The following is a 72,089-nucleotide window of genomic DNA, read 5'->3' on the forward strand; positions in this document are numbered from 1 at the left end:
ACACCATCGTCTATCAATTACAGAATCCCAAATGATCTATATTCGGCATTGGATGTTTTTTTGTCGTTGAATACAGTCAGTAATACAGGAGTCAAATCACATAGGGAGTCTCATCAGATCAGATGACATCAGCAAGCCAGAGCCATCTGTGGAAAGAGCACAGGTAAAACAAAGATATAAGTGCAAACAAAATGAATGTATCCTTCAACATAAGATTCCAACTAAAACAATGACATGAGCTCTGTCACAATTGATCTCTGCTCAACTCCTCACTTCCTCTCCACTCGCATCCATCTCGAAACCCATTGGAGGAGGTCTGAGGCGAGGAACCTTGGGTCGTCTCCTCCAATGGGGTTTTAGGAGGCGCGATGGTCAGTTGTTGCATCCATAGCTCTGTCTATGAATTTGAGAGTGGTTGTATTTCTCCAGCCCCATCCCTCAGTTTTTTATCAAACAGGGGTGGGGAGTACACTTTGTTATTGTTTCAACTGCTCGTGGAGAGCTATCCTCCTATAGGTTCACTTCATCCCTTACCTACACTACTCATATTATTTAGCAATGACTATCACATACATTCAATATAGAAACATTTTTCTAACCGATAGACAGCAGCTTTGGTTAAATCACATGGCTAAACAATAGATCGTCAACTTAGCTATCTAACGTTATCTAGTTAGCTTCCTAGCTACCTGACGTTCATCTAGTTAATAACAGAAGACCAAATAACTCCCTACTTCAATTTCAATTTCGAAATCATAATTGATTAGCTAGCTAGTTGGTTAACTAGTTTCGATAATGAAAAATGATCGAACTTAGCTATTCAATTTTGTCAGCAATCATTCTTCTTCTATGATATCATGGTGGTACACAAACAAACGTTTATTAAAGTGCATGCCCCCACCTACTGTGGTGGAACGTACACTCAATCATGGTCTGCCCAATTCTGTTCTACCATGAAAATAAAATTCTAACCCAAATAAATCCCACATTTCTACCAATCTGTTTTACGGCCTTTGCATATGATACATCATGACTGATCCTCTATCTCTGAGCCTCTCTAGCCTTTCTCTGTACATGGCATCCACCAAATGCTGCACTGTGTTCTCCCCCACAATTACAGCACTTAACCTTAACATTGCTTCCACATTCACCATAATCATGTTTCCCTCCGCACATCTTTTCTGTCCTTTACACTGATCAGCTACATGTCCCATCCTTTGGCATTTAAAACACTGCAGTGCATACAGCTACAACTCTCTTCACTGTTCGTAAGCCAACATAACAGGAGGCCTTTCTTTCTAACTAGATCGGCGGGCAAAGACGGTACCAAAGATCATAGATATACTGACAAGACACATGTCTCTCCGCCCTAACAATGGGAGTCGTTGTCCACAAAGCGGCAAGGCGGGCTGTCTAGCTGCCACCTATCCTTTCTCTCAGCCATCATTCACCTTTCACAGTCCCCTTTCATCTCTATTGTCAAAAATCCGGTTAGAGCAGTCAAGCTGTGATTGATCCAAAAACCTGACCAATTGCGTTTTTCAGTAGACTGTTACAGGCTATGTTCATTGGCTAGAATTTCCCCGTTAGTTGTGAGAGCAAAATGGATTTTGGAGAGCAAACTGGAAAATTGGTGTGACAGGGAGAAAAGACCTCCATGTTGGGACACAGCATTTCTGTGAGTGCAGTAATTTCTGAGTCTTGACATGTAGTAAGTATTTCTTTAGGCAAACAAAAATCTCTGCTTTCTAATTTATTTACTGCGTGCGGAAATTCAGTTCTGCTTGCTCAAAGTCACACTCGCAAGCTCTCAAGTTTAATTTGTGCGCACCACGCTGGTCTGCACTTGTCCTCTGCTCACTCGACCACAGTTGTTCTCTCTCCACTCAAGGATTAAATAGTATGAATTTACGTGCAGAACACATTACAGGCATCACAAGCATATGTCAATTAAGTGAAAGTGTCACATTTGTGATTGGACAGTGAGCATTCTAGGTGTTGTTTTAGCACTGAGTTTCTGGGGCTAACTCCGAAAAGTTGGTGCTAACCCTGCTCCAGAGCAGGGCCAGCTAGTCCTGGGCTAAGGTTGGTGCTAGCCCACTTCAGAATGTGCAAGTGTGAACACTCGCTTAGCCCCGCGCTAAAATCTCCCTTAGCACAGGGCTAAGGAGGCTCTTAGCCCTGGGCTAATTTGCAATGTGAACGAGCCTCGAGTGGCTTAGCTACCTTATTGTTGTTATTATTTTGTCTGGCGACCATCTGTTCCCTCAAAGTCTTCAGACAGTACCGAACCAAAAGAGAAAGACACAATACATAAGAAAGAATTTACATCAAAAATACACATGCACATGCACGCACACTAGAAATACATTGATTGGAATGGAATCGGCTGCCGATTTACGGGCTCCTAACCAATTGTGCTATTTTGTGTTTTTTTTGCATTGTTTGTAACTTATTTTGTACATAATGTTGATGCTACCGCCTCTTATAACCGAAAAGAGCTTCTGGATATCAGAACAGCGATTACTCACCTCGAACTGGACAAATAATTTTTCTTTAATGTTTCTGAAGCGAAGGATATAATGCTGTCATTCGCATGAAGAAAAGAAGGAAATACAGGGGGCGGAGAATGTGAGAATGTGTCGGTAAGTGGGTAACCCGCCTCAACCATCCATTCTTTTGGCCAACGTGCAATCACTGGAGAATAAACTGGATGAGCTCCATTCAAGACTATTCTAACAACAGGACATTAAAAACTGTAATATCTTATGTTTCACAAATCATGGCAGAACGATGACACGGATAATATACAGTTGGCTGGGTTTTCCGTGCATCGGCAGGACAGAACAGCTACGTCCGGTAAGACGAGGGGTCGGGGTGTGTGTGTGTATTTGTCAATAACAGCTGGTGCGAGATATCTAATATTAAGGTAGTCTCGAGGTATTGCTCGCCTGAGCTAGTGTATCTCATGATAAGCTGTAGACCACACTATCTACCAAGAGCATTTTCATCTATATTTTTTGTAGCTGTCAATTTACCACCACAAATCGATGCTGGCACTAAGTCTGCACTCAATGAGCTGTATAAGGCTATAAGCAAACAAGAAAATGTTCAATCAGAAGCGGAGCTCCTAGTGGCCGGGGACTTTAATGCAGGCTAACTTAAATCCGTTCGACCTAATTTCTACCAGCATGTCACATGTGCAACCAGAGGGGAAAAAAATTCTAGACCACCTTTACTCCACAAATAGAGAAGCATACAAAGCTCTCCCTCACCCTCCATTTGTTAAATCTGACCATAATTCTATCCTCCTGATTCCTGCTTACAAGCAAAATCTAAAGCAGGAAGTACCAATGACTCGCTCAATACAGAACTGGTCAGATGACGCGGATGCTACTCTACAGGACTTTTTTGCTAGCATAGACTGGAAAATGTTCCGGGATTCATCCAATGGCATTGAGGAGTATACCACCTCAGTCAACGGCTTTATCAATAAGTGCATCGACAACGTCGTCCCCACAGTGACCGTACGTACATACTAGAGGTCGACCAATTAATTAGGGACGATTTCAAGTTTTCATAACAATCGATAATCGGCATTTTTGGACACCGATTATGGCTGATTACATTGCACTCCATGAGGAGACTGCGTGGCAGGCTGACTACCTGTTACGCGAGTGCAGCAAGGAGCCAAGGTAAGTTGCTAGCTTGCATTAAACTTATCTTATAAAAAACAAACAATTTTAACATCACCAGTTAACTACACATGGTTGATGATATTACTAGTTTATCTAGCTTGTCCTGCGTTGCATATAATTGATGTGGTGCCTGTTAATTTATCATCGAATCACAGCCTACTTTGCCAAACGGGTGATGATTTAACAAGCGCATTTGTGAAAAAAGCACTGTCGTTGCACCAATGTGTACCTAACCATAAACATCAATGCCTTTCTTAAAATCAATACACAAGTATATGTTTAAACCTGCATATTTAGTTAATATTGCGTGCTAACGTGAATTTCTTTTAACTAGGGAAATTGTGTCACTTCTCTTGCGTTCTGTGCAAGCAGAGTCAGGGTATATGCAGTAGTTTGGGCTGCCTGGCTCTTGCGAACTGTGTGAAGACCATTTCTTCCTTACAAAGACTGTAATTAATTTTCCAGAATTGTACATAATTATGACATAACATTGAAGGTTGTGCAATGTAACAGCAATATTTAGACTGAAAGAATAAACGTTTTGTTTTCGAAATGATAGTTTCCGGATTTGACCATATTAATGACCTAAGGCACGTATTTCTGTGTGTTATTATATTATAATTGTCTATGATTTGATATTTGATAAAGCAGTCTGACTAAGCAGTGGTAGGCAGCAGCAGGCTCGTAAGCATTCATTCAAACAGCACTTTCCTGCATTAGCCAGCAGCTTGCCGCTGTGCTTCAAGGATTGCGCTGTTTATGACTTCAAGCCTATCAACTCCTGAGATTAGGCTGGCAATACTATAGTGCCTATAAGAACATCCAATAGTCAAAGGTATATGAAATACAAATGGTATAGAGAGAAATAGTCCTATAATTCCTATAATAACTACAACCTAAAACTTCTTAACTGGGAATATTGAAGACTCATGTTAAAAGGAACCACCAGCTTTCATATGTTCTGAGCAAGGAACTTAAACGTTAGCTTTTCTACATGGCAAATACTGCACTTTTAGTTTTTTCTCCAACACTTTGTTTTTGCATTATTTACACCAAATTGAACATGTTCCATTATTTATTTGACACTAAATTGATTTTATTTATGTATTTTATTAAGTTAAAATAAGTGTTAATTCAGTATTGCTGTAATTGTCATTATTACAAATATATATATATATAAAAATCGGCCAATTAACCGGTATCAGCTTTTTTTGGTCCTCAAATAGTAAGGGGTGCGTAGTAACTGGTGGCAGGGAAGTCAAACGCAGGAGAGCAGAACTTGGTGAATAGCCGGAGCAGTTTAATATATAAAACTAAAGGCATACAAAACAACAAACACATGGGTACAAAACCCGTAGCGCACCAGTAACACATAGCACGAGTACTTACAAAATAAACAATTCCCGACAAGGACATGGGGGAAACAGAGGGAAAATATACAACATGTAATTAGGGAATTGAAAGCAGGTGTGTGTGAAAACAAAACAAATGGAACATGAAAAATGGATCGGCGATGGCTAGAAGACCGGTGACGTCGACCGCCGAACACCGCCCGAACAAGGAGAGGAAACGACTTCGGCAGAAGTCGTGACACCAATAATCATTATCAGTATTGGCATTGAAAAATCATAACCGGTCGACCACTAGTACATACCCCAACCAGAAGCCATGGATTACAGGCAACATCTGCAATGACCTAAGGCTACAGCTGCCGCTTTCAAGGAGCGGGACACTAACGTTTATAAGAAATCCCCCTATGCCCTCAGACGAACCATCAAACAGGCAAAGCATCAATAGAGGATTAAGATTGAATCCTACTACACCGGCTCTGATGCTCGTCGGATGGGGCAGGGCTTGCAAACTATTACAAACTACAAAGGGAAACCCCGCTGCGAGCTGCCCAGTAACACAGGCCTACCAGACGGGCTAAATGCCGTCTATGCTCGCTTCGAGGCAAGCAAAACTGAAGCATGCATGAGAGCACCAGCTATTCCGGACGACAGTGTGATCACGCTCTCCTTAGCTGATGCGAGCAAAAACTTTAAACAGGTCAACATTCACAAGGCCGTGGGGCCAGACGGATTACCAGGACGTGTACTCAGAGCATGTGAGGACCAACTGGCAAGTGTCTTCACTGACATTTTCAACCTTTCCCTGGCCGAGTCTAATACCTACAGTAGCTATGAAGTTCTTTGAAAGGCTGATCATCAACACCATCATCCCGGAAACCCTAGACCCACTCCATTTTGCATACCGCCCCAACAGATCCACAGATGACGCAATCTCAATGACACTCCACACTGCCCTTTCCCACCTGGACAAAAATAACAACTATGTGAGTGCTGTTCATTAAGTACAGCTCAGCGTTCAACACCATAGTGCCCACAAAGCTCATCATTAAGCTAAGGACCCTGGGACAAAACACCTCCCTCTGCAACTGGATCATGGACTTCCTGACGGACCGCCCCAGGTGGTAAGGGTAGGCAACAACACATCTGGCACACTGATCCTCAACATGGTGGCCAAGCACGACTCCAACACCATCAGAAAATTTGCTGACAACACAACCTGGTAGGCCTGATTACCGTCAAAGATGAGACAGCCTATAGGGAGGTCAGAGAACTGGCAGTGTGGTGCCATGACAAAAACCTCTCCCTCAATGTGAGCAAGACAAAGGAGATGTTCGTGGACTACAGGAAAAGGAGGGCCGAAAACGCCCCCATTCACATTGACGGGCTGTAGTGGAGCGGGTCGAGAGTTTGAAGTTCCTTGACGTCCACATCACCAACAAACTATCATGGTCCAAATACACCAAGAAAGTTGTGAAGAGGGCATGACAACACCTATTCTCCCTCAGGAGATGGAAAAAATTTGGCATGCGTCGCCAGATCATCAAAAAGTTCTACAGCTGCACCATCGAGAGCATCCTGACCAGTTGCATCATCACCTGGTATGGCAACTGCTCGGCATCCGACCGCAAGGGGCTACAGAGGGTAGTGCGTACAGCCCAGTACATCACCGGAGCCAAGCTTCTTGCCAACCAGGACCTATACACTAGGTGGTGTCAGAGGAAGGCCCAAAAAATTGTCAAAGACTCCAGTCTACCAAGTCATAGACTGTTCTCTCTACTACCACACGGCAAGCGGTACCGGAGCGCCAAGTCTAGGTCCAAAAGGCTCCTTAACACCTTCTACCCCCAAGCCATAAGACTGCTGAACAATTCATCAAATGGCCGCCCGGACTATTTGCATTGACCCCCCCCCCTACTACTCCTGCCCAGTAACTAGAATATGTATATAATTATTGGCTTTGGATAGAAAACACCCTAAAGTTTCTAAAAGTGTTTGAATGGTGTCTGTGAGTATAACAGAACTCATATGGCAGGCAAAAACCTGAGAAGATTCTGGACAGGAAGTGGCCTGTCTGACAAGTTGTTGTTCATCTTGGCTCTTTTTATTGAAGACTGAGGATCTTTGCTGTAACGTGACACTTCCTACGGCTCCCATAGGCTCTCAGAGCCCGGGAAAAAGCTGAATGATATCGAGGCAGCCCCAGGCTGAAACACATTATCACGTTTGGATAGTGGCTGGTCAGAGTACTCTGAGACTCAGGCGCGTGCACGAGGGCACGAGATGTTTTTATTTTCTCTCTCTTTGTACGTATACACGCTTTCCCGGTCGGAATATTATCGCTTTTTTACGAGAAAAATGGCATAAAAATTGATTTTAAACAGCGGTTGACATGCTTCGAAGTACGGTAATGGAATATTTAGAATTTTTTGGTCACGAAATGCGCCATGCTCGTCACCCTTATTTACCCTTTCGGATAGTGTCTTGAACGCATGAACAAAACGCCGCTATTTGGATATAACAATGGATTATTTGGGACCAAACCAACATTTGTTATTGAAGTAGAAGTCCTGGGAGTGCATTCTGACGAAGAACAGCAAAGGTAATAACATTTTCTTATAGTAAATCTGACTTTGGTGTGTGCTAAACTTGCTGGGTGTCTAAATAGCTAGCCCTGTGATGCCGGGCTATCTACTTAGAATATTGCAAAATGTGCTTTCACCGAAAAGCTATTTTAAAATCGGACATATCGAGTGCATAGAGGAGTTCTGTATCTATAATTCTTAAAATAATTGTTATGTTTTTTGTGAACGTTTATCGTGAGTAATTTAGTAAATTCACTGGCAGTGTTCGGTCAGAATGCTAGTCACATGCTAGTCAAATGCTAATGTAAAAAGCTGGTTTTTGATATAAATATGAACTTGATTGAACAAAACATGCATGTATTGTATAACATAATGTCCTAGGGTTGTCATCTGATGAAGATCATCAAAGGTTAGTGCTGCATTTAGCTGTGGTTTGGGTTTATGTGACATTATATGCTAGCTTGAAAAATGGGTGTCTGATTATTTCTGGCTGGGTACTCTGCTGACATAATCTAATGTTTTGCTTTCGTTGTAAAGCCTTTTTGAAATCGGACAGTGTGGTTAGATTAACGAGAGTCTTGTCTTTAAAATGGTGTAAAATAGTCATATGTTTGAAAAATTGAAGTTTTTGCATTTTTGAGGTATTTGAATATCGCGCCACGGGATTACACTGGCTGTTGAGTAGGTGGGACGCACCTAGCCCATAGAGGTTAACTATGCAGTCACTTTACCCCTACCTACACTACCGTTCAAAATTTTGGGGTCACTTAAATGTTAGTGTCTAGTTTGAGAAACAGACGCCTCACAAGTCCTCAAATGGCAGCTTCATTAAATAGTACCCGCAAAACACCAGTCAACGTCAACAGTGAAGAGCCGACTCCGGGATGCTAGCCTTCTAGGCAGAGTTGCAAAGAAAAAGCCATGTCTCAGACTGGCCAATAAAAACTAAAGATTAAGATGGGTAAAAGAAGGGGCCTCCCGGGTGGCGCAGTGGTCTAAGACTGTGCCACCAGAGATTCTGGGTTCAAGCCCAGGCTCTGTCGCAGCCGGCCGCGACCGGGAGGCCCATGGGGCGGTGCACAATTGGCCCAGCGTCGCCCGGGTTAGGGAGAGTTTGGCCGGCAGGGATATCCTTGTCTCATCGCGCACTACTGACTCCTGTGTCGGGCCGGGCGCAGTGCACAAAGACCAGGTCGCCAGGTGTACGGTGTTTCCTCCGACACATTGGTGCGGCTGGCTTCCGAGTTTGAAGTGCATTGTGTCAAGAAGCAGTGCGGCTTGTTTGGGTTGTGTTTCGGAGGACGCATGGCTCACGACCTTCGCCTCTCCCGAGTCCGTACGGGAGTTGCAGCAACGAGACAAGACTGTAACTACCAATTGGATACCACGAAATTGGGGAGAAAAAAGGGGTACAAAAAAAATTAGAAGATGGGTAAAAAAAAAACACAGACACTGGACAGAGGAACTCTGCCTAGAAGGCCAGCATCCCGGAGTCGCCTCTTCACTGTTGACGTTGAGCTGCCAGTTGAGGTTCCCAATCTGCCAGGGCACCAGGGCCATCTGCTAGGTCACTAAAGCCATTAAACAAAATTCAATTGATTTGGAAACCGAAAAACACTGGCTATTCTGTTAAGAAAAACATAAGTGTATATAAATGTACATAATTGTACATAATTAATTAGCCTACATGCCAAATTGTTGGTGATAGACTATGCTTATTGGCAGTCTATCATGTCCAGACTGATGCTGACTGGAGGGATGCTCCTGAAAATGTAGCCAGACTTTAATGAGACTTTTAATTACATAGCCTTTTTCCACATCAAATGAAATAAAAATTGTCATATGCGCCGAATACAACCGGTGTAGATTCTGCCGTGAAATGCAAAACAGCGCCTTCGGAAAATATTCATACCCCTTGACTTTTTCCACATTTTGTTACGTTACAGTCTTATTTTAAAATTGATTAAATAAATAAATATCCCCAGCAATGTGCAGACAATACCCCATAATGACATAGCGAAATCAGGTTTTTAGAAACATTTATTGAATGTATTAAAAATGAAATGCCTTATTTACATAAGTATTCAGACCCTTTGCTATGAGACTCAAAATTGAGCTCAGGTGCATCTTGTTTCCATTGATCATCCTTGAGAAATTTCTACAACTTGATTGGAAACCACATGTGGTAGCGTCAATTAATTGATCATGAATTGGAAACACACACACCTGTCTATATAAGGTCCCACAGTTGTCAGAGCAAAAACCAAGCCATGAGGTTGAAGGAATTGTCCGTAGAGCTCCGAGACAGGATTGTGTCGAGGCACAGATCTTGGGAAGGGTACCAAAACATTTCTGAAGCATTGAAGGTCCCCAAGAACACAGTGGCCTCTATCGTTCTTAAATGCAAGAAGTTTGGAAGCCTATTCCTAGAGTGGACGCCCAGCCAAACTGTGCAATCGGGGGCGAAGGGTCTTGTCAGGGAGGTGACCAAGAAGCCGATGGTCACTCTGAGAGAGCTCTAGAGTTCCTCTGTGGAGATGGGAGAACGTTCCAGAAGGACAACAATCTCTGCAGCACTCCACCAATCAGGCCTTTATGGTAAAGTGGCCAGACGGAAGCCAGTTCTCAGTAAAAGTCACATGACAGCCCACTTGGAGTTTGCCAAAAGGCACCTAAAGACTCTCAGACCATGAGAAACAACATTCTCTGGTCTGATGAAACCAAGATGCAACTCTTTGGCCTGAATGCCTAACGTCATGTCTGGAGGAAACATGGCACCATCCATACGGTGAAGCATGGTGGTGGCAGCATCATGCTTCGGGGGTGTTTTTCAGCGGCAGAGACTGGGAGACTAGTCAGGAGAGAGAGATCCTTGAGGAAAACCTGCTCCAGAGTGCTCAGGACCTCTGCCTAGGGCAAAGGTTCACCTTCCAACAGGACACCCTAAGCACACAGCCCAAGACAACGCAGGAGTGGCTTTGGGACAAGTTTTTGAATGTCTGATCAAACATCTCTGGTAGAAACAAGTCTCTGAATGGGCTCTCTATGGTCAGGGTGTGACAGTATCGATGGCCATGGCCACAGGGAAATTCAAGCCCTGACCCACCCAACCCATTAAAGGAACTGATCTTAACTTGTTTTGGACATCTTTTCAGTAATTTCCTATTACTGAAAAGAGTTTCTGGACATCAGAACAGCGATCATTCAACTACATTTGGAGGAAGAATTCTACTTCAAGGACTCAGCCCAAGGCAGGACATACTGCTCACCTGGGACCAGGCCCTAATCCCTGACACTTGGGAGGAAAAGACGGCAATATAGAGGCCGACGTGGGGGAACCCTGATGAAACTACGGTAAAGAGTAAATAAACCGCCTCTACCCTCTATTCTAATGGCGAATGTACAATCATTGGAGAACAAACTAGACAAGCTCCTTTCGAGACTATCCTATCAACGGGACTTGAAGAACTGTATCCGATACTTTACAGAGTTGTGGCTGAACGAGGACATGGTTAATATAAATCTAGCTGGTTTTTCATTGTATCAGCAGGTCAGAACGGCAGCATATCGTAAACTCAAGGTCAGGGGTGTGTGTCTCCTAACAACAGCTGGTGCGCGATCTCTAATATTTTAGGAAGTCTCGAGGTGCTGCTCCCCTGAATTAGAAAGCCTCATGATAAGCTATAGACCATACTATTTACCAAGAGAGTTTTCCTCTATTTTTTGGAGCAGTCAATTTATGATTGGGAGTGTCACGACTTCCGCTGAAGTTGGCTCCTTTCCTTGTTCGGGCGGCATTCGGCGATCGACGTCACCGGCTTTCTAGCCATCGCCGCTCCATTTTTCATATGTCCATTTGTTTTGTCTTGTTCCATACACACCTGGTTTTCATTCCCCAATCATCTACATGTATTTAGTCCTCTGTTCCCCATCATGTCTTTGTGTGTAATTGTTAATGGTTAATGGTGTATGTTCACGCGTGATACTTTTATAGTTTATGTTCCGTGTTTTTGGGCACTTATGTCATTTTTTGTGCCTATTGTTAAACGGAATAAAAGTGTGCCTGTTTACTCTGTTCTCCTGCACCTGACTTCGCCTCCCTTACACAGCGTTAACAGGGAGTCACATTTGGCCGCGCACAATTGGCCCAGCGTCGTCCGGGTTTGGCCGGTGTAGCCCGTCATTGTAAATAAGAATTTGTTCTTAACTGACCTAGTTAAAAAAGGTTAAATCATATTTTTTTTAAACAATTTACCACCGCAAACCAATACTGGCACTAAGACCGCACTCAACGAACATAAGCCAATAAGAAAATGCTCATCTAGAGGCATCGCTCCTAGTGGCCGGTGATTTTAATGCAGGAAAACTGAAATCCATTTTACCAAATTTCTACCAGCATGTCACCTGTGCAACTAGAGGGGGAAAAAAACTCTAGATCACCTTTACTCCACACACAGAGACACATAACTCTATCCTCCTGATTCCTGCTTTCAAACAAAAACTCAAACAGGTAGTACCAGTGACACACTCAATTCGGAAGGGGTCCGATGAAGCGGATGCTAAGCTACAGGACTGTTTTGCTATCACAGACTGGAACATGTTCCGGGATTCATCCAATTGAGGAGTTTACCATCTCAGTCACAGGCTTCAATAAAAAGTGCATCAACAACATTGTAAATACAGTGCATTCGGAAAGTATTCAGACCCCTTGACTTTTTCCACATTTTGTTATGTTACAGCTTTATTCTAAAATGGATTAAATTGTTTTTTCACCGTCATCAATCTACACACAATACCCAAAGCAAAAACAGGTTTTTATATATTTTTTTGGCTAATTTATAATAAAACAAAAAAACGGAAATATCACATTTACATAAGTATTCAGACCCTTTACTCAGTACTTTGTTGAAGCAAATTTGGCAGCGATTACATACTTGAGTCTTCTTGGGTATGACGCTTGAGTCTTGGGTATGAGCTTGGTACACCTGTATTTGGGGAGTTTCCGCCATTTTTCTCTGCAAATCCTCTCAAGCTCTGTCAGGTTGGATGGGGAGCATCGCTACACAATTTTCAGGTCTCTCAAGAGATTTTCGATCGGGTTCAAGTCCGGGCCCTGGCACGAACACAGTACAGCGCACACAGGCTTAAAGGGGAATGGAAACCCTATGATTTTGAACGTCAGCTAACTGTAACTGTAAATCGCCATATTGGCATTGTTGCGTCACTAGCAGGAGAGAACATTTTGGAACTCCCAAAAATAGCTTAATTTACCGAGTAGCTTCAAGTCTGAGAATGAAAAATGTTAATTAGGGAGCCAATAAATCTACTGAAGCTGGTCATGTTTGAGCCGATCGTTGCACCAGATCAAGAGTTCGTTCTCGTAGCAGTAACAACACAGATATGCCGCCTGAAACACCTCAGCCAGAGAGTCGGCGTAGCCAAACACAAAGTGGTGTTTGTGGGGATGATGCCAGGTAATTGCTAGAGTAGAAGTGTGTGTGTGTTATAGAGAGGTGGTGGCGATACAGCACAAAATCCCAGCGGATGGTGGCTGTATTACATACTGTCAGAGGTTCCTGTCAGCCTGTCTGGATGGCAATGTATTTATTGGACGTGTCGGTGGTCAATATATATAATCAGTATCCTATAACGACGTTTATCATCAGCGCTGTTTGGTGCATTGGTAACACATTTACCTTTAGATTAGACGACCAGAGTTCCAATCGCAGACAGCGTCATGATTCATGAAATCTCGTTCTAACCAGCAATGGGGCGTGCTCATTATAAATACTGTGGCAGACCAGAGGGTTTGGTCAAGACGTTTACACAGATCAGACACAGATCAGTAGGATTATCTCAGTTTCAAGGGTGTTTATTTAAATAATACATCTAAAGAAAATGATAGGTCTCCCCCATGAGACCCTCTCCGGGATACCGTCTTCTGGGCTCCGGGTCTTGCTGTATCCTGTCGGGCACAAAAACTGAACTCCCTCCTTTTAGCTCGGGCAACGTCTCCAACTATACGGAAGTCACCCTTCTTCCCCAGTACCTCTCCTTGTGTGCTGCCCTTCTGGCAACTTTATGGGACTCGTACAGCTAGCTGGTGAGCAAATCAGCCCTTGATTACCCACCAACCACAATCAGCCCCAATTAGTCCTGGCCAGAGAGCCCGTCAAGACCTGGCACGTCCTGCAGAGGGCGCCATCGCCTCGTGATGTAATCACCGTCTGCCACCAGGCCTCGACGAGTCTCCCCCTGGTGGCTCACCTGCTGTACACCACAATACATTGTGATATTGTTTCGGTATCAGACTAACTTTTCTTATGATTTTGTTTGCAGAGCATACAGGCTGGCAGTTTATCGCCAGTTCACCCTATGGGCACAAGAGAGAATTGGACAAGGTGTAAGGCGTCTCATTCCTGCGTGTGTCATTTCTTCCATAATGCACACATAGCCAGAAGCAAAGGCATTGAATAAAATGTTAAATAAAACCAGTTCATTGAGTAAATCTAGCCTAGCCTAAGACCCAGATCTAATGTCTGCGCCTTATGTAAAATAGTATTGGTTAACTTGTCCACTATAACAACAGGTTCAAGCGTAACCAAATAAACTTCATTTGAAGATAAAACTACTTTCAGTGCCTTCTAATCCCGTGTCTCTGTCACTAGAGTAATGACTTCAACTAGCTTTGGCTGCCATCTATTGGAAAGGAATGGTAACTACACTGGGCAGCTAGTTGCAGAGTCAAAGTAGACTTTAATAATATTTGCCATTTAGCAGACACTTTCATCCAAAGCGAACTGGGTACATGGTAGTGGAAAAAGATAATAGAAACAGGATTACAATGCTGATATCATGGATGGCCATTCCTTGCATCTATAGCGCTGTCTATGAATTTGAGTGGTTATATTTTTCCAGCCCCATCCCTCAGCTTTTTACCAAAAGAGGAGCATTGGTGACACTTTGTTATTGTTTCTACTGCTGATTGACACTTTAAGAAGTTAATGGTAGACTTTCAGGTACTCAACAAGGTCTGATTTCATTACTACTAAAACAGGACCCAGATTGTAAGTATAAAGATCCAGTCCGTTTAAAAAACTGGAAGCCTCTAACACTTCAATTTTATGATGTGAAATGCATAGCATATAGAATAAAGTTTTTTTACATGGACGATATATTGGAGATAATATGACAATTACTTGAAACAATTGAACATTATGAAACATTGAAGATACCAGGTTTGGTCTTCATAGCAGATTTTGAAAAGACGTTTGATAAAGTACAATTAGAATTTGTATATAAATGCCTGGAATACTTTAATTTTGGTGAATCTCTTATACAATGGGTTAAAGTTATGTATAGCAACCCCAGATGTAAAATAGTAACCAATGGTTACTTCTCAGAAAGTAATGAGCTTTTAAGAGGAGTAAAGCAAGGCTGTCTGTTGTCTCCATATTTATTTATTATTGCCATTGAAATGCTAGCTATTAACATTAGATCCAACAAGAACATCAAGGGGTTAGAAATCCAGGGGATATAAACAAAAGTGTCAATGTATGCTGATGACTATTTTTTTCTTAAGTCCGCAATCTGGATCCCTGCACAATCTCATTGAAGATCTTGATCACTTTTCTAGCCAATCTGGATTAAACCCTAATTATGACAAGTGTACCATATTACGTATTGGATCGTAAAAAAATACACTGTATACAGTACCTTGTAGTTTACCAATAAAATGGGCGGATGGTTGTCAGGTGTGTGTGTACTGGTAACGAGGTCAGGTGCAGGAGAGCAGAGATTTGTGAACAGGCGCACACTGAGGCAAAAGGGCAAAATGCGCAAAACAGTCACAAGAATTATGTTTAACAATAAACATCTTCGTGAAAAATACCACAGAAAAAAACAAACCAGTCTAGCACGTCAACAATAAACATGTAACACAAACAATCTTTCACAAAGACATGATGGGGAACAGAGGAATAAATACATGTAGATTGATTGGGGAATGAAAACCAGGTGTGCAGGGAACAAGAAAAAACAAATGGATACATGAAAAATGGAGCGGCGATAGCTAGAAAGTCGGTGACGTCGACCGCCGCCCAAACAAGGAGTCGACGACTTCGGCGGAAGTCGTGACAGTACTCCCCCCCCGACGCGCGGCTCCAGCGGTGCGTCGACACCGGCCTCGGGGACGACCCGGAGGGCGAGGTGCAGGGCGATCCGGCCGGCGACGGTGGAACTCACGCAGCAGTTCAGGGTCCAATACATCAGCCACTGGAACCCAGCACCTCTCCTCCGGACTGTACCCCTCCCACTCCATGAGGTACTGAAGGCCCGACGCCTCGAATCCAGGATGGAACGGACGGAGTACGCCGGGGCCCCCTCGATGTCCAGAGTGGGCGGAGGAACCTCCCGTACCTTAGACTCCTGGAGCGGACCAGCCACCACCGGCCTGAGAAGAGACATGGAACGAGGGGTTAATATGGTAATCGGGGGGAAGCTGTAACCTGTAACATACCTTGTTCACTCTCCTCAGGACTTTGAATGGCCCGACAAACCGTGGGCCCAGCTTCCGGCAGGTCGAGACCCCCAAACGTTCCATGAACGCCCTCCAGACTCGAAGTGAACTGGGGACCTCGATCAGACACTATATCCTTAGGCACCCCGTAGTGCCGGAGGACGTGTGTAAACAGGACCTCCGCAGTTTGTAGGGCCGTAGGGAGACCGGGCAGAGGGAGGAGACAACAGGACTTAGAGAAACAATTCACAATGGCCAGGATCGTGGTGTTTCCCTGTGAGGGAGGAAGATCCGTTAGAAAATCCACCGACAGGTGTGACCAAGGCCGTTGTGGAACGGGTAAGGGATGTAGCTTCCCTCTGGGCAGGTGTCTAGGAGCCTTACACTGGGCGCACACCGAGCAGGAGGAAACATAAACCCTCACGTCCCGAGCCAAGGTGGGCCACCAGTACTTCCCAGTCAGACAGCGCACCGTCCGACCGATCCCCGGATGACCAGAGGAGGGTGATGTGTGGGCCCAATAGATCAACTGGTCACGGACAGCAGACGGAATGTATTGACGCCCAACGGGACACTGGGGTGGAGCGGTCTCTGTACGCAACGCCTGCTCAATGTCCGCGTCCAGCTCCCACACGACCGGCGCTACCAGGCAGGAGGCCGGGAGAATGGGAGTCTGATCCATGGGCCACTCCTCTGTGTCATACAGCCGGGACAGTGCGTCTGCCTTCACATTCTGGGAACCTGGTATGTAGGACAGGGTAAACACAAAACGGGTAAAGAACATGGCCCACCTTGCCTGACGAGGATTCAGTCTCCTAGCTGCACGGATGTACTCCAGGTTGCGGTGGTCAGTCCAGATGAGGAAAGGGTGTTTAGCCCCCTCAAGCCAATGTCTCCACGCCTTCAAAGCCTTAACCACAGCCAACAGCCCCCGGTCCCCCACATCATAGTTCCGCTCCGCCGGGCTGAGCTTCTTCGAGAAGAAAGCACAGAGGCGGAGCTTTGGTGGCGTGCCCGAGCGCTGAGAGAGCACAGCTCCAATCCCAGCCTCGGACGCGTCCACCTCCACTATGAATGCCAAAGAGGGATCCGGATGGGCCAGCACGGGAGCCGAGGTAAACTCTTAGTTGCCCAAAAGTCCTGTCTGCCTCAACCGACCACTGCAGACTACAGGACCCCCCTTCAGCAGTGAGGTAATGGGAGCAGCTAAGAGACTGAATCAGTAGATCACTTATTCTGGTATTGCCCCTACGTAGCTTGTTTCTGGTCACAGGTTCAGGAATGGTAAAAAAAAAAATCACAACATGCACTTAAAATTAACCTTACAAATAGCAGTGTTGGGTGATCTGGAAAGCCATAGCCAGTCAATAAATCATCTAAAATTATTTGAAGGAAAGAAGTTAAGATGCATTAAATACACACCAAAATATGTTACAGATACTACAAAAATGTTCCATCACTCAGACAGTTAGTGAATACACAGCATCCAGCACAGCAAACAATCAATCAATCAAATATATATTGACAAAAGCCCTTTTTACATCAAAATAATAACCACAGTGGTTATAGAGGGTGCAACAGTTCAACACCTCAGGAGCAAATGTCAGTTGGCTTTTCATAGCTGAGCAATAATAGGTTGAGAGAGTGTCGAAACAGCAGAACCAGGACAAGGAAGCACGTCCATTGAAACGGGTAAAAAAACATATTTGAAAAAATAATTCCACTCCAATTCCCTTTATGGATGGGTGTATCTTTGAATTGGCTGTTGAATGGCCTGCTCCTTCTCCATTTTCGGAACACCATCCCGCTCCCCCAAAGTGATCGATAGTATATTTTGGCTCGCACTGTGATGAGTGTGATTCTGAGCTCTCAGCGAGTTATGGTCTTCACTGATCTCACTCTCCATCAGCTCCATCTGTGGCAAATAGGGGCAGGACTCGATTGTATACTGATGGTCGTGAGCGCAATCTAGCTGGGCCCTGAGCTCTTTGGTGATGGTCCCGGTGGACCTCTTCTCCACCGCAGCACAGGAACACTCTGCCACCCAGGGGTCAGTTTGGCATGCTGTACTAACCGTTCTTTCCTGTTGGTAGAAAACAATTAATGCATCTATTAGGCTATAGTTATATTCAAATCACTGCATATACTTGAAATAAACAATAGCTTTAGAAATAACATGGATTTGCATGTACCCCCTGCCTCCTGCAGGATGAAAACATTTTCAGGGATGAAGATGTCATCCTGAAAACAAGCAAACGTTTTGTTAAGACAACTGAACCCACATATATCAGTTGGCATTAACAAGCTACCTGTTGTATGCTTTATCAACACACACACACACACACACACACAGCAAATACAGGGACATGTCTTTATCAGCAAACATTAGTTATGTCAACTTCAGTCTAGCTAAATGAGGTGGAGTTAACAAAACATTACAAAAACAAATCTGTCAACAAAATGTATTACAGTACTTGACTATCTGAGGTGGGAGCTAGCTACAGTAACTAACGTTACCTAATAACAGGGGTACACGGATAAACTGTGTTGCAATTTTAGTTACAATTGAGTTGCTTGCTAACCTTATTTGCTGGGGGGGGGGTTACACAAAACACTTCAGATGCAATTAGCTAGTTACCTTCAACTAGAGTTGCAACAAAGTTGTCCAGTGTCTAACGCTAGCCTAGTCAACAGTCATGACCGGTTAACGTTACCTCTGGAGCTCCATTGCATTGACTCGCGTGGCCTCCTTCGTTCAGTCGCTTTTGATGATGGTCGGTCGGAAACCCGTACACCATAACCCTCGAAATGTCCTTCATCGCGATGTCTGCCTCTGCGAAATGCTGTCTGCAGATCTGCAACCTACTTCTCTATCTATAAACCGACACTATGAGATATCCTGTGTTTACTATTATATTATACAAAATGTTCAGGGTAAGCTGAAAGGCTACATGTTAATATCCATACAATTACTGCGCTATAATACAATTTATATCACCACGCTGTAGGTTATTACTGTGGCCAGGAAAAGCGGAGTATTGTAAAACTGCTGCCAACTTACCACAAAGCCACAGGTGTCCCCTCTCTGCTTATCCCAAATAAACGCTGGCTCAGCGAAATGCAGAAGCTATTTAATACGAACGATTCAACAATTCCCTTTGGCCTTCATTTACTGACACCGACCAACGGCAAGAACAAATAGACGGTAGCATAAGCAAATAATAAGTATGCTAGTGCGCCAGTATTTGTGCGTTAGAGATGTCGACGATGAGTATGACGTGTATCGTCGACATCTCTAAAGCACAGATACTGGGGCAAATAAGTAGCTGTTCAACATATACAGGCGCGTTAATACTACAGTAGTAGTCTACCTGCTATAAAAGAGGAAGTTCCAGGCGAGATATCAGAAGTGCCGTATCAAGTCTCCTTCGATTTTCGAGAGGTGTGTCTGCTCTCTCGCAGTGTAGAAGCCTAGAATAAAACACTGATGGAGAAGACCGGCTATGTGCACACTTCCCACAAAATGAGGTGGAAACTGAGCTGCACTTTCTAACCTCCTGCCAAATGTATGACCATATTAGAGACACATATTTCCATCAGATTACACAGACCCTCAAAGAATTCGAAAACAAACCCGATTTTGATAAACTCCCCTATCTATTGGGTGAAATCCCAGTGTACCATCACCGCAGCAAGATGTGTGACCTGTTGCCACAAGAAAAGGTCAACCAGGAAGAACAAACACCATCGTAAATACAACCCATATTTATGCTTATTTATTTCCCTTTTGTACATCGTTACAACACTGTATATATACATAAGACATTTGTAATGTCTTTATTCTTTTGAAACTTCTGTATGTTAAATGTGTAGTGTTAATTTTTATTGTTTATTTCACTTTTGTATATTATCTACCTCACTTGCTTTGGCAATGTTAACATATGTTTCCCATGCCAATAAAGGCCCTTGAATTGAATTGTTTCACAATACACTGTAGACATAAACAAATCCCCACTACTGCTCCTAGAGCACCCTGTTGCCAGCAGGCACGTCAGATAACTATCGTCCCGCTCTCAAAACAAGCCAATTGGCGCAGGATACCGGGGAAGGCTGCACCTATTGAATGTACGGTCTTTTCGATATTGGCGGGATAGTGCTGCCAATCAATGGTCTAGCGATTACGCTTATATAAACGACTATTTGCGCTTCATAGCTTTGTTTGCTATAGCCTACGTGAGTACATGAACCCAGTTTATTTTCAATCGAATTTAGGGCTATTCTCAAAATAATAAAATGATAAATTATCATGGATTGATCACAATGAATATTGTAATTAAATATCACAGTTGACTACCACAGGAGAAATCTGGCAGCCTAACATATATGTTTACACTACACAATTATATAAGGTTACAGTTCCACTGTGTGACTATATAAGATTGATCATGTTGTTTGATTAATGGTTTGAGGGGATTTGTGAATGAATGCAACCAAGGATCCATTCGGTTTTTGGTCAAGTATGGTAATATAGTGGTTGGAGTGCAGTTTCTCCTGGCCCATAGGCAGACTACTTGCATGCCATGGTAATAACTCATTTTAATTTGTATCTTTAACAAGATACATTATCTTCATAGCTCACTGCTCGTCTACGACCAAAAACAAGTTATGTTGGATTGTTACAGCGTATCAGTGGAAATCTTGATGAGGACCCCAACAGTACATTTCTACAGAGCAGAACAAAATTCTGTTTCTCAAACATCAACAATGCATTTAGATGGATATAATCCCCATGACAGACACTGAAAGATAGAAATAGCATAATGGTTGTCAGTACCGTTCGGGGTTTGGGTCAAAATCATTTCAATTCACTCAAATCGGTCTTGGAAATCCCAGACCTAGGGCAACAGCACTATACACAGTGTACAAAACATTAGGAATACCTTCCTAATATGGAGTTGCACCCCTCCTTTTTGCCCTCAGAACCTGAATTTGTAAGGGCATGGACTCTACAAGGTGTCAAAAGCATTCCACATGGATGCTGGGCCATGTTGACTCCATTGCTTCCCACAGTTGTGTCAAGTTCGCTGGATGTCCTTAGAGTGGTGGACCATTCTTGATACACACAAGTAACTGTTGTGTGAAAAGCCCAGCAGCGTTGCAGTTCTTGACACAAACCGAAGCAACTGGCACCTACTACCATACCCCGTTTAAAGGCATTTAAATATTTTGTCTTGCCCATTTGCCCTCTATATGGCACACATACACAATCCATTTGTCTCAAGGCTGAAAAATCCTTCATTAACCGGTCTCCTCCCCTTCATCTACACTGATTGAAGTGGATTTAACAAGTGACATCAATAAGGGATCATAGACTGACCAGGTGAAAGCTATGTCATGGAAAAAGCGGGTGTTCATAATGTTTTGTACACTCAGTGTGTGAATGTTAATGTGGGAGGCAACCTGTCTGCATAGGGCAGGGTTCCCCAACTGGCGGCAAGCGGGACGAATTTGGCCCATGGGGGATATTATTTGGCCACCCAAGTACTCTGAGCAAAATACATTTTAGTTGTTGGACATAACTGTTAAAACACCAGCAAATCAGCTCCAAATACATTTCCAAAGTATTCCCACACATGGAGATATGTGATTGTATACAAATGTAAGCAAGGTTTGAAATGGTTGTTTTAGTAAAATATATCCATTTCGGCTTCTTGCGGTCAATTTGAAGTCTACAAATTATTTGTAATTATGTTCCAGGGCCCTGACCATCCGCTCAAAAAAATGTATAAATCGGACCGCGGCTGAATCAAGTTGATGACCCCTGGCCTAGGGAGACTACTCAATTCAGGAAATAAACAAATTCCCAGTGGTGGAAAAAGAAACCAATTGTCATGCTTGAGTAAAAGTAAAAATACCTTAATAGAAAATTACTCAAGTAAAAGTGAAAGTCACCCAGTAAAATCGTACTTATTTGTATTTGGTTTTCAATATACTTAAGTATCAAAAGTAAATGTAATTGAAAATATACTTAAGTATAAAAAGTATTCATCATTTCAAATTACTTTTCCTTTTTTAAATTATTTTTACGGATAGCCAGGGTCACACTCCAACACTTAGACAACATTTACAAATAAAGCATGTGTTTAGTGAGTCCACCAGATCAGAGGCAGCAGGGATGACCAGGCATGTTGTCTTGATAAGCGTGTGAATTAGACCAATTTCCTGTCCTGCTAAGCATTCAAAATGTAACGAGCACTTTTGGGTGTCAGGGAAAATATAAGGAGTAAAAAGTACAGAATTTTGTTTAGGAATGTAGTGAAGTAAATGTAGTCAAAAATATAAATAGTAAAGTACAGATACTCCAAAAAAACAACTTAAGTACTACTTTCAAGTATTTTTACTTAAGTACTTTACACCACTGGAAACTTTGCCTCATATAGAAACATTTTGGAAAATGTGAATTTCAGTTTAATTCCTGAATTGACTGAATGGAAAAGGAAATAAAATAACATTTTATTGGTCACATACACATGGTTAGCAGATGTTATTGTGAGTGTAGCGAAATGCTTGTGCTTTTAGTTCCAACAGTGCAGCAATATCTAACAATTCCACAACTACCTAATACACACAAATCTAAGTAAAGGAATGGAGTAAGAATATACAGTTGAAGTCAGAAGTTTACATACCGTAGCCAAATACATTTAATCTCAGTTTCACAATTCCTGACATTTAATCCTAGTAAAAATCCCCTGTTTTAGGTCAGTTAGAATCACCACTTTACTTTAAGAATGTGAAATGTCAAAATAATAGTTGCGAGAATAATTTATTTCAGCTTTTATTTCTTTCATCACATTCCCAGTGGGTCAGAAGTTTACATACACTCAATAAGTATTTGGTAGCATTGCCTTTAAATTGTTTCACTTGGGTCAAACATTTCAGGTAGCCTTCCACAAGTTTCCCACAATAAGTTGGGTGAATTTTGGCCCACTCCTCCTGACAGAGCTGGTGTAACTGAGTCAGGTTTGTATGACTCCTTGTTCGCACATGCTTTTTCAGTTCTGCCCACAAATTTTCTATAGGATGGGGGTCAGGGCTTTGTGATGACTACTCCAATACCTTGACTTTGTTGTCCTTAAGCCATTTTGCCACAACTTTGGAAGTATGGTTGGGGTCATTGTCCATTTGGAAGACCAATTTGCGACCAAGCTTTAACTTCTTGACTGATGTCTTGAGATGTTGCTTCAATATATCCACATCATTTTCCTTCCTAATAATGCCATCTATTTTGTGAAGTGCACCAGTCCCTCCTGCAGCAAAGCACCCCCACAACATGATGCTGCCACCGCTGTGCTTCACGGTTGGGATGGTGTTCTTCAGCTTGCAAGCATCCCCCTTTGTCCTCCAAACATAATGATGGTCATTATGGCCAAACAGTTCTATTTTTGTTTCATCAGACCAGAGGACATTTCTCCAAAAAGTACGATCTTTGTCCCCATGTGCAGTTGCAAACCGTAGTTTGGCTTTTTTATGTCGGTTTTGGAGCAGTGGCTTCTTCCTTGCCGAGTGGCCTTTCAGGTTATGTCGATATAGGACTCATGTAACTGTGGATATAGATACGTTCGTACCACTTTCCTCCAGCATCTTCACAAGGTTCTTTGCTGTTGTTCTGGGATTGATTTGCACTTTTTGCACCAAAGTATGTTCATCTCTAGAAGACAGAATGAGTCTTCCTGAGCGGTATGATGGCTGCGTGGTCCCATGGTGTTTATACTTGCGTACTATTGTTTGTACAGATGAATGTGGTACCCTCAGGCGTTTGGAAATTGCTCCCAAGGATGAACCAGACTTGTGGAGGTCTACAATTTTTTTTTCTGAGGTCTTGGCCGATTTCTTTTGATTTTCCCATGATGTCAAGCAAAGAGGCACTGAGTTTGAAGGTAGGCTTTGAAATACATCCACAGGTACACCTCTAATTGACTCAAATGATGCCAATTAGCCTATCAGAAGCTTCTAAAGCCATGAAGTCATTTTCTGGAATTTTGAAGTTGAAATGGGTCTAGGGTGACAGGTAAGGTGGAGGTGATATGATCCTTGACTAGTCTCTCGAAGCACTTCATGATGACGGAAGTGAGTGCTACGGGGCAATAGTCATTTAGTTCAGTTACCTTTGCCTTCTTGGGTACAGGAACAATGGTGGCCAGCTTTGAAGCATGTGGGGACAGCAGACTGGGATAGGGAGAGCTTGAATATGTCCGTAAACACACCAGCCAGCTGGTCTGTGCATGCTCTGAGGATGCGGCTAGGGATGCCGTCTGGGCCAGCAGCCTGGCGAGGGTTAACACGTTTAAATGTCTTACGTCAGCCATGGAGAGACCACAGTCCTTGGTCGTGGGCCGCGTTGGTGGCACTATTATCCTCAAAGCGGGCAGAGGTGTTTAGTTTGTCTGGAAGCAAGACTCCGGTGTCCGTGATGTGGCTGGTTTTCCTTTTGTAGTCCGTGATGGTCTGTAGACCCTGCCACATACCTCTCGTGTCTGAGCCGTTGAATTGCGACTCCACTGTCTCTATACTGACATTTCACTTGTTTGATTGCCATGCAGAGGGAATAACTACAGTTTGTATTAGGCCATATTCCCAGTCACCTCTCCATGGTTAAATGCGGTGGTTCACGCTTTCAGTTCTGCGTGAATGCCGCCATCTATCCACAGTTTCTTGTTAGGGCAGGTTAATAGTCAGAGTAGGTACATCTCCTATACACTTCCTTATAAACTCACCCACCGAATCAGCGTAGACGTCTATATTATTCTGAAGCTACCCGGAACATGTCCCAGTCCGCGTGATACAAACAATCTTGAAGCGTGGATTCTGATTAGACAGACCAGCGTTGAATAGTCCTTGTCACGGGTACATCCTGTTTGAGTTTCTGCCTATAGGAAGGGAGGAGCAAAATGGAGTCGTGGTCAGATTTGCCGAAAGGAGGGCGGGGGAGGGCCTTGCATGCATTGCGGAATTTAGAGTAGCGGTCATCGTGTTTTTCTAGAGCGAGTGCTAGTCATTATGCTGATAAAATTTGCATTGTTAATATCCCCAGCTACAATAAATGCAGCCTCTGGATATATGGTTTCCAGTTTGCATAAAGTCCAGTGAAGTTAATTGAGGGGCATCGTGGTAGGGGGATATACACGACTGTGACAATAACCGAGGAGAATTCCCTTGGGAGATTATATGGTCGGCTTTTGATTGTGAGGAACTCTAGGTCAGGTGAACAAAAGGACTCAAGTTCCTGTATGTTGTTACAATTACATTATGAGTCATTAATCATGAAACATACACCCCCGCCCTTCTTCTCGGAGAGATGTTTATACCTGTCGGCGCGAAGTACAAAGAATCCAGGTGGCTGTACCGACTCCGACAGCATATCCCGAGTGAGCCATGTTTCCGTGAAACAGAGTTTGTTACAATCCCTGATGTCTCTGGAAGGCAACCCTTGCCCTAATTTCGTCTACCTTGTTATCTAGACTGGACATTAGCAAGTAATATACTCGGAAGCGGTGGGTGGTGTGCGCTCCTCTGAAGTCTGACCAGAAGACCGCTCCATCTTCCTCTTCTCCGGTGGCAGGTAGCCTAGTGGTTAGAGCATTGGACTAGTAACCGAAGGGTTGCTAAATCGAATCCCCGAGCTGACAAGGTAAAACTCTGTCGTTCTGCCACAACAAGGCAGTTAACCCACTGTTTAGGCCATAATTGTAAATAAGAATTTCTTCTTAACTGACTTGCCTAGTTAAATAAAAAATGAACACATTTGGGTCAGCCTCTGGAATCAGTTCAAATGCCCTGGGTGGTTCGGACAAAGGATCTGCTTCGGGAAAGTCATAGTGCTGGTAAGTTGACGTCGCTCTGATATCCAATAGTTCTTCCTGGCTGTATGTAATAACGTTTAAGATTTTCTGGGCTAACAATGTAAGAAACAACTCTGGTACTGTCGTTAGACAATTTTAACAAACTAGACTAGGATAGCACCATATCCGTTTTAGTGGCTTTAGCATATCCCCATGTTTAATGCAATAAAAGCCACACATTTTTTTTTTGAAGAGGACGAGTACAAAAACAATTACTACTTCAGAGTTTAGTGCCTTCCCCCACCCTGTGTGGGCTGCTGGTCAGTCCCTCAGGTTCCTGCCAGAGGGCGCAAGAGTAGAGCACATTATTACACAGCACATATCAGTACAAAGGGAACAGTTGAGAAAAAGGCAAATTGAACTGATTTTTTATTTTTAATAAAAATTAGAAACACCTGCCATGACAGTAATATGAAAACTTATATTTTTCGCGACATTATTTGGTCTACTTTGAGGCCTCTAGCAGAGACCAAATTACAAATAAAAAGATAATCGGACAAAGTTACTGCATTGGTTCACATGCAACCCCAAAGACTAGTACACACATCGGATATGACCATGTCGTCACTACTTGTAGCTATGCCAACACCATCCAAACAGCACTGATATCACAACTTCCTTGTCCAGTGAAAAAAAATAATATATATATAAAAAAATGGTTGGTTCAATGTATAAAAACAAAAAGTCCATTGACAGAACCTAGACATAATCTAGTTAATTTTTTTCTTTCATTGGTTGATTCTCCTGAATTCCAAGATCGACAGAGGCGTGTTTTGGGCAAATGTTCAGGCTGTATATCTACACTTTTCTGTGGCGCCATTCATTCGCTCTCTGGAGGTGTCATAGGGAGGACAGTCTAGTACATCGAGGGGCGGTTTGGATCACCTTTGGATTAATCTGCTCTGGGTCAGAACCAGGGGTGTGTGTGTGTGTGTGGTGACCACGCTCTCACCAGGGGTCAGTCAGTCAGTGTGTCAGTGCGAGGGGCCCTTGCCGGTCAGTCACAAAGTATGAGGTAGTGTGTTGGTGTCAGTGCTTTGCTGGTCGGCAGGCCGGATGTCTGGTGGAGGTTCATGTGGAGTGGACATTTGTCATGTTGGGGGAAATCAGTTGTTCAGTCCAAAAGAGTCACTAAAAGTGCTTCATGCAACTGTGTGTTTATGTATGTAATGAAGAGACTTAAATCAGGCATTGTAAAAAGCTTGTCAGATAAGGTTGGGTGAGTAGCTGGTGGGTAGACAAGGGCTGGGTTTCCCAAAAGCATTGTAGCACTTACATCATCTTACGTTCCATTGAGTTTCAATGGAATTAAGATGATCTTAGCGCTACGATTATTTTGGGAAACCCAGCCCAAAGCCATTCCAAAAGAGATCAGAGCAGTCAATGCCTCTTCTCCTGTACCCCTTCCTCCCTCCCAGTCTATTCTCCTCCGCCTTCCATTCCTCAGCCCTCGTTGGCAGCCACCAGCTGGCCCAAGCCCTGGCGGACATACACAGCTTGGATCTCCTTGGTCTTGAGGCAGAAGTCGCAGGCCCAGACAGCAGAGCTCTCTCGGGTCAGCAGTCCGTAGGCTGGCTCCGTCAGGCCCGTGCAGTCACGGTGGAACCAGCGCTGGCACGACGCCTCACACAAGATGGCATCCTGGTCATCGTGCACCTCCGACAGGCAGAAGCCGCAGGGGAACACCATGCCCGGGCCGCCCAGCTTCCCTGGACCGGAGCCTGGGCCGGTGGAGGGGTTAGCGGGGCCAGGGGGCAGTGGAGACTGGGTGTTGGGGGTAGAGTTGGAAGGTGGGTTGGGGTTGCTGCCAGGGGTGTTACCCCCACTGCTGTTGTTGGTCATGTTGTTCTGGGCAGAGTTGGGGGGAGCGTTTGGCATGGAGCCTCCACCAGGGGTGTTGTTCTGCTGGTTGTAAAGGGTGGAGCCAAGGGAAGAATTCGGCGGAGTTGACTGCTGTTGGGATGGGTTATTGGAGGAGGGGGCGTTGGTAGAGTTGGGCCCCTGCAGCTGATTGGGTGGCGGCTGCAGGGGCTGGGAGCCGTTGAGGGGGCCGGTGGGGGAGGAGTTGGGGTTGGACTGGGGCGGTGCTGAGGGGGGCTGGCCGGGCGTGTTGGGCTGCTGGTCAGGGAAGCCTCCTCCAGGCTGGGGAGGGCCAGAGTTGGGAGGCCCGGGGGGAGTGTTGTTGGGACCCGGTGGACCAGAGGGGTTTAAGTTAGGCTGCTGCTGTGGAGGCCCAGACTGGGGCCCACCTCCACCAAAGTTCTTACCCTCATCGTTCCCTGGGCCCGGGGGGCTGAGGCCTGGATATGGGCCATCCTGTGAGGGAGGGAACTGTCCTTGAGGGGGTAAACCTGGAATCCCTCCCATGTTTCCTCCTGGGCCAACGCCCATGCCCCCCATCATGTTCATCCCACCAGGCATGCCCCCCATGGGGTTCATGGGGCCATGGGGGGGTCCCCTGGGGCCTCCGCCACCAGGCAAAGGGGGGCTGTTGAAGGGGTGCCCACCCGGTCCGTGCTGTTGCTGCGGGGGCATCCCAAACCGAGGGTGCGGTGGTCCCCCTCCAGGACCCCCCATACCACCAGGGGACAGCATAGGGTTGAACCCCGGTCCCGGGTGCATGGGCGGACTGAAATTGGGGGGCATGTTAAATTGCGAAGGACCCCCGGGTCCCGGGAAACCTCCTCCACCACCAAAGCCAGGCATCCCCCCAAAGCCCAGCTGGTGGTGCGGTCCTGCGTTGGGTGGTCCTGGGCCAAAGGGCGGTCTTCGTCCTGGTCCTCCAGGGCCGCCCATGAAGCCCATGCTCCCGGGGCCTATCCTGCCTCCAGCCCCATAGGGCCCCCCTCCTCCACCTGCCCCGGGGCTCGGGAGGAAGGGACCCCCTCCTGGAACTCCAGCCCCACCAGGTCGGGACGTCAGTGACGGGGGACCAAAGTCATCATCAAAAGGGTTGGAGGCAACCAGGTGGTCCACCATGGGGGTAGGAGGGGGCGCAAACTCAGAGAGGTGGGAGAACGCGCCACCGGCCCCCTGAAACACACGATCAGGAGAGAGAGGAGATAATGGATTTTTGAGATTGAACAACATGAGTTTGGTAAGAGCAGAGAAGCTACAGGTAGTATAGAATGATTGAATAGTCAACTAGTGAAACCACTGATCGATGTAACAAGTCGTCAACTATGTTACAACGTAAAATGTTAACTTGGTCTTTAGACCATGCTTAAATGTGCAACCATCATAACAAGGCCAGTAAAAGGACAAGTGAACACACAAGTAAAACCTTCTCGCAAAAGAGGCTAACAGTCAAACACGTCGAAAATGTTTACATTATGGGGCAATGTGTTGAAGGCAGTAGTTACCTGAGCGTTGGATTTTCTCTTCCTCTTCTCTGGACTCTTCATCTGTCCACCTAAAGAGGGGAAGAGGGAGAGGAGAGACAGACATTCTAGCCTTTTCTTTCCAGTTTACAGATGAACATACATTATCTATTTTTATACCAACACCTGTAACCCGCATAGCTCATGCTAATACTTTTACTGTACATTGCATTTTAGTTACTGTTTATACATGCCGCATATTTACAGTGCATTCAAAGTATTCAGACCCCTTGACCGTTTCCACATTGTTTCAGCCCTATCCTAAAATGAAAAATGATAATCATTTAAATCATTCTACACACAATCCCCCAATAAGACAAAGCAAAAATTGGTTTTTAGAAATGTTTGCACATTTATTAAAAATAAACTAAAATATCACATAAGTATTCAGACCCTTTACTCAGTACTTTGTTGAAGCACCTTTGGCAGCGATTACAGCCTCGAGTCTTCTTGGGTATGATGCTACAAGCTTGGCACACCTGTATTTGGGGAGTTTCTCCCATTCTTCTCTGCAGATCCTATCAAGCTGTCAGGTTGGTTGGGGAGCGTTGCTACACAGCTATTTTCAGGTTTCTCCAGAGATGTTCGATCGGGTTCAAGACCGGGCTTTAGCTGGGCCACTCAAGGACATTCGGAGACTTGTCCCAAAGCCATTCCTGCGTTGTCTTGTGTGCTTAGGGTCGTTGTCCTGTTGGAAGGGAAACCTTTACCCCAGTCTGAGATCCTGAGCACTCTGGAGCAGGTTTTCGTCAAGGATCTCTCTGTACTTTGCTCCATTCATCTTTCCCTCAATCCTGACTAGTCCCCCAGTCCCTGCTGCTGAAAAACATCCCCACAGCAAGACGCTGCCACCACCATACTTCACTGTAGGGATGGTGCCAGGTGTCCTCCAAATGTGACGCTTGACATTCAGGCCAAATCGCTCAATATTGATTTCATCAGACCAGATAATCTTGTTTCTCATGGTCTGAGTCCTTTAGGTGCCTTTTGACAAACTCCAAGTGGGTTGTCGTGCCTTTTACTGAGGAGTGGCTTCCGTCTACCATAAAATGCCTGTTTGGTGGAGTGCTGCAGAGATGGTTGTCCTTCTGGAAGGTTCTTCCATCTCCACAGCTCTGTCAGAGTGACCATTGGGTTCTTGGTCACCTCCCTGCAAAGGCCCTTCTCCCCCGATTGCTCAGTTTGGCCAGGCAGCCAGCTCTAGGAAGAGTCTTGGTGGTTCTAAACTTCTGGAGGCCACGGTGTTCTTGGGGACCTTCAATGCTGCAGACATTTTTTGGTACCCTTCCCCAGATCTGTGCCTCGACACAATGCTGTCTCTGAGCTCTACGGACAATTCCTTCGACCTCATGGCTTGGATTTTGCTCTGACATGCACTGTCAACTGTGGGACGTTATATAGACAGGTGTGTACCTTTCTAAATTATGTCCAAATTATTGAATTTACCACAGGTGGACTTCAATCATGTTGTAGAAACATCTCAAGGATGATCAATGGAACCAGGATGCACCTGAGCTCAATTTCGAGTCTCATAGCAAAAGGTATAAATACTCATATACAGTGGTGCAAAAAAGTATTTAGTCAGCCACCAATTGTGCAAGTTCTCCCACTTAAAAAGATGAGAGGCCTGTAATATATGGTATTTGGTCAATAACAATCTTTGGAGGGAGTTGAAAGTCCGTGTTGCCCAGCGACAGCCCCAAAACATCATTGCTCTAGAGGAGATCTGCATGGAGGAATGGGCCAAAATACCAGCAACAGTGTGTGAAAACCTTGTGAAGACTTACAGAAAACGTTTGACCTGTGTCATTGCCAACAAAGGGTATATAACAAAGTACTGAGATAAACTTTTGTTATTGACCAAATACTTATTTTCCACCATAATTTGCAAATAAATTCATTAAAAATCCTACAATGTGATTTTCTGGAATTTTTTCTCTCATTTTGTCTGTCATAGTTGAAGTGTACCTATGATGAAACTTACAGGCCTCTCTCATCTTTAAGTGGGAGAACTTGCACAATTGGTGGCTGACTAAATACCTTATTTACAGTGGGGCAAAAAAGTATTTCTTTTAATATACATTTGCAAAAATGTCTAAACCCGTTTTCGCTTTGTCATTATGGGGTATTGTGTGTAGATTGAAGATTTTTATTTAATCCTTTTTAGAATAAGGCTGTAACGTCACAAAATGGGGAAAAAGGGGTCTGAATACTTTCCGAATGTACTGTATATGCTGAATTCTTGAAGTAGCTAACTCTAATATAAAAGTGCCTTCAGAAAGTATTCACACCCCTTGACTTTTTCCACTGTTGTTGTTAAAGACCGAATTTAAAATTGATTAAATTTAGATTGTGTGTAGGCCAGTGACAATACCCCATATTGGTCAAAGTGTGTAGGCCAGTGACAATACCCCATATTGGTCAAAGTGGAACTATGTTTTTAGAATGTTTTATGAATTAATAAAAAATGTAAAGCTGAAATGTCTTTCGTGAATAAGTATTCCGCCCCTTTGTTATGGAAAGCCTAAATAAGTTCAGGAGTAAAAATGTGCTTAACAAGTCACATGGCCTAATAGTGTTAAACATGATTTTTGAATGACTACGCAATCTCTGTACCACACACATACAGATAATTGTAAAGGTCCCTCAGTCCAACAGTAAATTTCAAACACAGATTCAACCACAAAGACCAGAGAGGTTTTCCAATGCCTCGCAAAGGGCACCTATTGGTAGATGGGTAAAAAAATAACAAAAGCAGACATTGAATATTCCTTTGACCATGGTGAAGTTATTAATTCAACTTTGGATGATGTATCAATATACCCAGTCACTACAATGAGACAGGCGTCCTTCCTAACTCACTTGCCGGAGATGAAGGAAAACACAATGAAGTCAATGGTGACTTTAAAACAGTTAGAGTTTAATGGCTGTGATGGGAGAAAACTGAGGATGGATCAACACTGTAGTTACTCCACAATACTAATCTAATTGACAGAGTGAAAAGGAAGCCTGTACATAATATAAATATTCCAAAACATACATCCTGTTTGCAACATGGCACTAAAGCAATTAACTTTTTTCCTGAATACAAAGTGTTACGTTTGGGGCAAATCCAATATAACACATTACTGAGTACCAATCTGCATATTCTGAAGCATAGTGGTGGCTGCATCATGTTATGGGTACGCTTGTAAATCGGTAAGGACTGGGGTGTTTTTCAGGATAAAAAAAATTAACATAATGGAGCTAAGCACAGACAAAAATCCTAGAGGAAAACATGGTTCAGTCTTCTTTCCACCAGACATTGGGAGATTAAATTACTATTCAGCAGGACAATAACCTCAAAACCAAATCTATACTGGAGTTGCTTACCAAGAAGACAGTGTTCCTGAGTGGCAGAGTTACAGTTTGGACTTAACCTCTCTTGGGTAGGGGGCAGTATTTTGACGTCTGGATGAAAAGTGTGCCCGTAGTAAAGAAGCTAAGATATGCATATTATTAGTAGATTTGGATAGAAAACACTCAAGTTTCTAAAACTGCTTGAATGATGTCTGTGAGTATAAACAGAACTCATATGGCAGGCAAAAACCTGAGAACCAAATCCAACCAGGAAGTGTGGAAATCTGAGGTTGTAGTTTTTCAAGTGATTGCCCATCTAACATAGTGTCTGTGGGGTCATTTTGCACTTCCTAAGGCTTCCACTAGATGTCAACAGTCTTTTAGAACGTTGTTTCATGCTTTTACTGTGAATGGGGAGAGAATAAGAGCGCTTGGAATGAGATGACTGAGAAAATGACATGAGCTCAATCACGCGCGCCCTCCCGTGAGAGTTAGGTGTGTTCCTTTTCATTTCTGAAGACAAAGGAATCGTCCGGTTGGAATATTATGGAAGATTTATGATAAAAACATCCTAAAGATTGATTCTATACATTGTTTGACATGTTTCTACGAACTGTAATATAACTGACTTTTCGTCTGAACTTACTGTGCGAGCACAGTGCATTTGGATTACTCGACTGAACAAAAAGGAGGTATTTGGACATAAATATGGACTTTATCTAAACAAAACAAACATTTATTGTGGAACTGGGATTCCTGGGAGTGCATTCTGATGAAGATCAAAGGTAAGTGAATATTTATAATGCTATAGGTGACTTCTGTTGACTCAAATGGCAGGTATCTGTATGGCTTGTTTTGATGTCTGAGCGCTGTACTCAGATGATTGCAAAGTTTGCTTTCGCAGTAAAGCTTTTTTGAAATCTGACACAGCAGTTGCATTAAGGAGAAGTTTGTCTATAATTCTGTGCATAACACTTGAATCTTTTATCAAAGTTTATGAGTATTTCTGTAAATTGATGTGCTTATTCACTGGAAGTTTGAGGCAAAACATTTCTGGACATTACACGCCAATGTAAAAAATAAAAAAAGAGGGGTTTTTGGATATAAATATGAACTTTATCGAGCAAACCATACATGTATTGTGTAACATGAAGTCCTATGAGTGCCATCTGATGAAGATCAAAGGTTAGTGATTCATTTTAGCTGTATTTCTGGTTTTTGTGACGCCTCTCCTTGCTTGGAAAATGGCTGTGTGGTTTTTCTTGTTTAGGTGCTGTCCTAACATAATCTAATGCTATGCTTTTGCCGTAAAGCCTTTTTGAAATCGGACACTGTGGTTGAAGAAGATTATCTTTAAAATGGTGTATAATACTTGTATGTGTGAGAAATTTGAATTATGAGATTTTTGTTGTTTTGAATTTGGCGCTCTGCTATTTCACTGGCTGTTGGCGAGGTGGGACGCTACCGTCCCACACACACTAGAGAGGTTAAATCTACTTGAAAATATATGACCATTTGAAAGAGCTTGAATCATTTTAAAGAATTTTGGGCAAATGTTGCACAACCCAGGTGTGGAATACTCCTAGAGCCCTCAAACTCAACTCTGGACCTCAAAGCCAGTTCCACTGCATTTTTTTCATTGTTCCCCTCTAATCAGGGAGTGATTTAGGCCTGAGACATCAGGTGTGTGCAATTATCAGGTAGAACAAAAAACAAGCAAGCTCCGGACCTCGTAGGGTAAGAGTTGAGTACCCCTGTCTAAAGACTTACCCAGAAAGACTCAAAGCTGTAATTGCTGCCAATGGTGCTTCTACAAAGTATTCACAATTGGTATCGGCTATTTTTGGTCCTCCAATAAATCGGTATCGGTGTTGAAAAATCATAATCGGTCGACCTCTAGTATCTACTGCTGTACATACCATACTTAGTATCGCATAAATTCATATATATATATATATATATATATATATATTTGTGTACATACATAAAGATTGCATTTGGATTACTGTTATAGTGCTATTTGGGTTAGATTGGTTCCAACATTTTATTTGTATTCGTGATTGATATTTTACTGCATTGTTAGGAGCTAATAACATAAGCATTTCGCTGCACCCGCTACACCCATTCATAGATGCTAACTACTTTAGCATCTATTGATGATAGTCATCTCAACGGGGGAGTTTTGTTGAGAGCCCTGACGCTTACTCTAAGAATTATCTATATGGCGCCTCACCTTGAGTCCAGATAAAACACTGCAGGTTTCTACTAGTGCTTCCCTCTCATTTTCTTTATCAGTTTGTTTCGTGCATTACTACACACACCCGGTTAGAACTTTTGGAATACGAATTGCTGGGTACTACCCATCCCCCCGACCTCTCCAAATTCCCTGAAAACGGCAGAACAATGGATTATGTTACTCGGCGAGGCGCCGAGCTGCTTGGGAGTCCAACCGGTGAGCAGGAAGCGAAGACGCTGACGTGGAGGCAGACGTGGCGGGGTCTTAGTGAGATTAAGATGCCAGGCGATCCGTCCTCCATTACCGAGCATGCTACTCACCAATGTTCAATCACTAATGAACAAGCTTGAACTCAGAGCGAGGATCTCCTTCCAGAAGCAACATCAGATCCTCCAACATACTCTGTTTTTCTGAGACTTTTCTCCAACATCCAAATGGATATAGATACAACCAGCGGGTTTTACAGTTTCAGTAAGAGGAGTCGGGATCTCTGGCAAGAGGAAGGGTGGTGGGCTCTGCTTTATGACCAACATATGGTGCAACAGGGGAAACGTACAGGAACTTGCAAGCTTCTGCTACCCCGATTTGGAAAACTTGGTAATCAAATGTCATTCTTTTTACCTTCCGAGAGAGTTCTCAGGGATTATCGTCATGGCTGTGTACATCCCGCCCCAAGCAGACACCAAAAAGGCTTTCAAAGATCTCATTGGACACTGAATAAACTGGAGACCGCATTCCCAGAAGCAGCATTCATTGTTGCGGGGTACTTTCACAAAAGTAATTTGAGAAGCGTAATACCAAATTATTACCAACACATTGACTGTCTACCTCATGTAAATTCTACTTAACCACTGCTACTTGCACTGCTACTTACAGATCCAACCAATCAGAATTCAAACTACTGTTTTGATCAATTGGACTGTAATAAGTTCCGGGTCGCCTCTGGAGATAACGTTAACGAAAACGCAGACTTAGTAACCGGATTTATAAAAAAAAATGCATAGATGACGTAATACCGATAGTAGCTTTCAAAACTTACCCGAATCAAAAACCGTGGATGGATAGCAGCTTTGTATGTTGCTTATAAACAGGGCAAGGTGACCGGGGACAATAGTTTAGTTAAGAAGTACAAATATGATCGATCAGATCGATCAAGATGGAGAAACAAGTATAGGGACAAAGTGGAGGAACAAATCAGTATGTGGCAGGGGCTCGAAACGATCACGGATTACAAAAAGCAAGTCACATCAGGTCACCAACGCCACCCTACCGGATGAGCTAAAAATCTTTTTCTCAAGGATTCGAGTACAATGAACCTGAGCTGTCGTTGAGCCCCCCAATGACAAAGTGGGCTACACAGTCAGTCTCCACTGAGGACTTACACTACATGAGCAAATGTACGTGGGCACCCGCTCAATGAACATCTTATTCCAAATATTCCAATATGGAGTTGGTCCACCCTTTGCTGCTATTACAGCCTCCATTCTTCTGGGAAGGCTTTCCACTAGATATTAGAACATTTCTGCAGGGACTTGCTTCCATTCAGCCACAAGAGCATTAGTGAGGTTGGGCACTGATGTTGGGCGATTAGGCCTGGCTTGCAGTCGGCATTCCAATTTATCCCAAAGGAATTTGATGGGGTTGAGGTCAGGGCTCTGTGCAGGCCAGTCAAGTTCTTCCACACCGATCTTGACAAACCATTTCTGTATGGACCTCACTTTGTGCACAGCGGCATTATCATGCTGAAACAGGAAAGGGCCTTCCCCAAACTGTTGCCACAAAGTTGGAAGCACAGAATCGTCTAGAATGTCATTGTATGGTGTAGCGATAAGATTTCCCTTCACTGGAACTTAGGATGCCAAGCCCGAACCATGCAAAACAGCCCCAGACCATTATTCTGGGGCTGTTTTGCCCCATATTTATCACTCCAGAGAACGAGTATTCACTGCTCCAGAGTCCAATGGCGACGAGCTTTACACCAGCCGACGCTCGGCATTGCGCATGGTGATCTTAGGCTTGTGTGCAGCTGCTCAGCCATGGAAACCCATTTCATGAAGCTCCAGACGAACCGTTCTTGTGCTGACGTTGCTTACAGGGCCAGTTTGGAACTCAGTAGTGAATGTTGCAACCAAGGACAGACGATTTTTTGCACTATGCGCTTTAGCGGTCCCGTTTGGTGAGCTTGTGTGGCTTCCACTTCGCAGCTGAGCCGTTGTTGTGCCTAGATGTTTCCACTTCACAATAACAGCTCTTACAGTTGACCGGGGCAAATCTAGCAGGGCAGAACTTTACGAATTGACTTGTTGGAAATGTGGCATCCTATGACGGTGCCATGTTGAAAGTCATTACAGCCAATGTTTGTTTATGGAGATTGTATGGCTGTGAGCTCGATTTTATACACGTCAGCAATGGGTGTGGCTAAAATAGCTGAATCCACAAATTTGAAGGGGTGTCCACAGTACTTTTGTATATATAGTGTACTTAAGTCATTAAAAACGGGTTAACCATCGCAAGGCTGCCAGCTCAGACAGCATCCCTAGCCGTGCCCTCAGAGCATGTGCAGACCAGCTGGCTGTTGTGTTCTCAAACATTTTCAATCTCTCCCTAACTCAGTGCCACTATAGCCACCTGCTTCAAGATGTCCACTATCATCCCCGTGCCCAAGAAAGTGAAAGTTACTGAACTGAATGACTACCAACCAGTAGCACTCATTTCCATCATCATAAAGTGCTTCGAGAGGCTAGTCAAAGACCATATCACCTCCTCCCTCCCCGACACACTTGACCCTCTCCAATTTGCCTACCACCCTGACAGATCCACGGACCACGTATTTGCCATTGCACTGCCCTTACCCACCTGGATAAAAGGAATGCATATGTGAGGATGCTGTTCATTGACTACAGCTCGGCCTTCAACACCATAGTGCCCTATAAGCACATGACAAAGCTCACAGCTCTGAACTCCTCCCTATGCAACTGGGTCCTGGACTTCCTGATGGTCCGCCCCCAGGTGGTGAATGTAGGAAACACTACCTACTCGACACAAATTCTCAACATGGGGTGCCTTTTATGCAAAATAGTGTCCCCCTGCCAAAAAAAGTGCTACAGTATCTTGCTAGCTAGCCAGCCAGTTTTACTTAGAAATGCTAGCTAGGTAGCTAGCTAGCTTGCAAGCAAGCTACTGTAACTTTTGTAGCTTTCTGTTTGTATGTAGCTTGCACTTCAATGGCATCCCTCTGAGATTTGTATTTATTTTTTCTTTCCAACCAGGCGAAGTACTATGAAGGCACCACTGATCGACAAGAGGTGCAACATTCAGAGAAATTCACAATTCAGGTTAACGTTAAGCACTTAACTTCTATTAGATAACTGGATGGATTTAGCTATGTACAACCATTTTTTCAGCAACTGTTTTCCATCTAGCTAGTTGGTCATCTACATGTTGCTAGCTTTACATGTAGTTCAGTGGAGGCTGCTGCTTTATATGATACCATCAAGGACGAGACTGGTGAGGCCACCTCCAAGGCAATGATGGACATCTTCAACACCCACGGTCCTCCTGAGGTAATTTTGAGTGACCGAGGTCATGAGCGCTGGAACAAGGTACGGATGTTATAGGTTATATTCTGTTACCAATGGTTTGTTTTATTTTTTACCATTTGTTTTTCCATGGTACATAAGACATTTCAATATCTTACATTTTCACTAGATATGGCTTTCGTACCCCCTCCTCCAGGTTTGGTGAATGGGCCAACCAGACCCTCAAGAATGCCATGGGCATGTCCCTTGATTGGTACCAGGAAGGGTGGGAGAACAACCTGAAGGTAATTCTCTTTGCACACAACAGCAGCATCCATGCCTCCACTGAGTATGGACCGGAGCCGCAGCTGTTGACCGAGGTAAACAACGCAATTGTATATACAAGTATTGCATATACTGTGGTCTTTCAAATTTGTGATTGATTATGTGTTGTTGTTTGTCTATTGCTGTTTATGTATAATGTACTTTCAGATCACTGAAACCCCAGCTGATGTGGTGGAAGTTGTCGAACCAGATCAGAATGCCTTCGAGGACCACCTTCCGGCACAGACTGAGAAGGATGTGGAGGTTTTTGACCAGGTAAAACTGATTGTCCGCTGTTAAATATCTCTTGGAGGGCCAGAAAATAAATTAAGAAATGTATTTGTAATACAATTGCATTTATTCCTGTTATCAATCAAGGTGAGACTGAACATTGACAAGGCGCAGGAGAAACAGAAGGAGAGCTACCGGAGCAGAATCAAGAAGGGGACCAAGTGCTACAACCTCCGGGTGAATTACTTGGTTTGGAAGAAGGATGAAAGGAAGGCGAGACCTGGGAAACCTTGCTACTCATTCGCTCCAAGCTGGGGTCATATAAAAAAGTTAATATAAAAAAAAATCTAACTTTCTGCATACAAAATAGGGAAACCAAAACTATATTCAGGCTAACACTGATGTGTTTCTCTTTGTTTTCCTAGGGTTAAATCGGTGGAAGCCAACAATCTTCTCCTATTGGAGCAGTTGGATGGTCGACCACTGACGCCCTACACTTCAGTGAAGACCGATAGACAAAGTATGTTAAGCTTTGGTTGACATTTGAGAAAGCAAGACATTTTAGTTATGCTGAGCTTATAAAAATGTACCTCTTCAATTTACCTCTCCAAATTACTTTAGGACCATTGACTGTCCAAGTCCCCCAGGAGGTATCACCTCCACCAGAATCAATGAGTTCGGATCAGTCTGATTCTCTATGCTCGGAGTCAAAGGGGGACCAGCTTGAGGTAGGCTATTTCTTCCAAAAAGACTTGAAAAGTACATATCTCCCATTTATAATACTGCACTAATCAAGAAAATTCTCACAGTAAAGTGTAACCTGTGTGTTTGCGTCCCTCTCCTACCCCGTTCCCTTTAACTCTGGACCGGTTTTTCTAGGAGCTAGGGGTTCTGCCCAACACCCAGATGTGGATCCACCAAACTTAACATGTGTAAATATTTGTATGAACATAAGATTCAACCACTGAGACAAAATCAAAAGTAACAGTCAATGCAGCTGGTGGCCACACCAGATACTAAGTACTGCAGTGCATCTCCTCCTCATGGACTGCATCAGATTTGCCAGTTCTTGCTGTGAGATGTTACCCCACTCTTCCACCAAGGCACCTGCGAGTTCCAGGACATATCTGGGGGAGAATGGCCCTCACCCTCCGAGCCAAAAGGTCCCAGACGTGCTCAATGGGATTGAGATCCGGGCTCTTCGCTGGCCATGGCAGAACACTGACATTCCTGTCTTGCAGAAAATCACGCACAGAACGAGCAGTATGGCTGGTGGTATTGTCATGCTGGAGGGTCATGTCAGGATGAGTCTGCAGGAAGGGTACCACGTGAGGGAGGAGGATGTCTTCCCTGTAACGATGATGCTGTGACACGCCGCCCCAGACCATGATTCCGCTCCAGAGTACAGGCCTCGGTGTAACGCTCATTCCTTCGACGATAAACGCGAACCCGACCATCACCCCTGGTGAGACAAAACCGCGACTCGTCAGTGAAGAGCACTTTTTGCCATTCCTGTCTGGTCTAGCGACGGTGGGTTTGTGCCCATAGGCGACGGTGATGCCGGTGATGTCTGGTGAGGACTTGCCTTACAACAGGCCTACAAGCCCTCAGTCCAGCCTCTCTCGGCCTATTGCAGACAGTCTGAGCACTGATGGGGGGATTGTGCGTTCCTGGTGTAACTCGGGCAGTTGTTGTTGCCATCCTGTACATGTCCCGCAGATGAGCTGTTCAGATGTACCGATCCTGTGCAGGTGTTACACGTGGTCTGCCACTGCGAGGACGATCAGCTGTCCGTCCTGTCTCCCTGTAGCGCTGTCTTAGGCGTCTCAGTACGGACATGGCAATGTATTGCCCTGGCCACATCTGCAGTCCTCATGCCTCCTTGCAGCATGCCTAAGGCACGTTCACACAGATGAGCAGGGACCATGGGCAGCTTTCTTTTGGTGTTTTTCAGAGTCAGTAGAAAGGCCTCTTTGGTGTCCTACGTTTTCATAACTATGACCTGAATTGCCTATCGTCTGTAAGCTGTTAGTGTCTTAACGACCGTTCCACAGGTGCATGTTCATTAATTGTTTATGGTTAATTGAACAAGCATGGGAAACAGTGTTTAAACCCTTTACAATGAAGATCTGTGAAGTTATTTGGATTTTTACGAATTATCTTTGAGAGACGTGAAAAAGGGCCGTTTCTTTTTTTGCTGACTTTAGTACCAGTCAAAAGTTTGGACACACCTACTCATTCAAGGGTTTTTCTTTATTTTTACTATTTTATACCTTTTAGAACAATAGGGAAGACATCAAAACTATGAAATAGCACATATGGAATGAAGTAGTAACCAAAAAAGTGTTTATCAAATCAAAATATATTTTATATTTAAGATTCTGGAAATGTACATTTTTTTTAAAGGAATGTAGTGAAGTAAAAGTAGTCAAAGATGTAAATAGTTAAGTAAAGTACAGATACAAAAAAAACAACTTAGTAATTTAAAGTATTTTTACTTCAGTTCTTTACACCACTGGTATACAGTACAGTATTTGTACCTCAATTGTCTGGTACCTCAATTGTCTGCCGTCTCATAATAAATGCCATTTAGCGGATACTTTTATCCAAAGCAACTTAGTCATGCGTGCATACATTTTTTTTTATACGCATGGGCGGTCCCAGAAATCAAACCCACTATCCTGCCGTTGCAAGAGCCATGCTCTACCAACTGAGCTACAGAGGTCCAATTCTTAGAAAATCCTACATCTACTTCGTTCAGTTTAACTTAAAATTGAAGGTAAAGCAACCAAAGCACCTTTTTTAATTCAATACAGCAGTTAGGGTCCTAAATTGTCCTGGTCAAAAGGCCTTAAGAGGCATCAAGGTGTTCTATCAAGATGGACTACTTAAGTGTTCAAGGTGGGCCTTTTTAAGTTCTACCTGAGTGATACAGTAAGATAAGTGTTAGATATACATTAGGATGTGGTCCTAGTCTAGAGCGGCAGTTGGACTGCAGTTTGATGTATATACGAGATACACAATATCTATTTTGTCTGTGTTTGATATGATCTTTCCCTTATGCTCTCAGGCCCTCCAGCTCCTCAGGCTACATTGTAGAATAATAGTGAAGACATCACAACTATAAAATAACACACATGGATTCATGTAGTAACCAAAAGTGTTAAACAAATCAAAATATATTTTAGATTTAAGATTCTTCAAAGTAGCCACCCTTTGCCTTGATGACAGCTTTGCACACACTCAGCATTTTCTCAACCAGCATTCCCCCACAACAGTTATACTCTGCCTCCACCCCAATGGACATGTATTTATTCATCACTGCAACAGTTGTATTATATATAGTGCTATTTCTATTGTTTTTTATTACAATTTCCATTATTTAATTTAACTTAGTCCTGCATGTTGGAGCTCGAAGCCTAAAATTGTCACTGTACTGTGAAATGACATCTGCAACCATGTACATATGAAACACTGAATCTCAATGTGAAAACATTAAAAACATCACTTGTGGTACTGTTTTAGAAACATCAGTGAGAAAAGAAAAATAAATAACACAATTTTATTGGGTTAGTGTCCCCCACATGGCCATATGGGACCGACCGGCTCAATTTACGAAAGTAAATACAACTTTTTTTCAACTTTTCGGCGTGAAATTTTCGGCGCGCTTCCTACATTTGGAGTAGTTTACTGAACGCGCAAACAACAAGGAGGTATTTGGACATAAATTATGGACTTTATCGAACAAAACAACATTTATTGTGGACCTGGGATTCCTGGAAGTGCCTTCTGATGAAGATCAAAAGGTAAGTGAATATTTATAATGCTATTTATGATTTTAGATGACTCCAAAATGGCGGGTATCTGTATTGTATGATGTATTTTTCTGAGCGCTGTACTCAGATTATTGCAAAGTGTGCTTTTTTGAAATCTGACACAGCGGTTGCATTCAGGAGATGTTTATATATAATTCTTTGAATAACAGTTTAATATTTTATCAACGTTTATGATGAGTATTTTTGTAAATTGTTGTGCTGATTCACCGGCAGTATTGGAGGCCAAATATTTTCTGAACATCACGCGCCAATGTAAAATGCTGTTTTTGGATATAAATATGAACTTTATCGAACAAACCATACATGTATTGTCTAACAATGAGTCCTAGGAGTGTCATCTGATGAAGATCGTCAAAGGTTAGTGCTTAATTTTAGCAGATTTTCTGTTTTTTGTGACCCCTCTCCTGCTTGGAAAATGGCTGTGTGGTTTTTCTTGTGTTGTCCCTGTCCTAACATAATCTAACTTTATGCTTTCGCCGTAAAGCCTTTTTGAAATCGGGCAATGTGGTTACATTAAGGAGAAGTGTATCTTTAAAATGGAGTAAAATAATCGTATGTTTGAGAACTTTGAATTATGACATTTTGTTGTTTTGAATTTAGCGCTCTGATTTTTCACTGGCTGTTGAATATTGTGAACCGTGGGTGGGACGGTAGCTTCCCACCTGCCCAAGAGAGGTTAAACTATCCCCAAGTCAATGGAATTGCAACCCTCTGCATGCACAGTGCGTTCTTCCATCACATGTGCAGTGCACTCTTCCATCACATGTACAGCTGATTCTCAAGATCTTGCACACTAATGAGATGCTATTGAGCCCACACTACTACACTGTCTGAGCCAAGGACTACATGCTTTCTGGTAAGTTTTGATTACAATACTGGGTGGGGTGAATATATTTTATGAGGACATTATTTTTTGTTAACTAGTAAATAGTAGCCTACAGCAAAGTGTGTTAAAATCCTTTCTAACTTGTTAACAATTTCTGCTAGTTCGTTTTTGCTACGATGTGGGGTTTATCTTGTTTGAGCCTGCTAACAGAGGAGTGTTAATAATTCACCTGTTTCCCTACATGTTTCATTTTAAAACATTTATCTTACAAAGGAGTTGTTTAATCTAACTGCTTAACTATTGTTAGGGTTTGACCAACTATTTGTGTGCATATACTATATAATATAATTTGTTTGCATAACCTATATAATATAACACAGATGCTATAATGATAAGTTTATTAACTATAAGATAATTGAATACTGCTATATGTTAGAGGAAGTGGCTCATGTGATGGTGGGTCATGTGGAAAGAATGCTGATGCTGTAGAAACAGGATTGTCTGTAGAATAATAGCAATAACAGGATATGGGTGAAAGGTATATGCGGGGGGTGTAAGGGTTTTAGAGAACTGTGCATTGTGCAGTCACAAGATGAGACATCCGCCAGAGACAACAGCTACGCCAGGAAACAGGTGTGCGTCTAGAGGTTGGGACCAACCTGCACGCCAACGATAGGCTAGAATAAGTCTAAACCATATTCTAGCCCCTACTATGACAGGCCCTCATGGAGAGGGAACAAAGTCTGTCCAGTATTTAAGGAAGAACTTGTGATGACATACCAGTTCTCTGTCTGCCCTGCGTGGTGTTACAGAGATCCCGTATATACGAGCCACATATTTACCATTCAAGTGTTTGCATTAATTAAAGTTCAAAAGAAATCAGAAGTTACTATGTGCTGACTATTTTGTTCTGATACCAGATTCGAATTGACGCGATCTAACACTATTTATCTGTAGATGGATAAAAAAAAAAATAAAATTGAATCTTTAAAGGAAAATGCCACGGGCACTATCTGATGTGTGGAGACATTTCATTGCAGCTAATGTAGAAGGAACAGATGGGTACATTTGCAAATACCGTGCCAAATCATTTGAAGAATGACAACAGCCCTTCTTTATCTACAGCCATTCAGCATCGTTCACACCATCTAAAGCCTTAGCCCCACCCATCTCTAAGGATTAACATGTGAGGCCTTGTACTAAACAACCAAAGATTTGAAGACTAAAGGCTGATTTATACTACAGGTGTGTTTGTAAATTTAATCTGAAGTGTCAGAGTGCGCTCTGGGCGTTCATAAACTCAGAGCGTTGTCAGATTGTCCGTTCGTAAACTCAGTGTTTTGCTCTAGGAGTGTTGAGTGCACACTGGACACTCTGGCCGAGGAGTAGGGTTGATCCAAGCGTTCCAACCTAACAGCAGCAGTCAAGCACCCAAGCTAACTGGCTAACATTGGCTAGCTTGCTAGCTACTTCCAGATACAAATGAGAGAACAGCTCACTGACCATTTTACTCGCCCTAGCAGAGCTGGTTAGGCTGTTTTTATGTTATTCAGAGCATTGGTGACTGCAACTGTGCTGCTGGCAACAATTTAATTACGCTTTTTTTGCCAACTTTAACCTGTTATGGCTAGGGGGCAGTATTTTCACAGCCGGATAAAAAACGTACCCGATTTAATCTGATTATTACTCCTGCCCAGAAACTAGAATATGCATATAATTATTAGCTTTGGACAGAAAACACTCCAAAGTTTCTAAAACTGTTTGAATGGTGTCTGTGAGTATAACAGAACTCATTTGGCAGGCCAAAACCTGAGCAGATTCCATGCAGGAAGTGCCCCGTCTGACAATTTCTTGCCCTTCTTGATTATCTCTATCCATTACAGAGGATCTCTGCTGTTACGTGACACTTCCTACGGCTCCCATGGGCTCTCAGAAGGCGGCAAAAAGCTGAATCGTGGCTTTGCAGGCTCTGGTTGAAAAAAAGTTGCGCGTTTGGGTAGTGGCTGGTTACAGTACTGTGAGACTCAGGCTCGTGCCCGCGTCGACAGAATGCTTTGTTTTCTTTCGTCTGTTTACCTAAACGCAGATTCCCGGTCGGAATATTATCGCTTTTTTACGAGAAAAATTGCATAAAAATTGATTTTAAACAGCGCTTGACATGCTTCGAAGTACGGTAATGGAATATTTAGAAATCTTTTGTCACGAATTGCGCCATGCTCGTGACCCTTATTTACACTTCGGATAGTGTCTTGAACGCACGAACAAAACGCCGCTATTTGGATATAACGATGGATTATTTTGGACCAAACCAACATTTGTTATTGAAGTAGCAGTCCTAGGAGTGCATTCTGACGAAGACAACAAAGGTAATCAAACTTTTGTAATAGTAAATCGGAGTTTGGTCAGGGCTAAACTTGGTCGGTGTCTAAATGGCTAGCCGTGATGGCTGGGCTATCTGAGAATATTGCAAAATGTGCTTTCACCGAAAAGCTATTTTAAAATCGGACATATCGAGTGCATAGAGGAGTTCTGTATCTATAATTCTTAAAATAATTGTTATGTTTTTTGTGAACGTTTATCGTGAGTAATTTAGTAAATTCACCGGATGTTTGCGGGGGGTATGCTAGTTCTGAACGTCACATGCTAATGTAAAAAAGCTGGTTTTTGATATAAATATGAACTTGATTGAACAAAACATGCATGCATGCATTGTATAACATAATGTCCTAGGTTGTCATCTGATGAAGATCATCAAAGGTTAGTGCTGCATTTAGCTGTGGTTTTGTTTTTTGTGACATTATATGCTAGCTTGAAAAATGGGTGTCTGATTATTTCTGGCTGGGTACTCTGCTGACATAATCTAATGTTTTTCTTTCGCTGTAAAGCCTTTTTGAAATCGGACAGTGTGGTTAGATTAACGAGAGTCTTGTCTTTAAAATGCTGTAAAATAGTCATATGTTTGAAAAATTGAAGTTTTGGGATTTTAGAGGAGTTTGTATTTCGCGCCACGCCCATCATTGGATAATGGAGCAGGTGTTCCGCTAGCGGAACGTCTAGATGTAAGAGGTTAACTGACACCGGCCATATTCAACGGATGTTGAGCATTCGTAAATGTGTCCGTTATTCTGCGCTCTGGCACACTGACGAGAGTGCTCTGAATTCGGAGTAGATCACCAGACCGAATTTACCAACCAGACCAAATTTACCAGCTACGTGTATCGACAGTTGTCACAGTGACATCATGAACATTCTATTGAAACGGTTACTTGCATAGTGGAGTCTTGTTTAGGCATGTAGCTAGCTAAACAATTAATCATAATCCCAACGGATAATGTTACGCAAATGGCTCTGAGATACAAATAATAACTACACAGATCATACACGTAACGTTAGCTAGCTGAAAATGTAGCTAGCTAGACTATCTTACCTGTATACATGGATGGACGCTTCACCCTGTCATGGATGCCATGATTTCCCTTAGTTTGAAGATGTTATCTGGAGACAGGTGTTTTATACAACAGACAGTATGTTCTCTTTTCGACTGTCTGCATATTTGCAATCAAACGCCTGAATTTTCTCCATCTCCTTAGCTATCATACTCTAATTCCACTGATTTCAAAACTCGGTCCTCCAGAAACTGGAGAGCAACACAGTTCTACTACATGATATCTTTCAAAAAGCTGCGTTAGAAAGGATTACCTACACATACTGACCAGCTCACGTTATAGACAGAAGCATGCTACATGGCAGACAAATCCAAACTCATCTCTCCGCATGTCCAGCCCACTGATTATCTCAGCCAATCATGGCTAGCAGGAAGGTTGCTAGCTTTTTCTGTGGCTAAACCAACTAGGCTCGTCATTTAACAATTTGATTCATATTTACAGGTGGCATACAAGTGCTAAGGCACATGGAAGTTCCAAGAAGGCATTTCTGCCCAAAAACATTTAGATAAAAAAAACAAAAGTACATTCAAATGGCTCTTCTGTGAAGTAGTGACGCGCGACATACACCTAGTTTCCTGAAACGAGTCACATATCTCCATGTTACAGCGCTTGTTTACGGAAGACATAGGCCGTCACTTGTGCTAATTAGCCACCTAGAATGCTCCAAACACCTGTGTGTAAGCTAAATGGGGAGGAAGTGCAGATCTGTGCAAAACTGCTACAGTAAGTGTCTTTATTATTTCTCGCTGACATGAAAGATAAATATGTTTAGAAAACGATGATTGACGTCTAAAGGTTAAAAGTCATGAACAGTCAAAATTATGTTTTTCATGAAATGTGATGATATTCAGATGAAACCAGATCAAAGTATATGACCAAAGTATGAAGCATGACTTTTGCTTCTACATTGATAAAGTTTAATCATAAGTTGTTGGTCCCCTCCCACATGGATTCACGGGGCGGGATTATTGAGGGGATAGGGGGATGTCACCCTAACTCTCATTTTAATACACCAATGGTTAACATATTCTCTTACCCAATTGAAATAAGTACCACCTTTTAACCAACATCGGAGAAGGCACGTTTGCGGAGGGGGGTGATTTATATAGCTAGATGGCTACTCTACTGGTGCCAAAATTGGGACTGTAGGCTGTCAGCAAATACAATTAAAAGTTTACACTTCATCTATGGCAAAGATACATGTCTTCCCTTTCATCTGCATCTGGTGTTAGCTAGTTACTGGCTAGTTAGTTCTTGAGCCAGCATGTAACAAGAAGGTGTGTGGGGGGGGGGTGTCACAACTCAGTTGTCATGTCAACGCATCCATCAGTGCTGCTGTGAACTGCATCACAAGAGACATGCCAATCGGGAGATTAATAAATAAATACAAATTACACCATTGATGCAACTTCAATATTGTTTGAGTTGCTTTGTGTATCACCAAATTTGTCTGAAATTATTTTTCTGCAACACTGCATCCAAGTTTCTTGACATAGGCGTTTCAAAGACATGTCAGTAAAGGCGACCTCATGAACATAAGCTCCCTGCCTACTCAGCCTGTATTTTCAAACTTCCTGCTAGTAAGCCATGAGAGAACGTCATTTCTAAAATGTTGATAATTTCTACCCCTCAAAAATATTATTGGTGATATTTTAGTCACTCAAAAAGGCTATTATACATGGGAATCTGAATGACTGTGTGGGGCCTTTAAAAAACACAGCATCACAATTGGTCCTGTGTGGCTCAATTGGAAGAGCACGGCACATGCAATGCCAGGGTTGTGGGTTTGATTCCCATGGGGAACCAGTACGAATGAATATGTATGCACTCACAACTCTAAGTCACTCTGGATAAGAGCGTCTGCTAAATGACTAAATTGTAGTTTACATGGAGGTGAATTTAATGGTTGAAAACCCTACATATGAAGGATTTTCGAGAGCTACACCTGCTATAATATCTGAACTGTGTATGTACCGATAAACTTAGATTTAATTTGAGTTTTGAACAGCCACAACAAATCACCAAGCAGAGGGACAGGTTTGGTTGATTATGAGACACAGAGGGAAAGAATGGACACATCACGAGAACGTAGAAATGAAATTAATACAAGGCAGCCTAATACCAACATGAATAGCAGGTCAGACAAACTACATGACAGAACAACTGTCTACAGTCCTGTAGACACGTGCATTTGCAGCTGTGGTAACTAATGGTTAGTTCTGATCTGAGACAGACGGGGATGGATGAATGAATTATCATATACCTACCTTTGCCTCGCTTTCCTTGGCCTTGTCCCGCCAGTAGTCTCCCCGATTCGGCAGCCATTAATATGACTGTCGGTGCGGTGACATTTCACCGTTCATATCATGTAAGAATTTTTTTAAATGACGAATAGTCTTGATAATTTGGACCTGAGCAATACTCGCAAGTAGAGTCATACACGGTATTTAGATTTCAGGACGGTTTCTAGAGATAGATAGGTAATGTGTATCCCCTTGCAATTCACAACTCGTTTTACAGCTAGATATCTTGCGCCCAACACTTTGACTGTCACGGGGTTCGGTGGCCAACAACTGTGGCTAGCCAGGGTTAGTTTCAGCAGCCAGCTTGCACAAGATGAAGAGCCGGGCTGAATGAAACTGTGGCTAATGTTTGCCAGAATGCAAGTTGCATAACACTACCCTCCTCCCTCTAAAAATAATAACTTAGTTACAGATGAGTAAAGTTAGCAATTAAGATAGCTGGCTAGCTAGCTGGATAGCAAAGTTAGCTATCACATTTGGGTAACGTTAGTCGCTAGCTAGTTACTATGTTTGTGATAAAAAAAACATGTAGATTATGATTTATACTAATTAATCATCTACATTAAATTTGGTTAATTGACCAGTTTCGCCTTCATAGCAAGCGGTACAAAATAACCGGTCTCTAGTAAAATGTTAGCTACTTGAGTTAGTTAGCTACGAAAAGCTAGCTAGCTTGCTAGCATTATTGGGAAGCAAACTATACCCTTTCTCCGGCGTTGCTTGCTCTGCAGTCCGTTAATATGAACATCTCCGGTGTGTCATTGTCGATATACCAGTCCTCACATGGTATATGCTTTATGTTGTGATACAGCTTAAAATAATAATTCATACAAAAACGCAAATTTTGCCATATTAATCACGGCCTACTCTCGCCGCCGGACAAAGAGGGCCAGGCAGGAGACTCGCACCCGGGAACATTACAACTCAGAGGGAAAGTAGGGGTGTCCTAAAACGAGATTTCTAAATGAGTCACTCTCTGCATCCAGGTTAATAATAAACGTTATTACACTTAATAATACTTCTAGCTGTAGTTGTACTGCTTCATTTTGTGCATGAAATGGCACACATTGTTTACTTAATTTGTTAATTACCTCACCTTAACAGCAGGTTATGGAGTAGTCTAGAACGGACCACTTTCAACGCTGAGGTAAGGATGGGCACAAAAGTAATCACATCACATGACTTTTTCCTAATTTTGTGTTACAGTTTGAATTTAAAATGGATTAAATTGAGATTTTGTGTCACTGGCCTACACACATTACCCCATAATGTCAAAGTGAAATTAGGTTTTTAGAAATGTTTACAAATTAACAAAAAATGTAAAGCCTAAATGTCTTTCTTGAGTCAAGTATTCAACCCCTTTGTTATGGCAAGCCTAAATAAATTCAGGAGTAAAAATGTGCTTAACAAGTGACAATTAGTTGCATGGACTCCCTCTGTGTGTAATAATAGTGTTTGAAAAGATAAACAACATGCTCGACTCCACTTTATATAAACTTAAATCGGGTGCTGTATCCTCATATATAATCGTTATTACACTTAATAATACTTCTAGCTGTAGTTGTACTGCTTCATTTTGTGTAAGAAATGGCACACATTGTTTACTTAATTTTTTTATATAGAGGACAAATATCCTCCCTTCACCCAATTTTCCTCGTCTAATCTACTGTAATGTGAACTGTGACAATTGTGTGACTATGTGTTTTACCTGCACTGTGAACTATTGAGTGATTCATAATGCAATGTGCCATGGGTTAGGCTAATGTCTCCCTATGGGGTTGAATATCCCTTGATTATTACATTAAACCACAGGCTCCAAATCCTGGTCTTCAAGTACCCACATGTATGCTGGTTTTTACCTCAAATGATCTCTACATCATTTAATAGAATTGTTGTTTGAGCACTGATTTGACTGGTTAGATTTTTGTGGTCTGTCACTGTAAAACCCTGACCATGGCCAATTTGCCTACAGTCAGTGACTGTAGGACTGAGCATCAACAAGTTAAGACATTGTTGAAAGCTGATGGAGTTTTTTATGTGTAAACTACTGACAAACAAATTTAGATGACATCACTAAGGAATATGGCTGAAAATGTGTCAACAGATCCCATTTTAATTTTCCATGCAAATTGGTGAGATATTTGGTGAAAAATAATCTGATGTTTGATCTGTGCCTGATGTTTATCTTACCTGTCACATGGTGCTAAGAAATGGACCAACCAAATAAAAAGTGCCAATGCATTTATGGTTTGATTTGATACTATGTAATCCCGCCCACCAGCCAGTTTATTCAAGTGGAATGTACCTGTAGGAATCTCAAATGCTTATTATACACTTGGTGAAATAGCCCATGTATAGTTGCTATGATTTACAGCTCTGATTGACATGTTTAATTGACATGGCGAGTGTGACATTCTCCTGTGAGGTTATATAGGTGCCTCCCATCTTTTCCTACTCAAGGCTAAAATGAAGGCGAACTACCCCGCAACGTATGCTTGTTAGTTTGTCCCGTTAATAAATCAATCATATTTAAGCAGAAAGAGAGTGCTCCTTTTTCTTTATTTCCCTGGATAGTCACCCGTTGAAGTGTCCTGGGGTAAGGAACGTTTTTGGATTTATTCATGTGTGTTTGGATTTTACTGCCTTAGAAGTAGTTAATATGTGAGGAAAGTAATATGGGATCAAGATGTTGTGGTAGTAATGTATGCGGCCACATGGGATGATCAAGGTCGGTATAGGCAACTCTAGACACATCTGTCAATCCAAGTGTACACAGATTTTATTAGTGACTCAACTTTTGTTTTAAAACAAATTTAGACAAATGTGTAGTATAACCCACTTAATGTAATAAATAGAGTTATTTAGATGATGCCCACTTACTGTATTGCCCACACCAACTCTCTATAGGCCTTTGTTTACCCTTGCCTCATTAATGCTGCTGTCTATGTTGTTGAAAATTGTATTACTTTGTCAGTATCAGGTGGGCTGGAAATTCAGTGCTTTTAAATCTGTCAGTTTTCAAGCAGTTTCTATTGCCATATTTAAATGTGGTGTTCCGAGTATAAAGGGAAAGGGTCTGGGGAGAGATTGCGTGTAGAGTTGACTCAGCAGAGTGAGGATCGGGTGTAGGGTTGGGCCTGGGACAAACAGTTAAGCTACATGGTAACAGCAAAGGCACGCAGGTCACTTTGTGTACACTTGAGGTAAATGCATCACAAAAAATGCCAAAGTGTAAGAGTGGCATTATTACACCCAGTGGTATCAGAGACACTTAACGTGAAGAAAAAAACTGACACCCGTCTCTCCTGCCCTCAATCCTAGACTGTCTGTTTCTCCCACTCTCCCTTATCACTCCATCACTGTGATATCTGAGTCTGATAATCTGTCTATCAACAGGATCCACAGGAAAAAGTACCCAACTGTCATACTTGAGTAAAAGTAAAGATACCTTAATAGAAAATGACTCAAGTAGGTCAAGGTCACCTAGTAAAATTCAACTTCAGTAAAAGTCTAAAAGTATTTGGTTTAAAATATAGTTAAGTATCTGGGTTGGCGCCCCCCCCTTGGGTTGTGCCATGGCGGAGATCGTTGTGGGCTATACTCGGCCTTGTCTTAGGACGGTAAGTTGGTGGTTGGAGACATCCCTCTAGTGGTGTGGGGGCTGTGCTTTGGCAAAGTGGGTGGGGTTATATCCTGCCTGTTTGGCCCTGTCCGGGGGTATCATCGGATGGGGCCACAGTGTCTTCTGATCCCTCCTGTCTCAGCCTCCAGTATTTATGCTGCAGTAGTTTATGTGTCGGGGGGCTAGGGTCAGTCTGTTACATCTGGAGTATTTCTCTTGTCTTATCCGGTGTCCTGTGTGTATTTAAATATGCTCTCTCTAATTCTCTCTTTCTCTCTTTCTGTCTTTCTCTCGGAGGACCTGAGCCCTAGGACCATGCCTCAGGACTACCTGGTATGATGACTCCTTGCTGTCCCCAGTCCACCTGGCCGTGCTGCTGCTCCAGTTTCAACTGTTCTGCCTGCGGCTATGGAACCCTGACCTGTTCACCGGACGTGCTTGTTGCACCCTCGACAACTACTATGATTATTATTATTTGACCATGCTGGTCATTTATGAACATTTTAACATTTTAACATCTTGACCATGTTCTGTTATAATATCCACCCTGCACAGCCAGAAGAGGACTGGCCACCCCTCATAGCCTGGTTCCTCTCTAGGTTTCTTCCTAGGTTTTTGGCCTTTCTAGGGAGTTTTTCCTAGGGAGTTTTTCCTAGCCACCGTGCTTCTTTCACATGCTTTGCTTGCTGTTTGGGGTTTTAGGCTGGGTTTCTGTACAGCACTTTGAGAATATCAGCTGATGTACGAAGGGCTATATAAAAATAAATTTGATTTGATTTGAAGTATTAAAAGTCAATGTAATTGCTAAAATATACTTCAGTATCAAAAGTAAAAGTATAAATCATTTCAAATTCCTTATTTTAAACCAGACGGCACAATTTTATTGTTTTTTTAAATTTACGGATAACCAGGGGCACACTCCAACGTTCAGACATAATTTGCAAATAAAGCATGTGTGTTTAGTGAGTCCGCTAGATCAGTGGCAGTAGGGGAGACCAGGGATGTTCTGTTAATAAGTGCGTGAATTGGACCATTTTTCTGTCCTGCTAAGCATTCAAAATGTATCGAGTACTTTTGGGTGTCAATGAAAATGTATGGAGTAAAAAGTACAGTACCAGTCAAAAGTTTGGACACACCTACTCAATCCAGGGTTTTTCTTTATTTTACTATTTTCTACATTTTAGAATAATAGGGAGGACATCAAAACTATGAATGAAGTAGTAATCAAAAAAGTGTTTATCAAATCAAAATATATTTTATATTTAAGATTCTGGAAATGTACATTTTTTTTAAAGGAATGTAGTGAAGTAAAAGTAGTCAAAGATGTAAATAGTTAAGTACAGATACAAAAAAAACAACTTAGTAATTGAAAGTATTTTTACTTCAGTTCTTTACACCACTGGTATACAGTACAGTATTTGTACCTCAATTGTCTGGTACCTCAATTGTCTGCCGTCTCATAATAAATGCCATTTAGCGGATACTTTTATCCAAAGCAACTTAGTCATGCGTGCATACATTTTTTTTTTATACGTATGGGCGGTCCCAGAAATCAAACCCACTATCCTGCCGTTGCAAGAGCCATGCTCTACCAACTGAGCTACAGAGGTCCAATTCTTAGAAAATCCTACATCTACTTCGTTCAGTTTATTTAAAATTGAAGGTAAAGCAACCAAAGCACCTTTTTTAATTCATTACAGCAGTTAGGGTCCTAAATTGTCCTGGTCAAAAGGCCTTAAGAGGCATCAAGGTGTTCTATCAAGATGGACTACTTAAGTGTTCAAGGTGGGCCTTTTTAAGTTCTACCTGAGTGATACAGTAAGATAAGTGTTAGATATACATTAGGATGTGGTCCTAGTCTAGAGCGGCAGTTGGACTGCAGTTTGATGTATATACGAGATACACAATATCTATTTTGTCTGTGTTTGATATGATCTTTCCCTTATGCTCTCAGGCCTTCCAGCTCCTCAGGCTTGCGTGACAGACAGGACCGTCTGACTGTGACTCCGATGGACGAGGCAGTTTGAGACCTTGTAGTTGCTTGACCTGGCCCTCTGGTAACCGAAGTGTCCCCATCCTTATCTACCTGTGCTGTCTGCTTCCCCAGTGACACGACCAGCCTCTGTTTCCCACTTCTTCTTACTTTACCCAGGCTGGCCCAGACATGTTTGTCTCGTAAAGACAGGCAGCTGAGTGAAAAGTCCTGGTCAAGGTCAAATGTGTATTTTGTATTTTGTATGAGATGCTGGTTCAATTGTTTTGGTTTGTAAATAGTTAGGTAATCGCTCTGTGTCCCCAAGAGATTTACTGTTAAACTTTTAATATTTGCTATTTATTTGCTTCAATCACTAAACACAACCAGCTCTTATTAGAGACAGGCTTCTATTTGAGCTAGGAGTCTATTTCCTTAACGCACACAGCTTTTGATCAATAAAATCTTGAAAAGACTCCCCCACTGTTTATTGTGACCAGTATGGCCAGTATAAACATAACAAATCCATCACAGATCACTAGTAAACAATTAACACAGCTTTTATTTGAAACAGGCATTTATTTGCTGAAATGTGTGCCGATGCCCGGCTATTAAAAAGGACAGGCAGCTATTTAAGACTCACCTACTCGACTTAGGTGTTCCTAATGTTTGGTATACTCAGTGTATACTACAGCTTTCCAGACAATATATCCAGAACAAAATATATACGCAACATGCAACAATTTCAACGATTTTACTGAGTTATAGTTCACATAAGGAAATCAGTAAATTTAAATAAATTCATTAGGCCCTAATTTATGGATTTCACATGACTAGGCAGGGGCGCAGCCATGGGTGGGCCTCGGAGGTCATAGGCCCACCAACTTGGCAGCCAGGCCCACCCACTGGGGAGCCAGGCTAGCCAATCAGAATTTGTTTTTCCCCACAAAAGGTCTTTATTACAGAGAAATACTACTCAGTTTCATCAGCTGTCCAGGTGGCTGGTCTCAGACGATCTGCACATTTTAGAGTGGCCTTTCATTGTCCCCAGCACAAGGTCCACCTGTGAAACAGATCATGCTTCTTGATATGCCACATCTGTCAGATGGATGGATTATCTTGGCCAATTAGAAATGCTCACTAACAGGGATGTAAACAAATTGATGCACAAAATTTGAGAGAAATAAGCTTTTTAGGCATATGGAACATTTCTGGGACCTTTTATTTCAGCTCATGAAACATGGGACCAACACTTTGCATGTTGCGTTTATATTTGTGTTCAGTAGTTCACTGATACACTGAAGTTTGCACGCCTATGTTTATACCTTTCTATTGTCACAGACACGCACACAAACTTAATTTAAGGCAGTTTATCCACCGCAGGGCCAAGTCAAACATCTGGGTCAACTTATATCTAGTCAAGCAGTACTTGCAGGATATAGTTGTCAGGATGTGTGTGCTGAAGTAGTTTACTCTGCATGAATCCCCACTCCACACACATACTATAGTTATGTGTGGGTTGACTCAACCTTACCAAAATAAACAGGCTTCTGTCAAACCTTTTGCCAATTGGCCACACATTTGCAGCAAGCTCATATTTTTTGCAGCAACTTGTGAACTTCTGGCAAACATTTTTGGGAACCTTGTGGCGGACGTTCTGTTTGCTGCAAACACCATATCAATATGCAAATTTTTTGGTATCTTAAAGAGGTAGAAATTGAGTTATGCCTAATATGGCAAATCATATTTTTCTAAAATCAATTGTTTTAAAAAAATGTTTTTGGTTGTACTTTTTACCCTTTTTTCTCCCCAATTTTGTGATATCCAATTGGTAGTTACAGTCTTGTCCCATCGCTGCAACTCTCGTACGGATTCGGGAGAGGCAAAGTTCGAGAGTGATGCGTCCTCCGCAACACAACTGTCACGCCCTGACCAGTCTTTTATTCTCTATGTTGGTTAGGTTGGGGTGTGACTAGGGTGGGTAATCTAGGTTGTTCTATTTCTATGTTGGCCTGGTATGGTTCCCAATCAGAGGTAGCTGTTTATCGTTGTCTCTGATTGGGGATCATATTTAGGCAGCCATTTCCCCACTGTGTTTTGTGGGATCTTGTTTTGTTTATGTGTAGTTTCCTGTGAGCACTCCATAGCTTCACGTGTTCGTTTATTCTTTATTGTTTTTTGAGAGTTTAATTTAATAAACATGTGGAACCCAGATCATGCTGCGCTTTGGTCCAGTTCTTACGACGATCGTGACAACGACCCCGCCAAGCCGCACTGCTTCTTGACACACTGCTCACTTAACCGGAAGCCGAACCAATGAATCGGAGGAAACACTGTCATGTCTTTAGTATCATTAAAGGGGAAGACTGTAATTTTATCAAATCAATTCTCTGTAATTATTATTACGTGATTAAACTAATCATGCAAATTGAATTAACTAGGAAGTCGGGGCACCACGGAAAATGTTTAGATTACAAAGTTATAATCTTCCAAATTTAACTCTTCAGATATTTTTATATTTGATAAATTAGTCTTCTATTAATGAATTATTATTATTATTACCTTCATCAGTCTCATCAGAACGTCATAAATTGTTGGTTATCTGCACGAACCCAGCCTTTACTATAAATCATCCATACACCAATTGGCTCAATTATTTATTTACCAACTTATTAAACAATTACAGAATATACAATACATAATAACATTATACAGTAAAATACCGTCCCTAGTGGACTAAACAAGACAAAACAGTGTGGTTATAACACGGTAAATTCAGAGAGAAGAGAAGGGGGTTTTGGAAGGAAGACTAAGGAACATTGGTCTTTATCGGACCTGGGAAGCTATTCTCACATAAATACATATGCCACTAACGATCGCTCATTCGGAAAAGCAACGCATTGTGTTTACGTGAAGCAGGTGATGTGAGGCTCTGGTTTGCCCAGTCAATGTTGCCCTGTCCTTTGTGGAATCTTCCGGGTCATCGTGTGAGAAGTTCACGTGGTCTGAGAGGTTCATCTCACTCTGGAGATTCGTCCACGTCGGTTAGTGTTCTCGTACTAGATTTGCTACCTTTCCAGCTGCAGTCTGTTAGGCTGTCATCTAGGACTCACTTCTTCTTGAGTGATCAATAGTTCAGAGTTGATACCATTTCACATGTAGCGCAAGCTCCCAAGTTTCCTGGCCTATATGGTTGACATTAGAATTAGTCCTTTTAAATGTGGGGACAAATCCTCATAGTATTCAGAACTGACGTGACTTTGGGTCACGGGGCTTTAATAGAAATGTAGAAAAGGGGTTGGTTCATAATTTTCAACCAATGCCTATGCACTTGGGCGTGGCTACTAACTTAGTTAAACTTTAAAGAAAATACAATTTTCTAATTTTAAAAGTTAACATCACATTACATCATTTTGTAAATAATTTCATCTTTATTCATTTTATACAAGAATTAGATGCAAACCTCATAACTGAGGCACCTGTATAAACAGAGTTAGGGTAATGTGGCTGTATTGTGTTTCATGAGGTCACAAACATGAAACAAAATGGCTGGCTTCTCCACCGACGATTTACACATACTCCAAAATAGGAACATTGTTCAATTCTCAAATTCTGGGATGTAGTAGAATTGGGCGGGAGAATCCCTTTGTCTTACTGTGAAACTCTCTCTCTCTCTACACCTCATGGTGAGGGAGAGAGAAGTCTCTGTGGTATTTACGATGTGGTTGTAACAGGAGGGGGGGTTGTTCACAAATCTGCTAGCCAATTTACTGAAAGGCTAGCGTCATGACAACACCGTAGATCTGGCGACGGAAGTCAGCATGCATGCACCCGGCCGCCACAAAGAGATGCTAGAGCTCAATGGGACAAGGACATCCCGGTCGCCCAAACCCTCCCCTAACCCGGACGACACTGGGCCAATTGTGCGCCGCCTCAAGGGTCTCCCGGTCGCAGCCAGCTGCGACACATCCCGGGATCGAACACGGATCTGTACTGACGCCTCTAGCACTGCGATGCAGTGCCTTAGACCGCTGCGCCACTCAAAAATGAGTTCACAAAAAATTCTGGGTTAAAAATAACCCAATATGGGTAATTGTGACAACGCAGCACTGGGTCAATGTTGGACAAACACAGCATTGAGTTAATTCTAACCCAGCGACTAATGTCCCTTGTGCCCTAACCATCTCTGCTGGCAACAATTTCATTCCGCTTTTTTGCAGACGTTTACTGACACCGGCCATATTCAACGGGTGTTGTACACACGTCACGTAACGTTAGCTCAAGTTCAGTCGCAAAACCCATCAAGCATTATGATGAAACTGGCTTTCATGAGGACCGCCACAGGAAAGGAAGACCGAGAGTTACCTCTGCTGCAGAGGATAAGTTCATTAGAGTTAACTGCACCTCAGATTGCAGCCCAAATAAATGCTTCACAGAGTTCAAGTAACGGACACATCTCAACATTAACTGTTCAAAGGAGACTGCATGGATCAGGCCTTCATGGTCGAATTGCTGCAAAGAAACCACTGCTGAAGGACACCAATAGGAAGAAGAGACTTGCTTGGGCCAAGAAACACGATCAATGGACATTAGCCCGGTGGAAATCTGCCATTTGGTCTGATGAGTCCAAATTTGAGATTTTTGGTGCCAACTGCCGTGTCTTTGTAAGACGCAGAGTAGGTGAATGGATGATCCCCATATGTGTGGTTCCCACCATGAAGCATGGAGGAGTAGGTGTGATGGTGTGGGGGTGCTTTGCTGGCGACACTGTTAGTGATTTATTTAGAATTTAAGGCACACTTAACCAGCATGGCTACCACAGCAGTCTGCAGCGATACGCCATCCCATCTGGTTTGGGCTTAGTGGGACTATCATTTGTTTTTCAACAGGACAATGACCCAGCACACCTCCAGGCTGTGGAAGGGCTATTTTACCAAGGAGAGTGATGGAGTGCTGCATTTCTTTTTTTACCTTTATTTTACTAGGCAAGTCTGTTGAGAACAAATTATTATTTACAATGATGGCCTACCCCGGCCAAACCCAGACGACCATGGGCCAATTGTGCGCCGCCCTATGGGACTCCCAATCACGGCCGGATGTGATACAGCCTTGATACGAACCAGGGACTGTATTGATGCCTCTTGCACTGAGATGCAGTGTCCTAGACCGCATCAGATGACCTGGCCTCCACAATCCCCCGACCTCAACCAAATTGAGATGGTTTGGGATGAGTCGGACCGCAGAGTGAAGGAAAGCTCAGCATATGTGGAAACTCCTTCAAGACTGTTTGAAAAGCATTCCAGGTGAAGCTGGTTGAGAGAATGCCAAGAGTGTGCAAAGTTGTCATCAAGGCAAATGGTGGCTACTTTGAAGAATCTAAAATATATTTTGATTAGTTTAACACTTTTTTGGTTACTACATGATTCCATATGTGTTATTTCATAGTTGATGTCTTCACTATTATTCCACAATGTTGAAGAAAAATAAAGAGTAAGAGTCCAAACTTTTGACTGGTACTGTATGTCATAATATATGTTACCTTATATATGTGTGACACATGGTATTAAAATGTTTATTACATATGTGTCCCTTATATGTCACAATACATGTTAAAACCTGTTAGGGCTAGGGGGCAGTATTGACACGGCTGGATAAAAAACGTACCCGATTTAATCTGGTTACTACTCCTGCCCAGTAACTAGAATATGCATATAATTATTGGCTTTGGATAGAAAACACCCTAAAGTTTCTAAAACTGTTTGAATGGTGTCTGTGAGTATAACAGAACTCATATGGCAGGCCAAAACCTGAGAAGATTTCATGCAGGAAGTGGCCTGTCTGAGAAGTAGTGTTTCATCTTGGCTCTTTTTATTGAAGACTCAGGATCTGTGCAATAACGTGACACTTCCTACGTCTTCCATAGGGTCTCAGAGCCCGGGAAAACGTTGAACGATATCGAGGCAGGCTCTGGCTGAAACACTTTATCGCTTTTGGCAAGTGGCCACTCAGAGTACTATGGGCTTAGGCGCGTGCCCGCTTCGACCGAATGCTTTCTTTTCCTTTGTCTGTTTATCTAAACGCAGATTCCCGGTCGGAATATTATCGCTTTTTTATGAGAAAAATTGCATAAAAATTGATTTTAAACAGCGGTTGACATGCTTCGAAGTACGGTAATGGAATATTTAGAATTCTTTTGTCACGAATTGCGCCATGCTCGTCACCTTGATTTAGCCTTTAGGATAGTGTCTAGAACGCACGAACAAAACGACGCTGTTTGGATATAACGATGGATTATTTTGGACCAAACCAACATTTGTTATTGAAGTAGAAGTCCTGGGAGTGCATTCTGACGAAGACAACAAAGGTAATAACATTTTTATTATAGTAAATCTGACTTTGATGAGTGCTAAACCTGCTGGGTGTCTAAATAGCTAGCCCTGTGATGCCGGGCTATCTACTAAGAATATTGCAAAATGTGCTTTCACCGAAAAGCTATTTTAAAATCGGACATATCGAGTGCATAGAGGAGTTCTGTATCTATAATTCTTTAAATAATTGTTATGCTTTTTGTGAACGTTTATCGTGAGTAATTTAGTAAATTCACCGGCAGTGTTCGGTGGGAATGCTAGTCACATGCTAGTCACATGCTAATGTAAAAAGCTGGTTTTTGATATAAATATGAACTTGATTGAACAAAACATGCATGTATTGTATAACATAATGTCCTAGGGTTGTCATCTGATGAAGATCATCAAAGGTTAGTGCTACATTTAGCTGTGGTTTGGGTTTATGTGACATTATATGCTAGCTTGAAAAATGGGTGTCTGATTATTTCTGGCTGGGTACTCTGCTGACATAATCTAATGTTTTGCTTTCGTTGTAAAGCCTTTTTGAAATCGGACAGTGTGGTTAGATTAACGAGAGTCTTATTTTTAAAATGGTGTAAAATAGTCATATTTTTGAAAAATTGAAGTAATATCATATCTAAGGCATTTGAATAACGCGCCACAGGATTCAACTGGCTGTTGAGTAGGTGGGACCTAGCCCATAGAGGTTAACAATATGTGTTAACATATATGTTACGGGAGCATTATTTCAGAACAAAACTCAAAAAACGTTATATAATCCTGTTTTTAAAAAAAATATATGTTTTAAGCCATTCCCACTTGCCGCTTTGTTGCACATGGGAAGCCCTTCACGACAGCATCTGACAGCAACAAATTTAAGATAAAGAGCATATAGAGAACCGTTGGGTTTGTGGTCATAAATACATTTTTTTTTAAATTCTGTGAAAAGCTTATCAGATTCAGTTTAATAATAAATCCTTGACCATTAATGCCCTATGTGCAATGATTGATTTAGTAAATTCAATTCAGGGATAGTTACAATTTTTCTTACAGCTTTTTTTACAGCTTTTTTTTACAGTTTATAGCCAGTCAGATGGTTCCTTTTCCTGAAAGTAGACTATGGGCCAAGATACATTGTAATCCATGGTTCAGAGTTGTTTAAATAGCCACTATTAACTTGAAGAGACTTGGCCACAAACATTGAACTTTGTCCCAATTTTTTTTTTGCCATCTGACTATAAAGTGTAAAAAAGTGAACAATCCCTTTAACATCTTCAATTTATTAAATTGAAATTGACCACAACCCTGTTATTGGGTATGCATTTTTAAAGTGGTACTAAGAGATCTTTGGAGCTTACTGAACTCATGAATACCATTTTAATGTACACTACCGTTCAAAAGTTTGGGGTCACTTAGAAATTAGAAACACCAGTCTCAACGTCAACAGTGAAGAGGCGACTCCGGGATGCTGGCCTTCTAGGCAGAGTTCCTTTGTCCAGTGTCTGTGTTCTTTTGCCCATCTTAATCTTTTCTTTTTATTGTCCAGTCTGAGATAGGGCTTTTTCTTTGCAACTCTGCCTAGAAGGCCAGCTTCCTGGAGTTGCCTCGTCATTGTTGACGTTGAGACTGGTGTTTTTTGCTGGTAATATTTAATGAAGCTGCCAGCTGAGGACTTGTGAGGCGTCTGTTTCTCAAACTAGACACTCTAATGTACTTGTCCTCTTGCTCAGTTGTGCACCAGGGCCTCCCACTCCTCTTTCTATTCTGGTTAGAGACAGTTTGCGCTGTTCTGTGAAGTGAGTAGCACACAGCGTTGTACCAGATCTTCAGTTTCTTGGCAATTTCTCAAATGGAATAGCCTTCATTTCTCAGAACAAGAACAGACTGACGAGTTTCAGAAGAAATTTCTTGTTTCTGGCCATTTTGAGCCTGTAATCGAACCCACAAATGCTGATGCTCCAGATACTCCACTAGTCTAAAGAAGGCCAGTTTTATTGTTTCTTTAATCAGCACAACAGTTTTCAGCTGTGCTAACATAATTGCAAAAGGGTTTTCTAATGATCAATTAGCCTATTAAAATGATAAACTTGGATTAGCTAACACAACGTGCCAATGGAACACAGTAGCGATGGTTGCTGATAATGGGCCTCTGTACGCCTATGTAGCTACAATAGTCATTTACAACATTAACAATGTCTACACTGTATTTCTGATCAATTTAATGTTATTTTAATGGACAACATTTTTTGCTTTCTTTCAAAAACAAGGACATTTCTAAGTGACCCCAAACTTTTGAACGGTAGTGTATCTGTGTGCAGTTTAGAGATTATTGAAGTTAGCATGTGTAAGGGGTGCGTAACTGGTGGCAGGGAAGTCAAACGCAGGAGAGCAGAACTTGGTGAATAGCCGGAGCAGTTTAATATATAAAACTAACGGCATACAAAACAACAAACACATGGGTACAAAACCCGTAGCGCAATAGTAACACATAGCACGAGTACTTACAACATAAACAATTCCCGACAAGGACATGGGGGAAACAGAGGGAAAATATACAACATGTAATTAAGGAATTGAAACCAGGTGTGTGTGAAAACAAGACAAAACAAATGGAACATGAAAAATGGATCGGCGATGGCTAGAAGACCGGTGACGTCGACCGCCGAACACCACCCTAACAAGGAGAGGAACCAACTTCGGCAGAAGTCGTGGCAGCATGCCATGAGTCAGAAGTCGTTCTTTCTAAAATATCAAGACAATACCAGCACACAGTCAAATCCTTATTTACAATCGATGAACAAAAACCTACTCACCAGTTATTGCGGATCCAATCCATCTTTTTCCCCCATCTTATCCCCTTTTAGCTTTGCCAACTGGAACTGGAATTTTTAAAATGAAATAAGTTCACTGTGTCATAAACAATTCTCCAAAGTCATACTGACAAAGCCAGATATTTACATTTGAGTTAGGTCTGAAGATATTGACTCTGGGTTATCTGTACAACGTTACAAATAATACATACATGTACAGTCGTGGCAAAAAGTTTTGAGAATAACACAAATATTAATTTTCACAAAGTCTGCTGCCTCAGTTTGTATGATGGCAACTTGCATATACTCCAGAATGTTATGAAGAGTGATCAGATGAATTGCAATTAATTGCAAAGTCCCTCTTTGCCATGCAAATGAACTGAATCCCCCAAAAACTGTTCCACTGCATTTCAGCCCTGCCACAAAGGGACCAGCTAACATCATGTCAGTGATTATCTCGTTAACACAGGTGTGAGTGTTGATGAGGGCAAGGCGGGAGATCACTCTGTCATGCTGATTGAGTTCGAATAACAGACTGGAAGCTTCAAAGGGAGGGTGGTGCTTGGAATTGTTGTTCTTCCTCTGTCAACCATGGTTACCTGCAAGGAAACACGTGCCGTCATCATTGCGTTGCACAAAAAGGGCTTCACAGGCAAGGATATTGTTGCCAATAAGATTGCACCTAAATCAACCATTTATCGTATCATCAAGAACTTCAAGGAGAGCGGTTCAATTGTTGTGAAGAAGGCTTCAGGGAGCCCAAGAAAGTCCAGCAAGCGCCATGACCGTCTCCTAAAGTTGATTCAGCTGCGGGATCGGGGCACCACCAGTACAGAGCTTGCTCAGGAATGGCAGCAGGCAGGTGTGAGTGCATCTGCACACACAGTGAGGCGAAGACTTTTGGAGGATGGCCTGGTGTCAAGAAGGGCAGCAAAGAAGACACTTCTCTCCAGGAAAAACACCAGGAACAGACTGATATTCTGCAAAAGGTACAGGGATTGGACTGCTGTGGACTGGGGTAAAGTCATTTTCTCTGATGAATCCCCTTTCCGATTGTTTGGGGCATCCGGAAAAAAGCTTGTCCGGAGAAGCCTAGGTGAGCGCTACCATGAGTCCTGTGTCATGCCAACAGTAAAGCATCCTGAGACCATTTGTGTGTGGGGTTGTTTCTCAGCCAAAGGCGTGGGCTCACTCACAATTTTGCCTAAGAACACAGCCATGAATAAAGAATGGTACCAACACATCCTTCGAGAGCAACTTCTCCCAACCATCCAGGAACAGTTTAGTGATGAACAATGCCTTTTCCAGCACGATAGAGCACCTTGCCATAAGGCAAAAGTGATAACTAAGTGGCTCGGGGAACAAAACATCGATATTTTGGGTCCATGGCCAGGAAACTCCCCAGACCTTAATCCCATTGAGAACTTGTTGTCAACCTCAAGAGGCAGGTGGACAAACAAAAACCCACAAATTCTGACAAACTAAGCATTGATTATGCATGAATGGGCTGCCATCAGTCAGGATGTGGCCCAGAAGTTAATTGACAGCATGTCAGGGCGGATTGCAGAGGTCTTGAAAAAGACGGGTCAACACTGCAAATATTGACTCTTTGCGTCAACTTCATGTAATTGTCAATAAATGCCTTTAACACTTATGAAATGCTTGTAATTATACTTTAGTATTCCATAATAACATCTGACAAAAATATCTAAAGCAGCAAACTTTGTGGAAATTAATATTTGTGTCATTCTCAAAACTTTTGGCCACGACTGTACATATATTGTTGGTCTCCCGAGTGGCGCAGCCAAGGCAGCAGCTACTCTTCCTGTGGTCCAAACACATTAAGGCACTTACATTAGATATAAAACAAAAGATAAAACCGAATACAACATTATTACACCACTACATATCTACAATACAAAATGTATAATACAACCATACAACAATATTACAATATACCTATGTGTAGAGTGAGTGTGCCAGCACTTGTGTGCGTAAGCGTGTCTGTACCTTTTTGTGTGTCTCTTCACAGTACCTGCTGTTCCATAAGGTGTATTTTTACCTGTTTTTTAGTCTGATTCTACTGTTTACGTCAGTTACCTGATGTGGAATAGAGTTCCATGTAGTCATGGCTTTATGTAGTACTGTGCGCCTCCCATAGTCTGTTCTGGACTTGGGGATTGTGAAGAGACCTCTGGTGGCATGTCTTGTGGGGTATGCATGGGTGTCCGAGCTGTATGCTAGTAGTTTAAACAGACAGTTCGGTACATTCAGCTTGTCAACACTTCTTACAAAAAACAAGTAATCAATCTCTCTTCCACTTTGAGCCATTAGAGATTGACATGCATATAATTAATGTTAGCTCTCCATGTACATTTAAGGGCCAGCCATGCTGCCCTGTTCTGAGCCAATTGTAATTTTCCTAAGTCCCTCTTTGTGGCACCTGACCACACTACTGAACAGCAGTCCAGGTGTGACAAAACTAGGGCCTGTAGGACCTGGCTTGTTGATTGTGTTGTTAATATGACAGAGTAACGCTTTATGATTTATCCTAAATACAATGCTTTTAGTTTTGGAAATATTTAGGACTTACTTATTCCTTGCCACACATTCTGAAACTAACTGCAGCTCTTTGTTAAGTGTTGCAGTCATTTCAGTCACTGTAGCTGCTTATGTGTATAGCGTTGAGTCATCCGCATACATAAACACACTGTCTTTACTCAAAGTCAGTGGCATGTTGTTAGTAAAGATTTAAAAAAGTAAGAGGCCTGAACAGCTGCCCTGGGGAAGTATTGATTGTACCTGGATTATGTTGGAGAAGCTTCCATTAAAGAACACCCTCTGTGTTCTGTTACACAGGTAACTCTTTATCCACAATAAAGCAGGGGGTGTAAAGCCATAACACATATGTTTTTCCAGCAGCAGACTATGATCGATAATGTCAAAAGCCACACTGAAGTCTAACTAAACAGCCCCCACAATATTTTGATCATCCATTTCTCTCAGCCAATCATCAGTCATTTGTGTAAGTGCTGTGCTTGTTGAATGTCCTTCCCTATAAGCGTGCTGGAAGTCTGTCATGAATTTGTTTCCTGTAAAATATGATTGTATCTGGTCAAACACCATTTTTTACAGAAGTTTACTGAGAGTTGGTAACAGGCTGATTGGTCGACTTTTTGAGCCTGTACATGGGTGTCTCATCCTGTGAAAGGGATTTTACAGGCATGCTGGGAACATGAGTGAGGACAGAGCATGAGCTTTGGGTGGGTAGGTAATACCCTGACAAAGGGAGATGGGACTGTATGGAAGGGAGTTTAGTCCATCGGTAGCTATTCCTGTGAACCCACCATGGCTACTCCCGCCTCCAGTAGTTGATCTAGAAGTTGTGGTGGAAATTCAACACCAGGGACACCTGAAGTCAATATTAAATGAATCACTCGTTATTATCAGTTAACCTTTTCATATGTGTGTTCCAAATACCTCAACGTTTTTTTATGCACATGATGTTAGAACGTTCTCTCCATTCCAGAATGTGATTGTTACGCAACAGTACATTTAATCCGCGCTGCCCTCAAACCAAGGCACGCAGCCTGTTTTTATTTATAGACTGTTTTCAACTTGTCAATTTCAAATTAGTTTCAAACAAGTTTTTTATTTTCTAAGAACATTCACATAAAAGTAGTCATTTTTACTTTTGCGGACCAATTAATTTTTTTGACATTTCTGACCAGGACAAAATTCCCCAAGCACTTCCCAATTGTTTGTGCAGTTCAAGTCTGCAGACATCCTGCACACACGTGTTCACATTGTCTGTCTGTTGCCTGCATCGCAGTCATAGTTGTTTTTGTTACCAATAATAACTTTGGAAATGTGTGCATTTCTATCTAAGTCAGTGCCTTATTATGTTATAATAGTTTCTGCATGTCGTTTTATGTCGTTTCTACTGTAGCATAATATTTTTGTGTATATTCCTTATAATCGCGGACACATGAGGTAACGTTACTCATTTCATAACCTTTACAGTGTTATGCTTAGGTAGCTAGCTACATTCTTCTATTAGCTCTGGAAAACAATGCTAATTGCATCAGAGAAGTATTAGCATGTGTTGTATTTTGAAGCTACCCTGTCCTTATGACTCCCAAGTGGCGCAGCTGTCAAAGGCACAGCGTCTCAGTGCTAGAGGCGTCACTACAGACATCCAGGTTCAAATCCAGACTGCATTTCTATCCAGGTAAGTGCCTTATTACATTATAATAGTTTCTGTATGTTGTGTTATACCGTTTGTACTGCAGCTCACTGTATGTATGGAACATAATATATTTGTGTATATTCCTTATAACCGCGGACACACGAGGTAACGTTACTAATTTCATAAACTTTATGGTGTTATATTCAAGCGTGCTTATGTGCTAGCTACATTATTCTATTAGCTCTGTAAAACAATGCTAATTGCGTCAGAGAAGTATTGGGTTGTGCTGTATTTTGAAGCTACCCTGGCCTTATGACTCCCAAGTGGCTCCCAAGTGGCGCAAGGCACAGCATCTCCGTGCTAGATGCGTCACTACAGACACCCTGTTTCAAATCCAGGCTGTGTTTCTATCAAAGTAAGTTCCTTATTTGGTTAATAGTTTCTGTATGTGATTTGCATGTGAACTGTACGTCCAATTACAAAAAATCCCTTGTTCAGTAATCATCTCACCTGTTAGTTGGTGGTGAACTATGTGGCCATTGAGGGCTGCGTCGATCAGATGGAAAAATATCTTGTTATACCACTTGGTCATTTTCTGAGTGCATTCCACAAAGCTGTTTATTATGTCCACCTTATCCACTGCCCCCATTTTGAGATTATAGTCAAGCACGCAGTCTGGTTAGATTTTTCTATCTCCCGTCAGGTGGTCCACCTTCCCTGTGGCTGACATGGTTGCTGTATGGACAGTAGAGAGGACATGGATGTTTCGTTTGTCATGCCACTTTACTGCCAGCTGTTGACCATTCTCCTTGAACTCTGCCTCCCTCTCTGCATTTTCCTGCATCCGAATGCCGGCATCCCCTTCCTGTTTGACCTGACTGTGCCACAGGCCCCTGTGCTGTTGGAGATGCTGGAAGAGTGTGGGACTGCTGTAACAATTGTCCACATACAAAGTGTGTCCCTTGCTGAGATGAGGAGCCAGCATGGTCATCACCACAGACCCGGACACCCCAAGCCCCTCATACTCATCAGTGCATAGGTTCTTGTATGGCACAAAGACTCAACCAAATGCTATTGTCAGGCTGGTAAGAACATTTCTTATTTTGTATAACAGGTCATTTAGGATGGCAGTAGCATTGTTGACAAAATGCAGTCATCGCAGCAGAACTAGGAAGCGGTCTTGGGAAAAGAGGGTGGCAAAGAAGGGAGTTGCAAACATAATACTGGAGCACAGATCCTATCTTAGGGAGTTCTTCTTTACTCTCCCCATGAGAAGGACTGTCACCAGGAAGGTATACATTTCACTAATTGTGGTTGTCCCCCCCACTCCTGGCTCTCTTCTCCTGTAGCTCCAAGGCATAGAGATTGGTCTCTACTATGTCTCCCACCAGTTCCTCTGTCAGAAACAACATGAAGCACTCTGCCTCAGATGGAAATGGCAAGGGACGTTGCACTCCAGACTGGGACACATCAAAGCAAACTTCAGGACCAGGAGGGGTGAAATGGCTGGCAGCCTTCCAGCTACCACAGAACTCCTGTACTTCATCCACTATAGGTCTGCCTCCATCACCACCAGCATCTTCTGGGACTTGGTCAGTGGACAAGGGGTCCTCAGATTCAGGGTTCTCAATGGCTGGGGGGCAGCTCCTCACTGTCACTGTCAGAATCTGATTCCTGACTTTCAGACTCATTGTCCGAATTTTTTCAAATCTACAGAATTTCCGCATGTGTGAGTTGTCTCCTTTTGAAAGACATTGCTAATGCTACAGCTTAGCTCACTAGCTACATACATAAACAACAACACTAAATGGCTCAGAGAGGGAGTGAGAGGTTATGTGATTGACTGCCGGCACACGCCATTTGCATCAATAAATTACTATCAGAAAATGTTTTGTGTGGTAATTATTGATATATTTACTGTTTTATTCACGTTTTAAAGTAACGGTGATAGATCATGCATTCCAATTCTTGCATAGATTGTAATGGGCACATATTATGTGTGTAAAATACTTTTTTGAAGGTTGTACTGATTATGATGAGCTAAGCTAATTCCAGCTATGTGTGAGCCATGTTTGTTGACATACAATGCATTCTGGGTTTCACGTAATAGTCTGTCGGACCAAAGATGCTATTAGAAAATGAGGTGAGTAAGGGTTCACAAATTTTTTGAGAACTTCAGGAAGTGAATGGTGGGATGTGAACGATGGTAGACGACACATCCCTTCAACATGCATACTATAAACAGACCAAACTCATCTTGTCTTCTCTTATTATCTTTGGTTTCTGTGAGGAAAAAAAGCATGGCTGCGCACTGAAACTAATTATCGTCGGATTACTTCGATTTCTAGAAAGTGTTTTACTGAAATATTTCGATCAATGGTGAGCTCACCCGTGATGTGATTAATTATAAATAGTAATTGCTATTAGCTAATTCAAATTGTAGTTTATGTCAGCCGAGAGTTATAAAAATATGACCGATTGTGTTACGTCAATCTTTCCTCAGTTAGCTCTAGGACAAATGTAGCCTACATTTTTCCGGTTTGGATGATTGTGTTACACTATAGATACTTCTGTGAATATCTGAACATTGCATCCAAAAATAAACTGCTCACAGAATGGACATAACTTTGTAAGGACTGTGTTTGTGTAAATAGTTTCTGAAAAAAGTGTGGCCAGCTCAAATGCTGATTGTTGCGTCATTCGAAACTGGCCGTTCTAAATAAGCATTCTAAATAAGTGTTCTAATCACACAGGTGTGATCGTATGCTTCAGGGACCACTGTAGAATGATCACACCCGTGTGATGGTACATGTGAAACGGTTAACCTGTTGGCTATAGCCGTTCCGCTAGCGGAACGCCTAGCCAACATCCAATTGAACAGCAGGGTGCGAAATACAAAACATCAAAAATCTAATAATGTCAATTTCTCAAACATACGACTATTTTACACCATTTTAAAGATACACTTCTCCTTAATGTAACCACATTGTCCGATTTCAAAAAGGCTTTACAGCGAAAGTAAAACATTAGATTATGTTAGGAGAGTACATAGACAAAAATAACCACACAGCCATTTTCCAAGCAAGTATATGTGTCACAAAAACCCAAAACACAGCTAAATGAAGCACTAACCTTTGACGATCTTCATCAGATGACACCCATAGGACATCATGTTACACAGAACGTATGTTTCGTTCGATAAAGTTCATATTTATATCCAAAAACAGCATTTTACATTGGCGCGTGATGTTCAGAAAATGTATTCCCACCAAAACTACTGGTGAATGAGCACATCAATTTACAAAAATACTCATCATAAATGTTGACAAAATATATAACAATTATTTAAAGAATTACAGATATACTACTCCTTAATGCAACCGCTGTGTCAGATTTTAAAATAGCTTTACGGAGAAAGCACATTTTTCAATATTCTGAGTACATAGCTTGCCATCACAGCAAGCTATACAGACACCCGCCAAGTTCTGGGGTCACCTAAACTCAGAATTAGTATTATAAATATTCTCTTACCTTTGCTGATCTTCATCAGAATGCACTCCCAGGACTGCTACTTCCACACGAAATGTTATTTTTGTTCGAAATAATCCATATATATGTCCAAATACCTCAGTTTTGTTTGTGCGTTCAGATCACTATCCAA

At 42.4% G+C, this 72,089-nt stretch overlaps 2 protein-coding genes across 6 annotated transcripts; one reads left to right on the plus strand and one right to left on the minus strand.

The window, feature by feature from the left end:
• Positions 1–12,671: 12,671 nt before the first annotated feature.
• Positions 12,672–40,340, plus strand: LOC106570113 (uncharacterized). 3 transcript variants are annotated; one of them, XM_014142128.2, is made up of 7 exons: positions 12,672–13,106; positions 38,274–38,606; positions 38,740–38,902; positions 39,015–39,122; positions 39,225–39,406; positions 39,503–39,597; positions 39,699–40,340. In XM_014142128.2, exons 2-7 carry the CDS (start codon positions 38,590–38,592, stop codon positions 39,866–39,868), a joined length of 735 nt encoding a protein of 244 aa, XP_013997603.1. In that variant the 5' UTR covers positions 12,672–13,106; positions 38,274–38,589; the 3' UTR covers positions 39,869–40,340. The 3 variants fall into 3 exon arrangements, with proteins under 3 accessions (XP_013997603.1, XP_013997604.1, XP_045550563.1); XM_014142129.2 differs by lacking the exon at positions 12,672–13,106 and having other exon boundaries at positions 36,972–38,606; positions 38,740–38,827; XM_045694607.1 differs by lacking the exon at positions 12,672–13,106 and having other exon boundaries at positions 36,972–38,567.
• Positions 26,401–50,623, minus strand: LOC106570112 (pygopus homolog 2). 3 transcript variants are annotated; one of them, XM_014142127.1, is made up of 3 exons: positions 50,585–50,623; positions 29,412–29,461; positions 26,401–29,082 (listed from the first exon to the last, which is right to left on the minus strand). In XM_014142127.1, exons 2-3 carry the CDS (start codon positions 29,451–29,453, stop codon positions 27,493–27,495), a joined length of 1,632 nt encoding a protein of 543 aa, XP_013997602.1. In that variant the 5' UTR covers positions 29,454–29,461; positions 50,585–50,623; the 3' UTR covers positions 26,401–27,492. The 3 variants fall into 3 exon arrangements, with proteins under 3 accessions (XP_013997602.1, XP_013997600.1, XP_013997599.1); XM_014142125.2 differs by lacking the exon at positions 50,585–50,623 and adding an exon at positions 50,192–50,398; XM_014142124.2 differs by lacking the exon at positions 50,585–50,623 and adding an exon at positions 49,453–50,398.
• Positions 50,624–72,089: the final 21,466 nt, after the last annotated feature.

Source organism: Salmo salar, chromosome ssa14 (genome assembly GCF_905237065.1).
Source record: "Salmo salar chromosome ssa14, Ssal_v3.1, whole genome shotgun sequence".
In the NCBI taxonomy this organism is placed as follows: Eukaryota; Metazoa; Chordata; class Actinopteri; order Salmoniformes; family Salmonidae; genus Salmo; species Salmo salar.

Coding starts and splice junctions, on each gene's coding strand:
- LOC106570113 (XM_014142128.2), top strand. Junction 39,123..39,224: donor ATGTGGAGGTTTTTGACCAG/GTAAAACTGATT, acceptor TTATCAATCAAG/GTGAGACTGAACATTGACAA. Junction 39,407..39,502: donor AGCTGGGGTCATATAAAAAA/GTTAATATAAAA, acceptor TTGTTTTCCTAG/GGTTAAATCGGTGGAAGCCA.
- LOC106570112 (XM_014142124.2), bottom strand. CDS start 49,510: ATGGCTGCCGAATCGGGGAGACTACTGGCGGGACAAGGCCAAGGAAAG. Junction 29,462..49,452: donor CCAAGGAAAGCGAGGCAAAG/GTAGGTATATGA, acceptor TCCCCTCTTTAG/GTGGACAGATGAAGAGTCCA. Junction 29,083..29,411: donor AGAGAAAATCCAACGCTCAG/GTAACTACTGCC, acceptor CGTGTGTTTCAG/GGGGCCGGTGGCGCGTTCTC.